At 38.2% G+C, this 72,089-nt stretch overlaps 1 long non-coding RNA gene across 4 annotated transcripts; it reads right to left on the bottom strand.

The window, feature by feature from the left end:
- Window positions 1–26,757: 26,757 nt before the first annotated feature.
- LOC113277434 lies at window positions 26,758–28,666 on the bottom strand. 4 transcript variants are annotated; one of them, XR_003324919.1, is made up of 6 exons: window positions 28,462–28,666; window positions 28,291–28,323; window positions 27,955–28,110; window positions 27,647–27,853; window positions 27,381–27,536; window positions 26,758–27,027 (listed from the first exon to the last, which is right to left on the bottom strand). It is a non-coding gene; the product is annotated as an uncharacterized LOC113277434 (long non-coding RNA). The 4 variants fall into 4 exon arrangements; XR_003324918.1 differs by having other exon boundaries at window positions 26,758–27,158; XR_003324917.1 differs by having other exon boundaries at window positions 26,758–27,536; window positions 27,955–28,100.
- Between the last annotated feature and the right edge of the window lie 43,423 nt (window positions 28,667–72,089).

A 72,089-nucleotide genomic window follows, 5' to 3' on the forward strand; every position in this document is an offset into this window, starting at 1 on the left:
TTAGTGTAGTGGACCTTACAGTTGTAAGTTGCTTGGTAGATGTTATATTTTTTCATATAGTTATCTCATATAATTGCACAACCACACTCCCCACAAAGATATAACAATTAAGCACAAATTCAAAAATTGAACTCTCCCCCATTTGATATCATTCCCAAAGAGAACAACACGACGAACTTTACAAGTAAATGATATTTATGTACATAAATAAATTCACAAGTAAATTTGTGTCCATCATCATCAAAAGTTTACTCTTGCTAGTCAATTAAGATCGTAGAGTTAAAGGCGTAACTTTTGAGGAAAAATCATAATGAGATGGTGTTCTAATCATAAAAATATGACAAAAAAGAAACAATATCTCAAGGAAGCCAAGGAATACACAAGAATAATCATAAAGATCAAGTATTGCGATCATCTTATCTAAGATATAAACTTGTACCAACAAGATTTGATTCATTCTTATAAGGAAGAATTAACCTTTTCCGCAAGAGATTACACTAAGAATGGCAACCAAAAGCGTATAAAAAGATTTCCTTGACAAAAAATAACTCTTTCCCCGCTGGAAAAGATTCATTGACTATGTGATTTTTGTTCTTTCTTTTCACAAAAATGAAAGTGGCCAAGTCCATCTAGGTTGTTATCTAGCAGTATAACATCACTTATATGTCGATGTCAACCAATATAAGATTCCTATCCATACGGATAAACTCATTATAATGAATGGTGAATGAATAAACTAAGGATGTGTTTGATAGGAGTTAATTCCATGGAAATAGTCATCTTTCCATGGAAATAACGTGTACTCCGTCGTCTGATCAAAAATAGGTTTCCATGTGTAGATGGGGAAAAACGATTTGATGGTTTTTAAGGAATTGAGGAGACGACCGTACGGAGGAGACTCCTCGAACCGAGCGAAATTTTAAACCTCACACAGATGCACCGCTGCAAAGGGGGTGCTTTAGATTCGAAAGATCAATCTGTAGTACTCCGGCCTAAATCAAGACAATGACCATTCCAGAGTAAATTCGGTCACAAGAGAGGATCGGTTGATCTGTAGGAGGGAAGCTGGGAAATGTGTGGAATCAATGGTAATCAAAGATTGTGGGTGTATGAATTCTGAATATGATAAGCTCTGAATGATTGAAATTGCTCAATTGAGAGTAGTTGCTCAATTGATGAGTTGATGATCTCGTGTTGTCGATGAGACGTGAGATTGATGATACTGTTGATGCTGATTCAATCATGATTCAGAGACTTATTTATATTACTGGAATTTTAGACACCATGCTGAAGTGTGACAGTTGATGGAATCAAGGAGTGGGGAAGTGGAGATCGTGTTTGAAACCAGTTTCTCAACGTGTGGAGACTTGGTCGATTTTCCACCCACTACCTCGTGAATTCCTTCAACTGATTGCATGACTTGCTCACATTCCATCGTGTGTTTGAATACACGTGCCGTAGACCGCCAGACCAAAACCCTAAGTGATATCCCCCAAGTGACACAATTGACGTCTCGTGGTTTGTTAGTCAATTGATGAATTCGTGGTTTGATGGGACGATGGGTCCATGTAGTTGTTGATTTGAACATGATGTTCTGAAACTCATGAATTGAACATGTCATGAGACAGAGGTATAGTTCTTACGATGAAGTGAGCAAGTATTGCTCATTCGATGGATCGTTGAATATTGATTTTTGAACCAATATTCCTTGGTTTGAGCAAATATTTATCATCTGAGCAAGTGTTGCTCATGTGATGAATTGTTGAATGTTTGATCGTCTGAGCATGTGTTGCTCATCTGATGGTTTATTGGCAGCGTACAAAAATCATTAATTAGAATACTGGTCGTTGAACCGAGCATAATTAATAAAATTAATGACCATGAGGTCATCGTAAAATTATTAAGGTTGGAATCTGGAATGATGATCCTCGGATTAAGAAACCCTAATTTGATCAATTGATGATCAATTCATGGTTCGTCAGAAGTTTAACCATGGGACGAAGGAGGGAGCGACTACATGGGACCGTGGATCAACCATGTAGTGTGCATATGCTCACGTGAGCAAATACAAAGAACTCCTGAAGAGTTGACGATTTGTTGATGAAAGAATGATTAAATGCTGGTTTAATCATTTATTCTAAAATGCTCGTCTGAGTCTTAGGTGAGAAAACCTAATTAATTATGACGAGGCGATGGACCGACCATGGAGTCATGAAACCGGCCCTGGGTTGTCCCGTGACCGCCTGACGATCACTTCATGAAAATCCAAAGTGTTTGGGAGAGTTTTGGACCTAATACGAGCAATTGTGCAAATTAGGTCAAAACTGTGAAAATTGATGGGACCGGCTTCCGTGAGCCAAAGAGCCAATCTTGGTCGGTCAAAATAGCGTGCTCGTGTCCCCAAGGCGTCCGCGTCTCAGTCCTGAGAATTTTGATATTTTCTAACGTGCAATTGAGCATCCATTCGAGAAAATATGAAAAAATTAGGGTTTCGACGAAACTGAGGAAAACACCATGAGATGATGAAAAATAATTATAAAATAAGGAATGATGAGGCGTGGGACCGCCGTGGTCAAGGCATGGTCAGCCGGTCGTGACCACGGTCCCGTGGTGCCTTTTCTTTAATTTTATAATATTTTGATGATTTTATGAAAAATTCATGAATTTTGAGAAATTTAATGAATTTAGGGAGTTTCCATGAATTGGAGGAGTTTTCATGAGTTCAAGGAAGCAAAAAATATTAAAATAATAAAAACAAGGGCGTGTGGGGCCGTGGAAGGCATGGCCGGCCGGCCGGCTTGGGCTGGTCCCACTTGTTTCCCTAATTTTTGTGTATTTTTCATGTATTTTTGATGAATAGAGGGAATTTTTCCTAATTTGAGAGAAATATCATGAAATCAAGGAATTTGATGAATTCAAGGAAAACTAATAATAAAATAATAAAACAAAGGGGAGTGTGGGACTGGCTAGGGCATGGCCGGCCGTCCAAGGCCTGGTCCCACAAGTTTTCATAATTTATTTTATTTTATTATTATTTGATGATTTGTGCAAAAATACCATGAAATCAAGGAGTTTTTCATGAAATTAGAGAAATAATAATAATAGTAATAAAATAATAAGGAACCCTGGGGTGTGGGGCCGGTTGGGACCAAGGCATGGCCGATTGGCCAATGGTCACGCCCCACACTCCTTTTCTTAATTTTATATTATTTTTTATGGATTAATGGAAGTACCATGAAACCGAGGAGTTTCCTCGAGACGAAGGAGATTTGATAAAATGAGAGAATTTTCATCAAATCATGGAAAATAATAAAAATGCATTAAAAATATAAAATTGGCGTGGGATTGACCACGATACGGTCGGTCGGTCGTGTGCCCGTGCTCCCAGCATCCTGGTCAATATTTTTAATTATTTATTATTTTCTTCTCTATTTTGCATAGGTTCATCGTTTCGTTGTATTTTTGAAATACTCGTTCGTGCGGTGACTGTTAGTGTATCGTCGTTGAATACACCTTCACCATTTGAATCGGGGCTTACTTAGAGGTAGCTCAGATGCCCAGTTGTTGATTATTTATTACTAATTGTGGAATTCGGTGGAGAATAATTCACAAAACTGAGTAATAAGATGTTTATTATTAATTCATAAGATCAGCTGAGGATTCGACTACCAATTCAGAATAATAAAGTGAGCATTACCATTCCATGGGATCGTAGATCCGACCATAGAATCAGAGTAATTAAGATTTATCTATTACCATTTATGAGACCAGTTGTGGATTCGATCATGAAATCGGAGTAATGAGAATATATAGTTATTGCTATTCTATGAGACCAAGTCGTGGATTCGATCAAAGAATCAGAACAATTGTTGTTGCCATTCCATGGGACCAGTCGTGGATTCGACCATGGAATAGGAGCAATAATATATTATTCTGGGAATTCAGTAGTGAATGTCACGGCAGAATTAATCTTAATTAGGAATAATTAACTTTGTGGCTCTATACTAGCAGAGCAAGCTATCTAGGAGTATTAATTATCCCGATATGAGCTTGTCGGTAAGTCATATCCTTTATATAGTCAGGGTAAACTTGTTGTTTGTTCCTGAAGACGTTATCGCTCTATACTAGCATAGCAAGCTATCTAGGAACCGTCTATCTCGTGATACTATATAGAAATAATCACTGAAAGTATTCAGTATTCATGAGATATGCCGTTGTCCAGTCGTGAGACTACATATCTACATGTACTCTGAGAGAAAGTACTCTCCGTTGAGAATTCGATGAGAGACCCGTGTCTCGATACTCACGCCTGATTGCTGAACCAGAGCTTCGTATGATTATGAGTTTATGATTTTAGCCTTTGTCAAAAATCCACCATCTACATTAAGTCCCCTGCTTACTGAGGAAATCTATGTTCCTCAGTCAGCATTAAATGGTGATTTTCCTGCCATAAATAATAATACCAATAATTGAACTTAGTCGTAAGTTGAGACGTTACCGGATTTAGAGAACATGAGCAAACCACGACTTGATGAAGGATTCAATGTCATGATTGGAGCGTCGTTTGATGAGCATAAATTGGTGTTGAACCGCTGGTTTGGACGACGAGTCCGTGGTCGGTTAGGATTCGCTGGTCGGGCCCAATAAGGAAATCCTTAGAAAATTAGGTTTTGGAAATAAAATTGATATAAAAGGTATTAATCATTTTTTTTTCCCACGACCAGCTCTCCATCATCTCTGCTCCTTCACGCAAGCAGGAGAAAATTCCCGCCGCTGCCGGACCACCACCTGCCGCCGCCATTGCCGTTGTCGCCGGCCGATTTCCGGGCAAACCGACCAGGTGCATTTTTTTTATTTTTTTTTGTTGATGTTGTGACCTTCATGAGTTATTCATGTTTTGATCATGATGAAGTTATATACATGTGTGTATATTAGTGTGAGTTTTATGAAAAACCCTCGTTTTTTGAAAACGTATGTTCGTCCGATCGTTAGTTTTGCAAACTAACTATAATCCCTGATTTAGGAGAGATTTTTTTTTTTAGTATATGAACCTAGGTTCAGTGATAAAACTTAGTTTATGAGCTTTCATGTGTACCAAGGTGCTATCATAAAAGAAGTGAATTTTCATGAAATCGGAATAATCCTTCGTTTTAAAGACAAATAACGATGACACGAAGAAAAATATGTATGATGAACTTGTGTCCAGTGATAAAATTTTTCTTATGAGATTTCATGTAAATACAAAACTTTATCATATGTATGAGATGTGAACTTTCACAATATTTTTTGAAATAAACCTTCGTTTTAAAGACAAATAATGACGATACGAAGGAAAAATAGTTTATATATATATATATATGCAGCCGTGACATATATTGTGCAAAATATGATGATATATTTTATTTGCATGAGTTTGTTTTCGTTAAATAAAATCCTTGAGAATTTATGTATGCAAGTTGCATTAATTGTTGTTTTTTCTAAAAATCAAAACGTGAGATTTGAGGATTCTTCAAAGATAGACAATATATTTATGATAGAATATTGTATTGTTATGAAATTCATAGGTCAGTTGTGTGAATGTTCTCATTATGAAAATTGTGTCCGTGATTTCATGAAAATCAGTTTCGGAAACTAAATAAAGTTTCGTTGAAGCCTTTCGTAATCCCTTTTTCTATTAAGATGGCTCAAGGTGAGCAACTCCCAATAGGTAGCTTATTCCTGGGTTCCTTTTATTCTAACTTAGACTCCTTGGTGTTAGATTCCAGCGTGTCAAAAGCCTTCATGAAGATTGAGTGTTATGTTAACACGATGTTTCTTTAAGATTTGATGTGGGAACACTTCAAGAATTATGCGCCTATCCTACGTAATATCCTTCAAGGACCAAATACTGATGCCCGTAACATCTTCGCCGAGAAATATAATACCCGAATCATGCGTTGGTCTACAAAGCAGCCTCGGTCTAAAGCACGCCTCATGGATGTGTTGGATGAAGAATCGGAGTTCGACTTTCGTCCGTGGGTGTCGGTTCCTGATTATGTTTCTCAACCAACGACTTTCAATACTGGAGAGAGCACGACTCTGAAATCTGGTGCGAAACCGAAAGATGGTGAGAGATCCTTCATGTTGAGCTGTACTCCTGGTCACTTGTTATCTGTTATGCATGGAGAGTGGGCCGTAGAAGAATACAACATTGATAGGGCGGCTCGAAAAATGGGTATGGATCAATGTGTTCCAACTACCCAGAGAAGGAAACCATCAGTTGATCATCTTGCGTCTCGTTTAGATCACACTCGCGTGGAAGGGAGTAGTTACTGGTTTCCTGGTTCTGATAGATTTGCATATGTAACCCCAGGTTATATAGAATTCTGGCATCAACAATTTGAGAGGTTGCATGAATTCGTGACAGTTAGTCAGCCTCCAGCGAAGATTCCTCCGTCTGCTGAGATGATCTCTGGTCGACCAAGACTGAAGTACCTTTCTGGTGATAAACGAAAATTATCTCCAGGATGTTCTCAAGTAAGATTCTCCACATGTCTTTTATGAAACCATGGTAACTGTATTCTGATCATGTTATTGAATTCTTTATAGGACGGTCATAGTGTAAGACCTCGGATCCATGCAGATTTTTCAGATATTGGAGAAGTTATTCACGGCGGAGAAGGAAAGAACAAAAGTTATAAGCTGTTACCTAATACCGTGAAGTCCCCAGTTCGTTTTTTGGTGAGTTCCCAATATTTCTCACCGTGACTTTCATTGCTATTAACATTAGAATCATGAAGCCAATGTTGTTAATTTTGTTGCATAATTTTACTCCATCAAGTCTTGAAGGTCTTCAATTTTCTGCTACTGAACAAGCAATCGCTGATTTGAGTGACGAAGAAACTGTAAGTATTTCTTCACATGTTCAAATGTGGTGCTTCATAGATGAAAATATCGATTGTAAAGGATGTGTACAGGAGGATGTCGTCATGGAGATGGAGAATTCTGGAACTCAATCATCCTCTAGGAATGGGGATGGAGGTAATTCCCAAGATTCGGAGCCGGATGGAAGTGATGTTCCTCTTGTCGTTGATGTGGACAATTCCAACCCCTTGGGCACTTTGGAGACTCCTCAAGTAAGTATATATCCTGTATATTCTTCATAGAAGTATAAAAGTGCTGACTTGTAAATGAATTAATGAGAACTCATGTGAATATGTGAAAACTTAGTCGAATTTTGTCGTCAGAAAATTCAGAACCCAGCTTTTTAGTAGAAACGTTGTAGAATCTTCGTCCGGAGTCGGATTTTGATGATCTTGATGTGCAAATTCAAGCTCGGAAAATTTCCAAGATTTATCAAATAAGCTTTTTAAGTTTTGAGCACGTTCAGATCCTGAAAAGGCGAAATAGTAAACTTCTAGGAGACTTCCAGAACTTTTTCAGATTACGCGTCACTTGATATTTTGGCCACATATGCTCGCTCGTCCATCAGATTGTCATGAAATTTTTACATGTCATAGAGGACATCCATACGAAGAGAATGGTATACGACCCATCTTCATATTCCTTGTAGATTGCTCCCAGTTCGTCTCTTAGTACAGGGAAGAGTTCAGTTTCTTCAGACGGACTCATCGTAAAATTTGTTTTCATGACTTTCATGTTATTTGCTCGTGCCTTGAATGTAGTATGATGAAATTTGATGATATTGCCTTGCGGGTATACTGTGTTTCATAATATTCTTTGGCTTCGTGACTCTAACCTCATGTAATCTTCGTATTAGGTGTTAAATACCGAAGTTGAAGATACTGGAGCCAATGATGACAACTCTAACCCTTCCGAAGTTATTGATGAAGAGACAACCATCCCTGAACTTCGAGTCCATGAGATGGTCGCTTCTGATGTTATGGAAAACCAGATGGTTGTTGCCTCAGTGATAGAAGAAACTGAGATAGCAACGGAGAATACCGAAGGAATTGTTGCTTTGGCCGTGGAAGCTGCTCCTGAGAACCGTATAATAGTGTATGAATATCCAACTGAAGGGGTTGCTTTGATCCTCCCTTTAACACTTCACTCCCGTATCATGAATTGGTCGGTGGATTCAGCGTTCCCATTGGATATGCACGCTTGTACGAGACGATATGGAAGAAGTTTGGCCACATGATCGTTGACAGGAACTTTGGGCGTGCTTATGCTTTAACCATGCAAGTAGGCGTTATCTTGCGTGTCGTGAGTGATATGCATACGAGACCCAGGAATACCGTGACTCCAGATATACTCTTTGATTGGTAGTTTAACTTGGAGAATTCAGAAAGACTTGGCCTCAACGTGAAATTGCTTCGTAAGCAAATAAACGTTATCAAGGATTCATGTGAGAAGAACATACCCTTTCCCAATGATGTTGTGACGGAGAAGGAGGACAAGATTTCCAAGCTGACTGAGGAGTTGAACAAGGAGAGGGCGGCTTTGCAAATCTTGAAGGATGTTGATGAGAAAAAACCTTTTCTTGCTGATCTCTTGAACTTCTGAACTTCTGAGAGATGTGAGGATTATACTTGGGTTTTGATATTTAGATGGTTTTGGATTGACTGATGGTTAAGGATTTTCTTGTAGATTTGATAGAGATTTTCTTTTACGAAATATGAACTGAATTTTGATAAATTGCTGAATTCAAATACTGATTGCAAGTATTGCAAATTTTTTGGAGGAATTGAAATAAAAATGAAAGAAAATCCTAAATGTTAAATCCCAACGCTATGAATGCTTCAAACACCCAATACCTTAAATGTCCAATAATTTCAGATAAACGCCTTGAGCCAATTTTCGTGAATTACTGGTAGAGTTCTGCCATCTGTGTTCATCAATTTGTAGTATTCTACGGCCACGGATTTAGCGACCATGAATGGTCCTTCCCAATTGGAGTTCCTTGTAGAATGAAGACCGCGCTGAACTGCTTTGAGAACCAGGTCCCCTTCGTGAAATTGTTAGGCTTGGTCGATCGTGCCTTGAATATCTTCCGTTTATTCGGAATTCCCTGTTTGACGGAATTCCAAGATTGTGGCACATATGGACACTCGCGCGGAAGAGAGTATCCAGCATAGTTTTGATCATGCTTATCCAGGTCTTTAGCAATAAACCTCTTGATGGAGTGACCGATTTGAAGAAGTTCTGAACCCAACCATTGAGTGTAATATTGTTGAGGTGAAGTTTCCCACTCATAGCTTTTAATGACTGCTAAATTGTTCATGGGGAGAAGTCCCTGGACCATACTAGCGTATTTGAACATTGGTAATATTGGAGCAAGAGGAGGAATAAGACTTTCCTGAGCTCGAAACCTTCTGACAAAGGTGTGCGGATCTTATCCAAGTTCCTGCGTAAGCCCCATCAGAGTTTTTACTTCTTCCAGATACTCAAACAGTGGTGTGTCCTCTGCTTCGTCTTCCGACTCGGAATCCTTGTCGATGACAGGATGTGTTGAAGGCATCGTTATCCTTCCTGCATGAATCCAAGTTTTTCCAAGGACCATGTCGTACCCAGGGTCTTCCCGGATTATGAAAAACTTGACCTCAGTGCAGATCAATCTTTCCATAACTTTGAGAGTGATGAAGCCGTATGCGTCTCTGGAGATTCCTTCGTGGTCCCTAATTGCTATGGGAGCGTGGGTGGCTTCCTGTCGAGTAATACCGGCAGCTCTAAGAGTTTTCAAAGGGATGATGTTGACAGCGGTATCAACATCGACGAACGCCCTTTTGAACTCATTTTCTTTAATGTGCACTGTGGTGAGAAGTCCCCATTCATACATTTATTTGTCGGTGGTTGAAGATTCGGTGGTGGTTTCTTGGATCCGCAGACGTTTTCCGGACACGATGTGGTTCAGTGCAGCAAACATGTCTTTCCTTTGAGCTATCGACAGATATAACAACTCGCAGACACGTTCGATCAGAGATTGAACCGCTTCCTTGACAGGAGGTTCAGAGATGGTAAAAGTTCTGACTGGGAGGGGTTTTTTGTGCACTCCCTCAGTCCCCAGGTTGAGCTCTCCTGATTCGACCTTTTTCTTGAATATGCGCTTCAAAATTTTGCAATCACTTGTGGGATGGCTGACGTATCTATGGAAACAACAATACCGAGGATTTTCCATGGCCTCTTCAGTTGGTTCCTTCTTGACATAAGGTAATTTGATTGCACCATCTTGAATCCAGGCATCGAGTAGTTCATTAACTTCTTACATTGAATAGGGAAAATCAGGTGCTTCTGGATCTTCCGTATGCTGAGGAGGGATTTTCGAATTCTCCTTCTTGTGTGCCTTTGAAGGGGTGGAGGAAGTCTGCTTGTGCTGTAGTTCTGCTTTTCGCTTACTCCCTTCCGAGACAGCATTTGTTAAAGGTTGCAGGTTGTACTGCTTGTTGATCAAACGCCTGCTTCCTCGAGTGTCTTTTGAATCCTCAGTCTTTGTAGACTTTGCTCTTTCCAAAAGAGCGGGTGCAGTGGTTGCCGACCTCTTCGCAGCTTCGTGAAGCTCTGAGAAAGTCTGGAATCGAAGGTTTTCTAGCAAGGCCCTGTAGACAGGGAGCATGTCATTGATGCACAAGTCCACCAGTTGTTGCTCCGTGACGTTTGGGTCATGACAATCCAGAGCTTGGACTCTGAACCTTTTCACATAATCATTGGGATTTTCACTGACCCTCTGAAACATCCTTCCAAGGTCGGAGAGGGTGACTTGTTCTGACACGAAGAAATATTTCATGTAGAATGCGTTAACCATTTCTTCCCAATTGTTGATAGTCCCTGGTGCGATGTTGTTATACCAGGTGTATGCTATGCCTTTCAGATATTTTGAGAGTTCCTTGAGACGGACGAAATGATTGTGTTCATGCTCTCCCAGGGATTTGAGAAAACGAGAGACATGTTCCCTAGCATTGCCAGTTCCATCATATAAGGTGAAGGTTGGAGAAATGTAACCTTTGGGGAGTGGAATCCTCTGCGTAGCGGTAGGATAAGGAGGTTGATGACGATGGACATGCGATGTTTTGTCTTTTCCACGGTTCTCCAAAAGGTGCTTCAGATCCTCGCGAGTGATGAAATTCGATGATCCCTTCGCTGATGAGTTGTCTGCAGCAGTTTTGTGAACTTCTTCGTCTTCTACTGTATGGATTGGAATTACTTCAGGATCGTCGTCTGAGGATTTCTCCTTATCCTTTCCCTTCTCTTGAGTATTCTCTGACATCTTGTCAGTAAGAGTTTTGAGATAATTACACAGCTCCTTCTGTGTAGCAGCCATGTCAGTCTGATTATTTGCAAGAGTCTCTTGCGCTTTGATAAGATCAGCAATGGTAGGTGGTGGATCTCCCCTGACTTCTTCAGGGTGTCATCCGGACAGTGGATGACCTTCAGCGTGAGGAGGAGTAATGTCACCACCATCAGTGTTAGAGGTCGGAATTGTCTCCGGGATATTATGATTGTTGTTGTTGCTAGTGTTAGAACGGTTTGTGTTAGGATTCGTAACTGAACCCGACCTGAGATCAACCATCTTGTGAAATTGTGAGATTGCAACCGAGAGAATGATCTCCCACTGTGGTCGCCAATCTGTAGATGGGGAAAAACGATTTGCTGGTTTTTAAGGAATTGAGGAGACGACCGTACGGAGGAGACTCCTCGAACCGAGCGAAATGTTAAACCTCACACAGATGCACCGCTGCAAAGGGGGTGCTTTAGATTCGAGAGATCAATCTGTAATACTCCATCCTAAATCAAGACAATGACCGTTCCAGAGTAAATTCGGTCACAAGAGAGGATGGGTTGATCTGTAGGAGGGAAGCTGGGAAATGTATGGAATCAATGGTAATCAAAGATTGTGGGTGTATGAATTCTGAATATGATAAGCTCTGAATGATTGAAATTGCTCAATTGAGAGTAGTTGCTCAATTGATGAGTTGATGATCTCGTGTTGTCGATGAGACGTGAGATTGATGATACTGTTGATGCTGATTCAATCATGATTCAGAGACTTATTTATATTGCTGGAATTTTAGACACCATGATTCCATGAAGTGTGACAGTTGATGGAATCAAGGAGTGGGGAAGTGGAGATCGTGTTTGAAACCAGTTGCTCAACGTGTGGAGACTTGGTCGATTTTCCACCCACTACCTCGTGAATTCCTTCAACTGATTGCACGACTTGGTCACATTCTATCGTATGTTTGAACACACGTGTCGTAGACCGCCAGACCAAAACCCTAAGTGATATCCCCCTAAGTGACACGATTGAAGTCTCGCGGTTTGTTAGTCAATCGATGACTTCGTGGTTTGATGGGACGATGAGTCCATATAGTTGCTGAGTTGAACATGATGTTCTGAAACTCATGAATTGAACATGTTATGAGATAGAGGTATAGTTCTTACGATGAAGTGAGCAAGTATTGCTCATTCGATGGATCGTTGAATATTGATTGTTGAACCAATATTCCTTGGTTTGAGCAAATATTTATCATCTGAGCAAGTGTTTCTCATGTGATTAATTGTTGAATATTTGATCGTCTGAGCATGTGTTGCTCATCTGATGGGTTATTGGCAGCGTACCAAAAATATTAATTAGAATATTGGTCGTTGAACCGAGCATAATTAATAAAATTAATGACCATGAGGTAGTCGTAAAATTATTAAGTTTGGAATCTCGAATGATGATCCTTGGATTCAGAAACCCTAATTTGATCAATTGATGATCAATTCATGGTTCGTCAGAAGTTTAACCATGGGACGAAGGGGGGAGCGACTACATGGGACCGTGGATCAACCATGTAGTGTCCATATGCTCACGTGAGCAAATACAAATAACTCCTGAAGAGTTGACGATTTGTTGATGAAAGAATGATTAAATGTTGGTTTAATCATTTATTCGAAAATGCTCGTCTGAGCCTTAGGTGAGAAAACCCAATTAACTATGACTAGGCGAGGGACCGACCATGGAGTCATGAAACCGGCCCTGGGTTGTCCTGTGAACGCCTGACGATCACTTCATGAAAATCCAAAGTGTTTGGGAGAGTTTTGGACCTAATACGAGCAATTGTGCAAATTAGGTCAAAACTGTGAAAATTGATGGGACCGGCTTCTGTGAGCCAAAGAGCCAATCTTGGTCGGTCAAAATAGCGTTCTCGTGTCCCCAAGGCGTCCACGTCTCAGTCCTGAGAATTTTGAAATTTTCTGGCGTGCAATTGAGCATCCATTCGAGAAAATATGCCAAAATTAGGGTTTCGACGAAACTGAGGAAAACACCATGAGATGATGAAAAATTAATTATGACGAGGCGAGGGACCGACCATGGAGTCATGAAACCGTCCCTGGGTTGTCCCGTGACCGCCTGACGATCACTTCATGAAAATCCAAAGTGTTTGGGAGAGTTTTGGACCTAATACGAGCAATTGTGCAAATTAGGTCAAAACTGTGAAAATTGATGGGACCGGCTTCCGTGAGCCAAAGAGCCAATATTGGTCGGTCAAAATAGGGTGCTCGTGTCCCCAAGGCATCCGTGTATCAGTCCTGAGAATTTTGATATTTTCTGGCGTGCAATTGAGCATCCATTCGAGAAAATATGCCAAAATTAGGGTTTCGACGAAACTGAGGAAAACACCATGAGATGATGAAGAATAATTATAAAATAAGAAATGAGGAGGCGTGGGACCGTCGTGGTCAAGGCATGGTCGGCCGGTCGTGACCACGGTCCCGTGGTGCCTTTTCCTTAATTTTATAATATTTTGATGATTTTATGAAAAATTCATGAATTTTGAGAAATTTAATGAATTTAGGGAGTTTCCATGAATTGAAGGAGTTTTCATGAGTTCAAGGAAGCAAAAAATATTAAAATAATAAACAAGGGCGTGTAGGACCGTGGAAGGCATGGCCGGCCGTCTTGGGCCAGTCCCACGAGTTTCCCTAATTTTTGTGTATTTTTCATGTATTTTTGATGAATTGAGGGAATTTTTCCTAATTTGAGAGAAATACCATGAAATCAAGGAATTTGATGAATTCAAGGAAAACTAATAATAAAATAATAAAACAAAGGGGCATGTGGGACCGGCTAGGGCATAGCCGTCCGGCCAAGGCCCGGTCCTACAAGTTTTCATAATTTATTTTATTTTATTATTATTTGATGATTTGTGCAAACATACCATGAAATCAAGGAGTTTTTCATGAAATTAGAGAAATAATAATAATAATAATAAAATAATAAGGAACCCTGGGGTGTGGGGCCGGTTGGGACCAAGGCATGGCCGATTGGCCAATGGTCACGCCCCACACTCCTTTTCTTAATTTTATATTATTTTTTATGGATTAATGGAAGTACCATGAAACCGAGGAGTTTCCTCGAGACGAAGGAGATTTGATAAAATGAGAGAATTTTCATCAAATCATGGAAAATAATAAAAATGCATTAAAAATATAAAACTGGCGTGGGATTGACCACGACACAGTCGGTCGGTCATGTGTCCGTGCTCCCAGCACCCTGGTCAATATTTTTAATTATTTATTATTTTCTTCTCTATTTTGCATAGGTTCATCGTTTCGTTGTATTTTTGAAATACTCGTTCGTGCGGTGACTGTTAGTGTATCGTCGTTGAATACACCTTCACCATTTGAATCGGGGCTTACTTAGAGGTAGCTCAGACGCTCAGTTGTTGATTATTTATTACTAATTGTGGAATTCGGTGGAGAATAATTCACAAAACTGAGTAATAAGATGTTTATTATTAATTCATAAGATCAGCTGAGGATTCGACTACCAATTCAGAATAATAAAGTGAGCATTACCATTCCATGGGATCGTAGATCCGACCATAGAATCAGAGTAATTAAGATTTATCTATTACCATTTATGAGACCAGTTGTGGATTCGATCATGAAATCGGAGTAATGAGATAATATAGTTATTGTTATTCTATGAGATCAAGTCGTGGACTCGATCATAGAATCAGAACAATTGTTATTGCCATTCCATGGGACCAGTCGTGGATTCGACCATGGAATAGGAGCAATTGTTATTGCCATTCCATGGGACCAGTCGTGGATTCGACCATGGAATAGGAGCAATAATAGATTATTCTGGGAATTCAGTAGTGAATGTCACGGCAGAATTAATCTTAATTAGGAATAATTAACTTTGTGGCTCTATACTAGCAGAGCAAGCTATCTAGGAGCATTAATTATCCTGATATGAGCTTTTCGGTAAGTCATATCCTTTATATAGTCAGGGTAAACTTGTTGTTTGTTCCTGAAAACGTTATCGCTCTATACTAGCAGAGCAAGATGTTTAGGAGCCGTCTATCTCGTGATACTATACAGAAATAATCACTGAAAGTATTCAGTATTCATGAGATATGCCGTTGTCCAGTCGTGAGACTAAATATCTACATGTACTCTGAGAGAAAGTACTTTCCGTTGAGAATTCGATGAGAGACCCGTGTCTCGATACTCATGCCTGATTGCTGAATCAGAGCTTCGTATAATTATGAGTTTATGATTTTAGCCTTTGTCGAAAATCCACCATCTACACCATGGAATTGTAAAAAAGTGTGCCTAAAGTATGTTTTTAACTTAATTCCATGGAATTCCGTGACTGATTCAATGGAATTGTTTCCTTTAAACACAACCTAAAGTGAAAAAAAAAAGAGAGATCCATTTCCTTTCTATTTTCCATCTGATATTTTGGGTTTTCGATGACTCATTAGGAAAGGAACACCTATAGGACGAGAGTACTATGTTAGCGTCATCTTAGAAGAACTATAATACTTCGAATTAAAGACAGGCTCGGAACTCGGTTTTACATATCAGTCATTAAGGACTGTGCATCATGGGTTCACATATGAACCAAGAAGGTTGTCAACGAGCAAGTGATAATGGTGTTCAAGAACATTAAAGACTCAAACAATAATCCACAATCCCAAATAGATTTTGTGAATAAATTCGTCTTAGAAGTGTTTATGAGAGTTGTAGCAAAAGTGAACTAAGCAATTGGAAAATAGTTCTTGAACTTTTGCCTTTTGAAACTGGGTAGATATGCAAACCAGGTTTGAAAACCTCTTGGTAGTTCACGAATTCATATCCAAAGGGTATGCAAACTGGGTTGGAAAACCTCTTGGCAGTTTGCGAAGTCAGATCGTAAGGTTATGCAGTCCGGGTTTGCAAACCTCCCTTATATTCCCGAACTCATATGGACCGGGTACACAAACCGGGTTTGCAAACCTGTCCACTTGCGGAATCTAAATTGACTAGTTGTACATATAAAGTATGCGTACCTTTCACCAAATAGTTTTATAGTTCTCTCATAATCAATATTTGAAACATTCCCAATATCTATAGACGTTATGCACTGTTTGCTGGGCAATTTCCAAATGATCAACTTAAAGAAAATAGTTTGTGAACAATAAATTGTTCTAACTAAGAATGTTAAGGATCTATGAAGATCCATTGCTCGAATCATATTTTGAGAGTTTAAAAAAGACAAACTTGAACTCGAAAAATTTTCTTTGCAATTCAACAAAAACAAAAGTCATAGACTTTGTTTGGTTCTTTTAATAACTTGTATATTTAAGAACTTAAACACAAATAAAGTTAGGTAAACATGAATGATACACAAGGTACATGGATCATTAGCCTCTTTGGTTTGTATATTATAATTACTTCACCTTTGATCTATTATCTTTTAACTAATGATGATCAATGTTGTACCCATGATCTGTATGATTATTATGTCTTGAGAGTTCTACCCAGAAATCGTAATCTAAGTTTAAATATCAACATTATGATTAGATAGATTAGCGCATATCCATCTTAGATTGTTATGTAGAAATTCTCATGGATCATCTTCTTATCTCTTGCTTAGGAGTCAGATTGGCAAGGAGAACTCTACAAAGATCATAAGAAGTGTTGATACCCACATCGAGTCATTAAAATTTGGACTCACTAGCAATGTGGTGCACCTTAAGTCGGATATAACAATATTGATTATTTATAGGTGCACAGAAGAAAATTATGACAACCACTTGGGAGATTTACAATCATACCAATTTTTACAAGAAGGTCATGTAACCTCTTGCCATGGATACATCTTTATGGAGCAATGGGTCAACATGCAAAAGAGATGTACATTATTGTCTTCGGAAACATTGGGCATATAACTTCAACATGTAAAAGTACGATTTTTAGCAAAGACGTTGGGATAATAAGATTTTTACAAGCTACAGCCTATGAATGAGATGAAATCAAACTTAATATGATTGTTGAATTGAAAATGAATAGGCTGAAATTAAGGTGTTGTTGCATATTATATGGGCTACTAACAAGTACATTTTAGTTAAATCAAGGGAAGGTCCCTTCATGAGCCCGTCCTTGGCCTCAACCCACTTTTGCAATGTCTCCAGGCTAGGATAAAACAGACTTATGGACAAGACTTGGGAGGATATCGTAATGGCTACATGGATACAACCCCGCTCTCCGTGACCTTTGTAAATTGACATGAACACCATAATTTCTTCTCAGCGTATAGAGTAATAAATCAAGTTTTGAGTAATCCGTACACAACTAACGATTTTGAGATGGTCTTTGTCGCCTATTTTAAGATGATTGAATATGGACGTCGATACGAATAGTGTTCATCTTAGCAACAGGAGCAAAGGTTTCTTGATAGTCAATTCCATAAGTCTGAGTATAGCCCATGGCCACCAATATTGCTTTCTATCTTTCAATAGTTTCATCAAACCTGTACTTCACAGTGAATACCCACTTGCAACCGTCTTCTTTCCTTCAGGTAGTTCAACATCTTCCCGTGTGAAATTCTCGTTTAGAACTTTATTTTCTTCTATCAGAGCTTGTTTCCACTTTGGGTCAGCAAGAGCGTCTTCAACCCTTGTAGGAATTGTAACATATGATAATTTACCTGCAAAGGAAGCATAGGAGGGTAACAGACGATGAGTGGACATAAAGTTAGCAATTGGATGTTCCATAGAATACACATATCGAGTTGGAGGTTTACGTATACGAGTTGAATATCTATCTTCTACAACATTTGTGGACTCATCAGCTGGAAGATCATCTCTAGCATTCGTTGACTCATTAGCTGAAAGATCATCTTCATTAGCTCTTAAAGTTGTTTCAGCAGGAACTGTAAGAGGTTCTAATTCCATTACTTGAGGGACCTTTTCTTTTCGTTTGTAAACCTGATATGGTGGAGTAACCTGGGGTAGAGTAGCAACACTTTCCTTAGGTACTGAACCAGGAAGATCAAACCAAGGATGATCTTCACAATATATTATATGCACCCCCTGAAGAGAAGTCGTTGAATACTCTTAGAAATAGGCTTGATCTTCACAAAAAGTAACATCCACCGGTAGATAGATCTTTCTCGTAGAAGGGTGACAACACCTGTAGCCTTTTTGTGTGGCTGAATATCCCAATAAGATACACTTGAGATCTCTTGGATCCAATTTACTCCATCTTGTTTGTGGACATGCACATAGCAAACACATCCAAAAACCTTTTGTAGGAGCAAGACTATGAGGTTGACGTGAAATACCAGAAGAAAGAACATCATCATGTGTTTGAAAATTCGGAACCCCGGAGGGCATCTTGTTAATTAGTTGTGCTGCAGTAAGGACAGCATACACCCCCCCCCCCCCCCCACCCCCCACCCCCCAGGAAAAAAAAAATTGGCACATTCATTTGGAACAACACAAGCACCTAGTGACTTCTAATATCTGACGATTTTTCCGCTCAACAACTCCATTTTGCCGTATCAGTACAAGAAGTTTGATGAACAATTCCATGTTCCAAGAAGTAAGAAGAAATACCTTGCTTCATATACTCACCACTACTATCAGATCTTAACACCTGAATTTTTCTGTCAAACTGGGTAAGAACAAACTTATGAAAGTTCTTGAAGACGACATGAACATCACTCTTATCTTTTAATAAGTAAACCCCGGAGACTCGAGAATAATCATCAATAAATGTAGCAAACCAACTAAACCACAAGCAGTAGTGACACGCGAAGGACCCCAGACATCACTGTGTACAATAGCACAAGGAGATAAACTTTTATTTATACTTAAAAGGATAAGGAACGCGGTGATGTTTAGCTAGCTCACATGCTTCACACTGAAATTTAGATACATCAAGTTATGAAAACAACTTAGAAAACAACCTTTGCAAATAACCAAAACAAGGATGTCCTAACTGTTTATGCCATAGCCATACTTCTTCTTCAGAATTACATCCACTTGTTGATTTGTATGCTCTTTACTACTCTCTTGTTCCATCTCTTGTAACTCCATGTAGTAAAGACCTCCTCTCTCCTTACCATGACCAATGGTCTTCCCTGTGCGAAGATCCTGAAAAACACAATGCGTTTCAAAGAAGGTAACACAACATTTTTAATGCTTTAGTTTACTGACTGATGGAGAGAAAATTGCAAGAGAGATTCGGGACATGTAACAGCATAGAAAGGGACATGGAGCTAGTTATTTGAATATTTCCTTCACCAGAAATAATTGTTGGAGACCCATCAACAGTCAAGATACACGGTTTACTAGAATTGGGATTATAAGCGGAAAACATATTAGACTTGGTATACATGTGATTAGTTGGTCCACTATCAACAATCCAAGGATCCTTAGGTTTTTCAAATGAAGATCTAGGTGCATTACCAAGCCATAGAAGTAGACCCAACAAAATTCTCTTTGGAAGACAACATTCGGGCATACTCCTTTATCATTTGCTCCATTTGGATTTGAGATGGTTTAGAAGATGGTTGGGAAGGAGTGTTGGCTGATGTTGATGGAAACTCCTCCTCATCAGTTGTGTGGTACGTTCTCGGGCCACCATTGCGACCTCCTCTTCTTCCTCCACCACTGCCACTAGAGAAACCTCCTATCCTATTACCATTTTGCCATTGTGACCATTGAGCTTGAAGCATGTCTCCCTGGTGTGCCTTCTCTTGTTACAATAATCACAATATAGTGAGTCTTTCTCGTCAGGCTTGCGATTATTTTCTGATGTGACTGTTGGAACATGAGTAGAGGTGATAACAACCATCAATGCTGAAATTTCTTAAGCTACTAGAGATGCCACAGCAACTCTGTGAAGTTCTTCACACCTCACAATTCCATAAACTCCCCGAAGTGTATGCGATGGATCCTTTCCCAATATTTGAATTCTAATGGGATCAAAATCAGAGTCTATATCAGCAAGGAACTTAATGATTCGAGCCTTTTCAATTCTATTCAGTAGCTTGATGGTGTCAACACACTTCATATCACACGGCTGGAGGAAATCAAATTCTTGCCACAAAGCTTGAAGAACATTATAGTAGACTGACAAGGGTTTATTATTTTGCTGTGTCTTTATAACTCTTACGATTCAAATCATAGATTTGTGTAGCATCATCACTCACCACATAAATCTGAGCGACTGCATCCAACATTTCTTTTGCAGTGGCTAGGAGCATAAAATTGCTCTTTAAATCAGGAGACATAGGATCTAACACCCAACTCATTATTAGGGCACTTTCTTCCACCCAAGTTTCATATGTAGGGTCTGAGATTGCTGGGCATGCCTTGCTTCCAGTCAAATACCCAATTTTTCCATTACCAATGATGTAAAGCTTCACCCAATGAGACCAAACAAGGTAGTTGGAATCATGTAGCTTACAAGATGTCATCTTGACATTCATAATATCATTATAGAAAGTCTATAGATGTTGAACACCTAGAGTTAGATAAACTACTATTTTCAGAAGTACTAGCGATAGATCTACTTTTAACTCAACAAACAAAGACGAAGTACTAGCCATAGATCTACTTTTAACTCGACAACCAAAGACAAACTTCAAGGAGAAACCAACTTACAAACAGCCACAAGTTCTTTAAGAACGGTAGTTTGTAGCTTCTTTCAAACAGCTTCAGGATCTAACTTTAAGATCTTAATCACCGATCAAAGCAACAGTATATCAAGCTAAAAAAGAACCTAAGATGGGTTTTCTCTTCTCTCTCTCTTGAGCTCTGATACCATGTGGAAATCAAGAGAGGGTGAATGGAAGTAACCACTCAGAGGTGAGCCCTCACTTTTATAGATAGATTTTGTACAGTTACAACTATACCCTTAAAAGGGTGAAAATATCTAAACACTGTTCACGATCATTATACACTATGCCTACCCTGCATAACTAAATGTACACAGATTATACATATGAACAACTCTTGTGCACATGTTCTACATTACACTAACTTGTAAATCCTGACCATGAGACTGATATTTCAGCAAATAGAACCACTAAAGAACTTTTATTGCCATGCAACACCTTAAAAACTACAACACCATTTGGTCCAGCGAATCTCAGACTAAGAAAACACTTCCATAAGTTTCACAAAATTCGCATTATGCGAAAAGTACAAAGATAGGGTCCTTTGATAGGTATAGATGGTGGAAGCGAAAGTGAGGAAGTTGATGTGCAATCCTTAGACTACGAGAGCCGTTCTTCCAAGCATGGCTTGACTGTTAGTATTTGCAGCTACAAAAGCACTATGGCAAATTTGTTGTGCCGAGAAGTTCATATTGTTCCTCAAGGCATTCCAGGATCCGGCATCAGAAACGAAAAACTACACATACAACGGAAGCTAATGCACAATAAACACAAAAGACACATAGATTTACGTGGTTCGGCAATGGCCTACGTCCACGGGCAGCAGAAATTCACTTCATTCATATATCAGAGAATACACAATGCACGTGACACTCAGCACCCGTTCTTCTTCTTCACATTCTCAACTCACCTTCAAACTCTCTCCCAACTCCCCAGCCCAAAGCTATGAGAGGATCTACATCTTTCTAATGGAGAGACTACTTCTCTTCTTTGTAAGGAGATGTCTATAACCTAATAGTTTAGACAATATTGATGTAGATGATGTAGATGCCTATAACCTAAAGGTTATGCCTTTATTTATAGACTTACAATACTTCGATTAGGAAACCAAGCTTTACTCTAATCTAGGAAACCTAAACTAGCTAAGATAGGAAACCCTTGTTTAGATAAAAGTCTAAACATAATTCTAAAAATCAGTCAAAACCGATTTAAGAAATCACACTGATGTTTCCTAAAATCTAGCCAATATCCAACAATTCTCCACCTTGGCAAGAATTCTAGGACAATTTCAACTTCACTATTCTCCGATTTCTCCACCTTGGCATGAAATCTCGACATTCACCTTTCACGCCTTTGTATTCTACTGCCTTCAATCACCCAGAGGTTCCAATCATCCGTAGATGCTTCAATTCCACTAAAAGACTTCAATCACCTATAGGTGCCAACCATCCGAAGATGTTTCACTTCCATAAAAGGACTTCAATACTTCACTCACCCGTAGGTGCCACCCATCCGAAGATGTTTCAATCCCTCATAGGGCTTCAATTCTCCAATCATCTAATGATGCCTTCATACTTCAATCATCCTAAAGATGCTGCACTTCCACAAATGGGCTTCAATTTTTCATTCATCCGAAGACGTTGTTGCACTGGTACAATATCCAAAATGCTTGTCTAAGGTTCAAATGTGTCCACCGACACCAACACACCAAATGATGTTTCAAATTCCTTTTAAGATGCAATGTGCTTCAACATGTGCTTCACAAATTCGATCTCATAACAGAGCTGCAACTGTGTCTAAAGACACCAATACACCTGAATGGTGTAGCAAACTCAAAAGACATGATTAGGTCCATGAAGGCCTTACCCGAATTCCACCACTTCTTTTGCTACTTTGCTAATTTCTCAGCAAATCCAATTATCTATGAATTCTTGACGCGTCTTCAGCTTCATAGATTTTCACATGCACATATTCTTCAAACTTGCAAGATTCAATTCTTTGCACATTTGCTTGAACTTGTAGGATATAGTCTTTGACTTCAACTCACCACTTCACTTGTCAAATTTGAGCTCTTTCTCCATCCTACTTCTTCAAATTCCAACACTTCGTCTTTCAATGCGGAGTTCAATATTTCATCACATGCAAATGTATGGTGTACCCCCATACCGACGAAGTTTTCTTCAAAAGATGAAATAATTTGTACCTTGCAAAGATGCAGCCTTTGCAAGTTCCCAAACATCTGTGTGAACACATTCCAGTATTTTCCATATGTGGTGATATTTATGATATTTTCATATCTTCAAAAAATGGAAATTTCTCCTCTAAGCTTAATTCTTTCTCCACCTTCACACAATGTTCGCAAAATCCTAAACTGCATGATTCTGCTATCTTCAACTTCATGCCTTAACTGTATGAATAGTCTTCAACAGTATTAGATTGCGCACTATCTAACACTTTTACTTTCATATTCAGCAATACGGATTTTCATTCTCCAATCCTTTCATCACTGCAACTGCATTGGAAAAACTTTTTCAACACTCCACCGTTTAAACAACTTTAAACCCCACGGAGTCAAATGTATCTAATAATTTCATATTCTTCTTCAAACTTCGGTACACACCGAACAACTTCAAGCTTCTCGAGTTACAGCTAAGTACTTCAACTGAATGCTTAACATCTCCAACTTCAAACTCCAACTCCTAAAAGTCGGAAACCATTCCCTAGAGGATGCACATGATACACAAACATTCAAACACTCGAGAAATTCTGGATATTCTTCATCAACACTAGATCTTCACGTTCCAACATTCACGTCTGAACTTGAAACTTCTTTCATGTTTTCCAATGCTTTTTCTTATGACAAAAAGCAATTCAATTCAATTCACATACCGTATTCTTCAAATAGTTTGTGATTTCTTCGCTTAACTATATTCTTCACATGTAGTATTGTACCTTATAATTGTGAAGTGCCACAATGATACCTTGTTCTTTGCATCCAAGTTTTCGCCTCAAAAAACGTAACATATCCACATGACCAATCTGTTTTTCCACCACGGTCTTGCACTTCTTCAACTTGATGATTTCAAAAGGTAAATACCTTTATTCTCCGCCAAATATCATCAAAACAACAAAGGTAACAAACCACCTAGCTCCTCTTTCAAAAAACAGTAAATCAAAGAGGTGCCTGCAAACATCCGAGTGGATGATTCAAAGCGTACCATATTTGCGGTGTTCAACAGCACGAAAATCTATGCTCCTACATTGTTGTGTAAACAACAAAAGCTTGCAGAAATTCAATGCTCATAAGCTTACTCTTCAAGTAAGTTGCACACTCAACACATTCAAATAAACCCTTCTTCAATCATATGCCCAAGGTGCATATGCAAAGATTGTGTCAACTTCATCTTCAAACGCTTCTCTTTAAAACAGAATAAGAAACTACAACTCCACCACACACAATATCTCCATATAGGAAATTCAATTACTGCGTCTTCGACCAGAATTTACCAATCTTCCACTAGTGCTCTCACAACACTAAGACATTCAAATGATTGATAATTATCACATGAAACCTACTAATAGATTTCTGCAATCCTCGCTACACCATGCAACTGAGGCAAACTTGAGTTTAACTTATTCTTCAATTCCTTCAACTATGTCAAGGACAACATGATCGAACTAATGACAACCGGTAATATTCACAATCGTTCCCCTTGGTACTTTGAACAATTCTAAGGATCTTAGACGATTTCAATTTTTTGCATCTTTACCTCTTCCAGCGTACAAACCATTCAACTTGTACTTCAAACATGATACTCTTGTTTCCTAGCAACTTGGCTTGCAAAGCAAGCACATTCAAACGGAAAACCGACTAGGTATTCTCAAATAGTCCACAAAAGTCTCAAACAAACGAGGTAAAGACCAAAAAACAACTAAACACCTTTATCAAACTAGTTAATAAGGTTATCAAAATACTTACCCGAAGCTATGCAAAATACATAGGGTTTATACCTCAAGAAGTATTCCAACGTCAAATCCTCCCTTCATGTAGAGCTTCAACTTTAAAAGTGTATCAATCAACAATCAACGAATGTGAAACACTTCAAATACATTCGTTTATGAGTAATTGATGCTTCAAACGGTGCTTGTCAAATAAGAAAATCCACCTCTTCACCTTGATGCAATTCAAACGATCTTGTTTCTAAGATTCTTCATATGAGGCTGTACAACAATTTTCTGAATTCCAACGTAACTCTGATTTTCAAATCGACATAACTTGATTCTACAACATGCCTATTGATGCATCTTCTTCTAGGCTTTTACTTCAATCTCCAAGTATGTCTTCTTCCATAAATCCTCCCACGTTTTCTGACGAAACTGTTACAACTTTGCACCATAGTTCTAAAACTGTTACCAATCTTCACCACAAGTTTTCAGAACTATCACGATTCTTCTACCACAAATTTCAGTCAAAAAACGTCACCTTGTCTTCCTGTTCTTCTTCAAATTTGACATCTTCTTTGATTTCTTCACATACCGTTTCTGACCCAATTCAAACGAGCAAACCCTAGATTCCAAGACCCTATACCTAAGCTCTGATACCAGTTTGTTGTGTCGAGAGGTTCATATTGTTCCTCAAGGCATTCCAGGATCCGGCATCAGAAACGAAAAACTACACATACAATGGAAGCTAATGCACAATAAACACAAAAGACACAGAGATTTACGTGGTTCGGCAATGGCCTACGTCCACGGGCAAGCAGAAATTCACTTCATTCATATATCAGAGAATACACAATGCACATGACACTCAGCACCCGTTCTTCTTCTTCACATTCTCAACTCACCTTCAAACTCTCTCCCAACTCCCCAGCCCAAAGCTATGAGAGGATCTACATCTTTCTAATGGAGAGATTACTTCTCTTCTTTGTGAGGAGATGTCTACAACCTAATAGTTTAGACAATATTGATGTAGATGATGTAGATGCCTATAACCTAAAGGTTATGCCTTTATTTATAGGCTTACAATACTTCGATTAGGAAACCAAGCTTTACTCTAATCTAGGAAACCTAAACTAACTAAGATAGGAAACCCTTGTTTAGATAGAAGTCTAAACATAATTCTAAAAATCAGTCAAAACAGATTTAAGAAATCATACTGATGTTTCCTAAAATCTAGCCAATATCCAACAAAATTTGCACACTGGTGCTGCTTCCTGCTTCTTATAGTTCTCGAGCTAACATATAATATTGCATGTTTATAAGAAACATAAACTTCAATATTCCTTTATTTACTTATAAGTTATAAGGTATTGGTTCAACAAGACTAAAAGTGGATCAGCTCCATACTGACTCAATCCAAACTGAACATATATACATAGCATGCAGTATTAGGTGTCTCACCGAAGATTATGATCAACTCTTCTGGTCTGGGCGAATAATCTATAAGATCTTCTAGTCCGGCTTTAGGCATAGAGCATCAAGAATATATGGTACAGTTAGGACAACACAGTAGAACTTGACTTTTATCTGTTGAACTGAGAAAAAATAATATTTCTACTTTGGATGGTAGAAAACCATACTTGTAACCAAGTGAGCAATAATTAATAGAAAAAGCATGTCATCTTGGCCGCTAGTCTACCCACTAATAACCAGTATTTCAATCCATTGAATTAGAATGTGGTAAATTACCTAGCAAATTATTAAGTCAACAAGTGTGTGGAACACTAGAATAAGCATTCCATCTTGCCATGTTTGTTTTAGAAAATCTTTGTATAATATTTTTTTTTTTTTTTGCTAAGTAATCTCTAGTATAATACATTTATAATCTAATAGACAATAACTGCTGGATAAAAAATAAATAAATAAATAAATAATAAAAAATAAACTGCTGGATAAAGAATTTCATAACAGTCACATACAAAAGAGTTTCAATTTTTGCTTAACCGAGGAAACTAGAAGATGCACCAGTTGCCAAATTGATTCAAATAAATGCTAGACACCAAGTTATAGGATTCAGTAAACTTAGATATGATCCTTGCATGACGAAAGCAATTTCTATAAATGATGAACACGAGTTTTGCTGAACTGAAGTGCTCAATCCACAAATCTTTATAACATCTGTGCTCTAGGTACGCTCTAATCTGCAGAAATGGAATGAACTAGGGGCATTATAAAGCCTCATTTATAGAGGAGCTTACGATATTTTTATCCTTTTAAAGAGGGGTCCTCCGAATATGTTTTCTGTTTTGATTTAGTTTATAGCACCGATACACTGCACCATCATTCATTTTCAGAAGATTAAGTTGAAATTGGAAAACAATTTTAAAGCTGCTGCTATGCATTTTTCCTAATACGTCAATACACCTAATTGAAAAGCTTGCCACTTAAAACAAAGCACATACGAATATTCCATATGAAGGAACTCATTACCTTTCTTGGGACTAGGGCCCTCAAAGTAAATAAACTAACTTGTAAGAATCAGGCTGCAAAATACCTCAGGGATGCTGAGAAGATGACCGGTGTAGTAACAAGATAAAATACTTCCAGTTATGCATACGCAGCCATAGGCTTTTCAGATGATTTCCGGGGAGATGCTAATGCATGCAAAAAGTGAGATTCGTGTCGTGATTGTAAGTCCAACTTGGGAATCCTACCAACATGATATAATGGGTGTTTAGTTTTCTATGACATATCCCAAGCATAAGAACTTCATATTTATGCAAGAGGAGATGATCATGTATAAGCAACAAACAATATTACCTGCAGTTCACCTCTTCCAAAAGCTGGTTTCAAAATGTTTACTGCATCAATGGCACCTCAGCAGCACTAGCTCCAATAATGTATGTACTTAATCTATAGACGTGTTAATCTCGTCACCTTCACTTCCATTAACTTCTTTAATTGTTCTTCGAAGTCTCCACGATTCTTTATACGAGCTACAAGGAGACCCATATCCAAGGCAATAACCTAAAATGCATAATTAAAACTTTGTATTAAGATATGTGATCTTCTCTTGCTGGCGCAAATTAAAGTCGCACACTGAAAACCGTCAAAAATTAGTATCTCACCTTCTTTCCATCAATTTTTCTGGCACGTTATCACTGGAATTCGCTGAGCAAGGCCTACATTGATTGAATCCTTCTAATACCTCATTTACAATGGGAACGACAGCTAGATCATACATATCGTTCTGTTGATAAGCTGGACCAAACACCTAAAAACACCTACAGAGTCCAGAATTTAATATTCTAACAAAGATAAACCAAAACAAACATACCAAATCCGCTAAAATCACAAATAGCAAAATGCATCAGATAAGGTACCTACTGAATAACCAGTAACAGTTATTCGAGTTAGGAAGACACGTTAAAGTAAACCCAGTTTCATGGAAACAGAAAAATTACCTTATCAAAGGTGAGAGAGCCACGGCTAAAGACCTAAAATAAAGAATACCCAAGTCATACATACATCAAGATTCATACAAACTGCTACAAAATTTCATTAATTTGTTTCCAATCCATAAAAGAAGAGATCTTTACATAGATTATAAGTTACAATTTTAATGAAATATATACCTTAAAAACCACCCGAAATCTTCAACGATGTCGAAGCCCTCAATCCTAAAATGAAGGATACCGAGATTTCAATTATACCAGAAACTCTAATAAACTAGAGAAATAGAGAATGGAAGACCACCACATGAGCAAAGAGCACTAGAATCAGACAGTGAGTATGGGACTTCAGTGAGTGTTGAATTAACATACGAGATGTGAGAGTGCGGGAGAGGTGAAGGAAGCGGAGAGGAGTTTGTGAGAGATCAAGATGAGCCAAGTCCAAGTCCGCCACTTGGACTTGGTTCCCACTGACAAGTCCAACTGTGACGGACGGAAAAAAACAGTGAGACGCTAGGGGTCTGTTCGGGAGTTTGGAAATGGGATAACATATTCCAAAGTAGTTTATCTTAAATTAACTTTAATTTATGATAATTTTGTTATTGGTCAGTATTAATGTTATTTGTCTAAAAATTTTCATGTCTTAAATTAGGTTAACTTGTGTTTGTTTGACTCCATAATATAAACAATTATTTTTAAGACAACTACTTATCTTAAAGGAAAATAACTGTCCAACTCAGGTGGGGGAATCTGTATCCCCGGTATTTAGTGAATACCATAACCTCGCTTTTTTAGCTCCCTAAAATCAAGGAAGGTTTAGTAATCCTTATTCAAGATGGGAATTGTAGTGAAACAAACACATTTTAACCGTTTTTTACTAGATAACCCAACCTAGGATGGGATATCCAGGGTACCAAACACGGTCTAAGAGATATCGTGCGTTCCCAAGATGATTATTTTATCAAAGTAGGCAAATGTTCATGGTCACTGGTAGAGTGTGTGGTAATGCACACCAGACTATATTAGATAAGTTCAAAAATGCTTTGCTTATATAGAATTTGGTACACTCCCAAATAATTTTCTACCCATACTAACAATATAGCAAATGTTTTTACTCTGCTATAGGATTGTCAAATGCGCAACTATGATAGGCAAAATTTTGTTGCTCGGCTAAGCTATTGTCGGGTGATCATGTGGGAATGATGAGCGTTTATAGCTTGGTCGTTCAGTCATAATTTAGCATGTAACAGGTAGTTCATCCGATAACTCTAATTTGATCTTACGTATTGTTAGAGCATTATTAGGTCGAACTCACATGTTTTTCTATCTCAATGTTGCCAATAATAGACGTACAAAATTATATCTTGATTTTTGGTCTACTAAAGTCAAATCTCGAACTATAATTAGAGTATAGTAGTTGAGTACCTGACAATACTGGATAACCGTCGAAGATTGACGGCTGAAGAACTAATTAAGACATCTGCGAGAACTTCATCAACAAAGAGGTATGTGAAGAATGACCTATCATAATTACTCACGGCATTTATCATTCTATCTTATGAGATTATAGTGTATGATTCTAATAGATTTAATATTGCAAAGAAGAAATTTTGAGTTCAAGCTTGTCTTGGGTAAACTTTCGAAATATGATCCAAGCAATGATGTCTATAGATCCTTACCAATCTCAGCTAGAACAATTTATTGTTCACAAACTATTTTTGTTTCAGGTTGATCATTTGGAAATTGCCCAAGCAACGGGGAATACTTTCTATGGCTATTAGGAATATCTCAAATTTAATTATTAGAGATTTAAAACTACTTGGTGCAAGGTACACATACTTGTATGGAATAACTAAGTCAGTATGAACTCCGCAGACTGTAGAAGTTTGCAAAGCCATTTTCCGAACCCTTTACATCTGAGTTACGGAATGGGGATAAGTTCGCAAACCCGATTTACAAACCCCTTGAATCTGACTTCGCTAACTGCCAAGGTTTGCAAACCCAGTTTGTAAACATATACAGTTCCAGTTTAGCAGAAGTTCGCGAACTATTCTATATGACAATGTTTATTTTTGCTATAACTCTCATGGACACTTCTAAGACAACTTTATTCACAAAATCACTTTGGGACTGTGGATCGTTATTTAATCTTGAATGTTATTGAACATCGCTAAGTGCTTGTAAGTTCAAAGGCATACTTGCCGCTATGGACTATCATTGTGCACGATTATAGAACCCTGGATCATAAAAGGCCGACTTTTAACATGGTTAAATGAATTCCTTTTAAGAATTTCAATCTAACTGAGAAAGTTCTTGCTTGGATCTCAAGTTATATTAGCTTGAATTCAAATCTACGTAGAGTCTTGAAAATTTATATATAGAGAAACTCTTGCAATAAGATTTCTCAATCCCTGACACTCTTGTGTCCTAGTTGCAAAGCTAGAGTCGTCCTCTCTAACCTGGGTTCTTCATAGAACTGTATTCTAGGTTACGACTTTGAAGACTTCACTTAGGGGTTTGTGAAGTCCAGTCAGACTGTCTTGTTATAATGGTTATTGAAGTTCACGGACTTTAGATCAGGAATAAGATAGATGGAAATCACAAAGTTCTCTTCGTCTCAAACTTCGTGATTCCACAAGATAAATATCTAAACTCTTCTTTGATTTTTTTGGATTGTTCTTCAGAGGTGGTTAGTAATCCAGGCTTTTCAGCTAACTGAGTGTAAGTGTTCCGGATTCGTGAGGTTTGATGGAATTTGTCTTCTACATACATACTTTGAAACCTAGATTGAAACATATCAAAATGGAAATCAAATAAGCTTGTCTATTAGAGGAAGATAGGTATGAAAAGTATTCATTGGGGCTAAAACAACTCTTAGGATGTAAAGAATATTAGCTAAGGGAATCAAGTAAGTAGAATCTTGCAAGGTCTAAGAGATGTAATGAACATGACTGCAAATAAATTGCTTGGAGGGTTAATTCGATAACAAGTACATTCCAGTCCGAAGTATGGTAGTAGGCTGGTGTCTGTAGCGGTTAATACAGGATGGTATTCAAGTTGGACGAGGTCCCAGAGTTTTTTGGCAGGTGCAGTTTTCCTCGTTAAAAAAACTTCTGGTGTTTTGTGTGTATCATTATAATAAGAATATCACAAGTAGTACGTAATTAATATAGATACTTTGATGCCTTATTATTCGACATCAAAAACAAGACTTGTCCTTGTTAAATTCATATCTTGAAAGATAGATTCCAAGTTTCATACTTGTTAGAATTCGGATACGACTAGATTGATCTTGGATATTGATTTTTGAAATCGTCCAGGAACTCTTATATATAATCAGGTATACAGACCTTTATTCTATACATATTGATTGTGGAAGAGAAAGATAAAGTATATATAAAATCTTCTTCAAGGCTATTTATTTTGACTTACTTGTGATTGCATTAGGTTTTGTCCATATAGGTTTCCAAAACAAAAAAATTGGTGGTGTACTTGATACCTTCTCCTTTACACATAACCTTTTTTAAAAGGAGAAAAGTTAAATTTATATTGATGTAAAGAAGAGTTTGAGCATCCAAATGCCCCAGTAATAAACTGATTTTTCCTTTTAATTACAATCAACTATAACTTTCTGATGTGTAACAAAATCTCTAAAAGGATATGTGCCAAACTATTTGTTCATAGAACCCCAATGGGAAATGACGATTTAATTTGACTTCATTTATTAGCACTGCCTCATTCCAAGCTAACTTGTTAGCTGTAATCTCATATTTCATTTTCCCCAAATTGACTAGCGGAATGCAAAGAGTAACAATGGTCACATTTTACTTCCTATATCCCTTTCCCTCGTAACAGCCAATGATCCCCCTTGGACTTATCTGACATTAAAACCATCAAAGAATTAATTACAAATCTTGGTAGAGTAGTGGAGTAAAAGATGATTTGTGTCTCTACTCTCTATCTATGAATTGCACAAATAACACATATTGCTAGGAATGATGCAACTTCTTCTTTCTGGACTATCAATTGTTGGATGGCATTTTGAGAAGTAGACCAAAGAAAAATTTGTACCTTTGGTGGTACATGTTGCACCCAAATGTATTTATAAGGCACTAAATATGGATGAAAGTTATTTTTCTCCAGTTGATGATGAAAAATAGGGTAGGTTAACGAGGAAAAAGATAATATGAGTGTGGAAGGTTGATTACGTACCGTCATTTCCTAAACTAAAAAGATGGTTAATTATTCAAGGGATACTTCAACCACGGGATCGATGAAGAGTTAGATTGGTCTGCATATGAAACCTAAGAGATGTGAGGCTAGAGTTTTTAGTTGCATATATGCTGACGAATAAGCTCTACGAAAAAAAGAGTTGCTGAGAGCTATTGTTATGATGTTGTTCTATCATTGTGTTTAGAATAACCGAGAGTTGCATAGATCTATTGTTATGATGTTGTTCTATCATTGTGTTTAGAATAACCGAGAGTTTATCTATTTATAGTTGTGCAAAACCCTAATATATAGTCGATGAAATAAAGTAGTAAGATAAGCACATCCCCTTTATTCCCGGGAAAACCTAAGGATAGATTAAGTGTTGAGTCTATCCTCCACAGTTAATCCCTTGTGACCGATGATCCTCTTCCTTTGTTAGTATTTTCATACTCACATGTGTCGCAGACTACCAGACCAATGCCCTAAATTTATCCCCCCCCATTTATGACGTAATCAATCTTTTATGTGTTATTTGTCGTAAGACTGGCATTATTCCCCAAAGTTGTCGCGACTTGGATGAGGGAATACTCGTATTTTTTTGTGGAGGTATGGGGACTTGTTATATCTGTGTGTTCCATGAAAATAGCACGAGCTTAGCTGAGGTCACATATGACTTTGTATTTCTGTTTTTTTTTATTAGTTAAGCATAGGTATGACTGACCCTGTAGAGAGGTTAAGGTGTGTTCGTTACTTTTCCACCTTAGAATAAATGTGAGTCCTTGTCCAACCATAGAAGCAAGGTGAGTCCTTGTCCAACCGTAGGATCAAGGTGAGAGTCATAGTCCAACCATAGGAGTTAGACTGAGGATCTTAGTCCAATGTTAGAAGCTATGAGAGTCATAGTCCAATTATATGAGGTTAGGCTCGGAGTTATAGTCCAATCACATAAGGTACAAGGTTTATAGTCCAACCATGGGATCCTAAGTCGCCCTTGTCCAACCTTAGGAGCAAGGGAGTCCATCTATGGTGGGACGGATATATAGCCGAGCTTGAGAAGGTGCTGCGATGGTGCCCGCACCTGAGAAGGCGTTGTGGAATTTATTGGGCCTAACAGGATGCTATGGAAATGGCTAGAGATCTGTGACGATGTGGAGTATTTAGTTTGCATAAGACCCATAATAACACTGAGGAGTCTCAAATCTTGGTTTATGAAGCCTGGTTGTAGAACCGTTTGCAAGGTGTAGCAAGGAGTACTGAGGTTATGAGACCATATACGAGCAGAGCAGAGGTAGTAATTGTTGGAGCATTGATCGGTTGAACTATAAGTGTTGGTATCTCAAGCTTGTTGTCAAATTTAGTTTTCAAAACTATATCTTTATTTCTAGTCTACAATTAGTTAAGTCTCGGACTAGGATAGAAGTATGTAGATGAGAATCGGATATCACTGCGTTCTACTGTTTGAAGTATAAGATCAACCGAAGCTTTGGAGAATTTCTTCAACAAAAGCTAAGTGAAGACTGAACCACCTATTTCTCAATTTATATTCATCCTTCTATCTATGAGACGTTGTCGTATAACTAATTAGACTATCGTATTCATGTCAAGAATTTCGAGTCAAGTTTATCTTGGTAATTAGTTCTTGAAATATATATGACTAAGCTTAATGAACATTTGTTCATACTTGATGAATTTCGTTTAACAACAATTTATTGTTCGTAATCTAAATTATGATTTAAGATTATCATTCGAAAATATCTTGGAACAATGATATGTGCCATTGATGTTATTTGGGAATGTTTCGAATTGATCTAGAGAGAAATATATAACTACTGAAAATCTGGATACAGGACAGTACGCATATCAGTTTCAAAACTGGGAAAACTATTATAGGTCCGGAGTGCAGTATATGTACTCAGTACACGTATCAGAGTAGTTATATGTCAATAGTGACTTAGTGGTACACATACCCGGTATCCATACCACAAAAAGTTTATGAACTCATGAACCTGTTGGTTTTGAAACCGGTGTGGTATCCATACCCGGTACGCAAACCGTAAAACTTATGTATGTTCCAGAACTTATAACTTTCTTAAGGTTATACATACCCGGTACATGTACCATGAAAAATATAGTCAAGAACAAAGTTGAGTACATGTACCTGGTACACGTACTTACCCTGTCGAATATTTTCAGATGCACATAAAATTATTTCTATGAGATAATTAGCATTTGAACAAATCTCTCTAAAAACACTATATAAACATGATTGATCACATTATAACTATGGTTGTGACTCAAACTTAAAAGTCTTAAGTGTTTATGAAAATGATTAAGCTTATAGTACAATCAGATAGTTTCGACTAACCATTTATGAAAATGTCTTTGTACACGATTCGGTTACGGTTCATCCTAACCGGAGTGTATATCTTGATATGTCAATCACATTTCAAAGATTCATCTAACGCTGGATATTGGTTGCTTGGTACCAACGCTATCTTAGCTTAAACCTAAAGCAACATATACTTTGAAAGTCTATAAAAGGGGAACCTCAAGCAACTGGGATCTTTGAATCTCGACACTATCTTTGTGTGTCATTGTTGTGAACTAGAGTCGTCCTTTTCCTGAAGCCCTTTAGGGTTTAGCAACTAAAAAGACTTCATAGGGATTCGTGAAGCCAGGTCCAACTATCTTTCATCTTGATAGTTCGTGTATCCTGATCTTTTTTAATTATTGAGCTACTCACTCAAACAAGATAGATATAAACTTCAAAGTTCTTTCATCTCACACTTTTTGATTCCACCGGTTTAATACTTGTGAGGTGATTAATAATCTAGGTTGCTCTTTGGGAAGCATAAATCTGTATTTTGAGGTTAGATAGACTTTGTCCATTGTTATCGATTTCCAGTCTCACATTGATCTACAATCAAAAAGGAAATCACCATATAGGCTTATCTGTGGGAGGAATATTGGTTTAAAGTCTTTAATTTAGTTGATCTTTGGAATTGTCCAAATACTCTCACACGTAAATCAGGTTCACGGACTTGTCTCTGTAAACTTTCTGATTGTGGGAGAAAGAGATATACAGTAACTCTAAATATTATTCCTTGATCGAGATTCATTAAGTTGAACTATCGAAATTGTATTTAAGTTTGTCCATACAGGTTGCCTAAGAGAAAGTTGGTGGTGTATTTTGGTACCCCCACGTTTTCAATTGGTATCATAGAAGGCAAACACGTTTAAGATCTAATAAGTCTGTGTTTGAAGCAATCTGACTATATGGACAATAGTGAAATCTCGATAAACGTATCGTCAGCCTTTGATGACACGAATTACTTATGGTGAAAAATTGTTATGCGTTTCTTTTTACATGCCCGTGACTTTGAGACATGGAAACGTCTAGTTTTTGGATACAATGCGCCGACAATTGTTAGAAACGGAACCACTGTTTGAAAGCCATTAGGAGAATTTAGTGATACTAAGATAAGTGTTGTAAAGCATAATTCTTACGGGTTAAACGCTATTATCCACGACATAAGCCCAGATCTTCAGCACCATGTGACTTCGTTCACTAGGTCTAAAGATGCTTGGGATATCTTAGAAAACCCATTCGAAGGAGATACCTTAGATAAAGAAGCTATCCTTTGAAGCCTAAATTCTGACTGGGGAAATCTTTGTATGTCTGATGAAGAATCGTTTGATGAGTTTAATCAAAAAGTGTATGGAATTTTTCATGCATGCTTTGCATTAGGGAAGACCATTCCCCAAAAGGACATTGTGATTAAAATTCTTCGATCTTTACCAGCAAGATACGAGTTTAAGAAACATGCCATCATGGAAGGAAATAATCTTGCCACTCTTTCTAGAAATACTCTAGTTAGAAAGTTAAAGATATTTGATAATGAACTCCAACCCAAAGATGGAAAGGATATTGCATTCAAGGCACTGAAAAACACTGAAACTTTTAAAAGTGAAAGTGTTGATAACTCTGTGAACAATCTTGTTGATCCTGACTTTTCAGATGAAGATATTGATCCTTTAGTTTCATTGATTACAAGACAGATTAGAGAACTTCTTAGGAAGAGAAATAAACGGTTCACTAGAGAAAATCCTCATTCGTCAACTAAGCCACATAATCGTATTTCTATCAAAACATAGATTCTAATGATACCGACGATGAGGATATGCCACAGTGCTTCAAGTGTAAAGGGTTCGGTCACTTTGCTAATGATTGTCCAAATCGTAAGAAATACACTGGCAACAAGAATCTTGCTGCAATGCTTGATGAAACATCTGATCATTATGATTTCGAAGAGGATGATGGATCAAGTATAGCACTCTTGAGAGACATTATCAATTTTAATGAATGTAGAAATACTCATATCAATCTTTATAATTCAATTGATGACTCTTCATAAAAATCATTGGATGATGTTATGGATTTTTCATATACTAATGAATTTTTTTTTAATGTTTCAGGTACCCTGTGTTTAGCTGCTAAATTCGTTCTTGAATCAATCTCCAAACCGACATGTCCTTATCGTACCATTGATGGCCATGGACTCACACAATGTTTCAAGTACAAACACAAATTAGGGTATGTCAACAAACGACAACGGAGGGCTAGTCGTTTGGAAAATATGCTTAAACTTATTCAAAATTACAATCCTGAGGTACGCAAAGTTAACTCTCCTTCTTCTAAAAGATTGATTGATTCTAAGGTTAAGTTCAAATATCAAACAAAAAGAAGAGTCCAGACTAAATATCTCATAAAGAAGGATATTACAAATTCCGTGCAGGAATCTATCGGTAAGCAATCTAATGCTCACCTCAACATAATTTAATTGTGTTAAAACGTGCATCTTGTCTCATGTGCCCTTAAAAGAGATAAGAACTGTGTACATCAGGGCTTTGGATCAAATTTGAATATTATTACTTGGATGTCCATCTCTTATTTGTTCATCTTCATCTATGTCTCAAGTAATGGTATTGAAATTTTTGATCTATGTGGAAACTTAAGGAAGGATAAAAGAGACATTTTATTCCTCTTAGGTTTTATGTATCTTTTCTAGTACGTGAAATTTTACTGTTTCGAAACCCTTCATGGTAAATATCTTTTAATTTAAGACTCATATCTCTTTCACAATAAGTCTTGCTTGTTGAGCAATATATTTGTGTTTTCACAAATCCATTTTATTCTTGCGAATTATGGAGACTCCAAGCACAACATCTTCTCGTGAAATCTATGCTCCAATGGTTGTTGACACTCATCCAACTAGAAAGGAATAAGAGATGTCATATCCTTTTGACTCATCTCTTAAGAGGAAAGGGAAGAATATGAAGAAACCTAGAGCGGATCGCTCCAATCAGAAAAGGTTTGAAAATTTTCTTGAAGAACTCAAGAAAACCAAGAAGGAGGTGCAGGGACTGAAGATGATTTTACAAAAATCTCTTAAACTACAAGAAGCACTTTTCAATCAACAACTTACGAGGTTTGTAGGAACTAACTTTGTCATTCATGAACTGTATGTTCCTACGTCAGTCATTGATAAGGAGTTTGGAGATGATAAAGATTTTTTCAAAGATTCTAAGTACTAGGAAACTTCTTGTAAGAATTTATTCTTGCTTTTAAGAAGGATAACTAGGGTTTGGGATAGCAAATTGTGATTACACAAGCTATTTCCAACGATTTTATCTTGCATGTTTTTAGACTTATTTATTTAAATTCTAGAGTTTTGGAAGATGAACTTGCAGTATGTAATAACTACTGGTTTAATATACTGCAAAGTCTTATGAGATATATGTGTCAGTTACATTTAGTAAACTGAACTGATATCTCATATATGCTCAGAAGTTAAATCTATTATGTTTTTTTTATAAAACTAAAAATAGAACAAACTTTGTGAGAATTTTCTCGCAGTATCGATCTACTCTTGATCACACTTCTGTGTTATTACTGCACTATACATTCCGCAAGATTTTCTTATGTTGAGTCATATCGATTAAAATTATCTCCATGTTCGTAACTGGCGTTGAGATTAACTTAAGTCGATGTTCAGGATACAAATCCATGTGATTTGTTAATTTCTGACAAAATCCTTGTTTTTCATTAAAGTAAGGTCACTCATTCTTAGGAATGACATCAAATTGGGGAGAGTTCTTAAATGAACTTGTGCTTCATTGTTATATCTTTGTTGGGTGTGTGGCTGTGGAATTTACAGGGGATGCTTGTATCTTAAATATTCTAGATGAGCGCTAAGTATTTCATACTAGGTGAAATCATCTAAATAAAGTTGATATAAGGAGTTACATGTTAACTATGTTCTTATGTATTGTCTTTAATCTCCTTCAAATCTTGAAGTGTCTTTTGGTTGAATTCATTACGATCCCATGATTTTGTACCTTTGCCAATTTTTATTGACAAAAAAGGGGAGAATTAATTAGTAGTTTCGCGCTACATACATATGGTTTACGGATCATTCTGTAGGGTGGGGGTTAATTAATATCTATAGGTTTCACCTATTATGCAAAAGATGTAAGTATTGTTTAAGGGGGGAAACATATCACCATAGTATTACTTCAAAGTCGTGAAACAATTGAACTTTGGAGAAGATAATAATACTATATTTCTGTATAACAACAATTGAGAATATATGTTTTCAAAGTTGTTATTGCTACGGATCTTCAACAACAACGATGTTGAGTTGAACATATTCAGAATCATTGCAACTTGAAGTAACGAAGAATTCAAGGATATGAAGAAACCAAAGAAATCAAGCATGATGGATTCAAGGAGTTTTTGAAGCTTTATTTTTGATCCATATGTATTGATAGTTTTGTCACTAAAATTGATAAAGGGAAAGATTGTTAGAGCATTTGTCAATTGAACTCACAAGTGTTGTTGTCTCAAGCTTGTTGTCAAATTTAATTGTCAAAACTATATCTCGATTTCTAGTCTATAATTAGTTAAGTCTCGAATTATGTAGTTGAGAATCGGACATCATTGTGTTCTACCGTTTGAAGTCGAAGATCAACCGAAGATTTTGGAGAACTTCTTCACCAAAAGGTAAGTGAATACTGAACCACTTATTTCTCAAATTATATTCATCCTTCTATCTATGAGACGTTGTCGCGTAACTATTTAGACAATCTTAAGAGTATCAAGAATTTTGAGCCAAGTTTATATCTTACTAAGCTTAATGAGCATTCGTTCATACTTGATGAATTTCGGTGAAGAACAATTTATTGTTATTAATCTAAATTATGATTCAAGATTAGCATTCGAAATAGCCTAGAACAATGATATGTGTCATTGATGTTATTTGGGAATGTTTAGAATTGATCCAGAGAGAAATATAGAACTACTGAAAATCTGGATACAGGACAGTATGCATACCAGTTTCAAAATGGTATATGTCCGGAGCCGCAGTACATGTACTCAGTATACGTACTAGAGTAGGTGTATGTCGAAAGTGACTTAGTGGTACGCGTACCCGGTATCCATACCACAAAAAATCTGTGAACTCGTGAACCTGGAATGGTACGCATACCTAGTATGCATACCAAAAAAGAACGGTTGGTTCTGAAACCGGTGTTGTATCCAAAAGTCTTAAGTGTATGTGAAAATGATTAAGCTTATATTTCAATCGTCTAGTTTCGACTAACCGTTTATGAACAATGTCTTTGTACACGGTTTCGGTTACGGTTCATCCTAACCAGAGTGTATATCTTGATATGTCAATCAAATTTCAAAGATTCATCTAACGGTGGATATTGTTTGCTTGGTACCAAAGCTATGTTAGCTTAAACCTAAAGAAATCTATACTTTGAAAGTCTATAAAAGGGGAATCTCAAGCAACTGGGATCTTTGAATCCCGACATTATCTTTGTGTGTCCTAGTTGTGAACTAGAGTTGTTCTCTTCCTAAAAACCTTTTAGGGTTTAACGACTAAAACGACTTCATAGGGGTTCGTAAATCCAGGTCCAACGATCGTTTATCTTGATAGTTCGTGTATTCTGATCTTGCTTGATTGTTGAGCTACTCACTCATATAAGATAGATAGAAATTGCAAAATCCTCTTCGTCTCAGACCTTGTGATTCCACATGTTTAATACTTGTGAGGTGAATAGTAATCTAGGTTGATCTTTGGGAAGCATAAGTACGGATTTTGAGGTTAGATAGGCTTTGTCTATTGCTATCGATTTCCAGTCTCACCTTGATCTACGATCAAAAAGGAAATCACCATATAGGCTTATCTGTGGGAGGAAGACTGGTTTAAAGTCTTCAATTTAGTTGAAGCAACTTTAAGGCTGTAAAGGACGTCAGCTAAGTGAATCAATATCTATAGGTTTCACCTATTATGTAAAAGATGTAAGTATTGATTAAGGGGGAGAAACATATCACCGTAGTATTACTTCAAAGTCGTGATACAATTGAACTTTGGAGAAGATAATAATACTATATTTCTGTATAACAACAATTGAGAATATATGTTTTCAAAGTTGTTATTGCTACGGATCTTCAACAACAACGATGTTGAGTTGAACATATTCAGAATCATTGCAACTTGAAGTAACGAAGAATTCAAGGATATGAAGAAACTAAAGAAATCAAGCATGATGGATTCAAGGAGTTTTTGAAGCTTTATTTTTGATTCATATGTATTGATAGTTTTGTCACTAAAATTGATAAAGGGGAAGATTGTTAGAGCATTTGTCAGTTGAACTCACAAGTGTTGCTGTCTCAAGCTTGTTGTCAAATTTAGTTGTCAAAACTATATCTCGATTTCTAGTCTACAATTAGTTAAGTCTCGAATTATGTAGTTGAGAATCGGACATCACTGTGTTCTACCGTTTGAAGTCGAAGATCAACCGAAGATTTTGGAGAACTTCTTCACCAAAAGGTAAGTGAAGACTGAACCACTTATTTCTCAAATTATATTCATCCTTATATCTACGAAACGTTGTCGCGTAACTATTTAGACAATCTTAAGAGTATCAAGAATTTTGAGTCAAGTTTATATCTTACTAAGCTTAATGAGCATTCGTTCATACTTGATGAATGTCGGTGAAGAATAATTTATTGTTCGTAATCTAAATTATGATTCAATATTAGCATTCGAAATAGCCTAGAACAATGATATGTGTCATTGATGTTATTTGGGAATGTTTCGAATTGATCCAGAGAGAAATATAGAACTACTGAAAATATGGATACAGGACAGTATGCATACCAGTTTCAAAATGTTATAGGTCCGGAGGAGCAGTATATGTACTCAGTATACGTACTGGAGTAGGTGTATGTCGAAAGTGACTTAGTGGTACGCGTACCCGGTATCCATACCACAAAAAGTCTGTGAACTCGTGAACCTGGAATGGTACGCATACCTAGTATGCATACCAAAAAAGAACGGTTGGTTCTGAAACCGGTGTGGTATCCAAAAGTCTTACGTGTTTGTGAAAATGATTAAGCTTATAGTTCAATCGGCTAGTTTCGACTAACCGTTTATGAACAATGTCTTTGTACACGGTTTCGGTTACGTTTCATCCTAACCAGAGTGTATATCTTGATATGTCAATCAAATTTCAAAGATTCATCTAACGGTGGATATTGTTTGCTTGGTCCCAAAGCTATGTTAGCTTAAACCTAAAGAAACCTATACTTTGAAAGTCTATAAAAGGGGAATCTCAAGCAACTGGAATCTTTGAATCCCGACATTATCTTTGTGTGTCCTAGTTGTGAACTAGAGTTGTCCTCTTCCTAAAAACCTTTTAGGGTTTAACGACTAAAACGACTTCATAGGGATTCGTGAAGCCAGGTCCAACTATTGTTTATCTTCATAGTTCGTGTATTCTGATCTTGTTTGATTGTTGAGCTACTCACTCATATAAGATAGATAGAAATTGCAAAATCCTCTTCGTCTCAGACCTTGTGATTCCACATGTTTAATACTTGTGAGGTGAATAGTAATCTAGGTTGCTCTTTGGGAAGCATAAGTACAAATTTTGAGGTTAGCTAGGCTTTGTCTATTGCTATCGATTTCCAGTCTCACCTTGATCTACGATCAAAAAGGAAATCACCATATAGGCTTATCTGTGGGAGGAAGATTGGTTTAAAGTCTTCAATTTAGTTGAAGCAACTCATAGGCTGTAAAGCACGTCAGCTAAGGGAATCAATATCTATAGGTTTCACATATTATGCAAAAGATGTAAGTATTGATTAAGGGGGAGAAACATATCACCGTAGTATTACTTCAAAGTCGTGATACAATTGAACTTTGGAGAAGATAATAATACTATGTTTCTGTGTAACAACAATTGAGAATATATATTTTCAAAGTTGTTATTGCTACGGATCTTCAACAACAACGATGTTGAGTTGAACATATTCAGAATCATTGCAACTTGAAGTAAAAAATAATTCAAGGATATGAAGAAACCAAAGAAATCAAGCATGATGGATTCAAGGAGTTTTTGAAGCTTTATTTTTGATCCATATGTATTGATAGTTTTGTCACTAAAATTGATAAAGGGGAAGATTGTTAGTGCATTTTTCAGTTGAACTTACAAGTGTTGCTGTCTCAAGCTTGTTGTCAAATTTAGTTGTCAAAACTATATCTCGATTTCTAGTCTACAATTAGTTAAGTCTCGAATTATGTAGTTGAGGATCGGACATCACTGTGTTCTACCGTTTGAAGTCGAAGATCAACCGAAGATTTTGGATAACTTCTTCACCAAAAGGTAAGTGAAGACTGAACCACTTATTTCTCAAATTATATTCATCCTTATATCTACGAAACGTTGTCGCGTAACTATTTAGACAATCTTAAGAGTATCAAGAATTTTGAGTCAAGTTTATATCTTACTAAGCTTAATGAGCATTCGTTCATACTTGATGAATGTCGGTGAAGAATAAGTTATTGTTCGTAATCTAAATTATGATTCAATATTAGCATTCGAAATAGCCTAGAACAATGATATGTATCATTGATGTTATTTGGGAATGTTTCGAATTGATCCAGAGAGAAATATAGAACTACTGAAAATCTGGATACAGGACAGTATGCATACCAGTTTCAAAATGTTATAGGTCCGGAGCCACAGTACATGTACTTAGTATACGTACTGGAGTAGGTGTATGTCGAAAGTGACTTAGTGGTATGCGTACCCGGTGTCCATACCACAAAAAGTCTGTGAACTCGTGAACCTGGAATGGTACGCATACCTAGTATGCATACCAAAAAAGAATGGTTGGTTCTGAAACCGGTGTTGTATCCAAAAGTCTTAAGTGTATGTGAAAATGATTAAGCTTATATTTCAATCGGCTAGTTTCGACTAACCGTTTATGAACAATGTCTTTGTACACGGTTTCGGTTACGGTTCATCCTAACCAGAGTGTATATCTTGATATGTCAATCAAATTTCAAAGATTCATATAACGATGGATATTGTTTGCTTGGTCCCAAAGCTATGTTAGCTTAAACCTAAAGAAACCTATACTTTGAAAGTCTATAAAAGGGGAATCTCAAGCAACTGGGATCTTCGAATCCCGACATTATCTTTGTGTGTCCTAGTTGTGAACTAGAGTTGTCCTCTTACTAAAAACCTTTTAGGGTTTAAAGACTAAAACGACTTCATAGGGATTCGTAAAGCCAGGTCCAACTATCGTTTATCTTGATAGTTCGTGTATTCTGATCTTGCTTGATTGTTGAGCTACTCACTCATATAAGATAGATAGAAATTGCAAAATCCTCTTCGTCTCAGACCTTGTGATTCCACATGTTTAATACTTGTGAGGTGAATAGTAATCTAGGTTGATCTTTGGGAAGTCTGTGAGAGGAATACTTGGAATACTTATCTGTGAGAGGAATATTGGTTTAAAGTCTTCAATTTAGTTGAAGCAACTCTTAGGATGTAAAGGACGTCAGCTAAGGGAATCAATTGCGCGGAGTCCTGCTGGGATACAAGAGGCATATGGAACGGGATTGTAACTGAATTGTTGTGAGGGTTTAGTTCGGTCTCAACTACGTAAATTCCAGTCTGAAGTTAATTGGTATTAAGCTAGTGTCTGTAGCAGCTTAATACAGTTTGGTGTTCAATCTGGACTAGGTCCCGAGGGTTTTCTGTATTTGCGGTTTCCTCGTTAACAAAATTTCTAGTGTCTGTCTTATTTATTTTCCGCATTATATTGTTTATCTTTATAATTGTAATATCAAAGGTTGGACGTAAATCAATTAAAGTAGATACATCCATCCTTTTTTGTTGGATATGACTTGATTGATTATTGTATATTGATCTTTGGAATCGTCCAAGTACTCTCACACGTAAATCAAGTTCGAACTTATCTCTATAAAATTTCTCATTGTGGGAGAAAAAGATATAACTCTAAATATTATTCCTTGATTAAGATTCATTAAGTTAAACTCTCGGAACTGTATTTAAGTTTATCCATACAAATTTCTTAAGAAAAAGTTGGTGGTGTATTTTGGTACCCCGCGTTTTTTATAATGCACAACATGGGTCGAAGCTCAGCACCTATATATTTTGAGAAGCAAGGAAAATACATATATGATATTATATCCACAGCTTGATTATTCATCTTATGGTTATACAACAAACCCAAAAAGATGGCACAAGTGTCCAGTATTTTCACTGCGTCATTGATTACAGTTTGATCCCTCATTGTACCATGTTGTTTCTCCCTGTGGAAAAGTTAATAATCGTTAGCCTTCAGTCCTAATTATTTTTTTCGTTGGGTTCCCAAATAAATATGTCTTGTTTTTGACACATATAGTTCAAATCCAGCAAAGATTTCAAAAAAAAAAAAATTCTTTCTCATTTCTTTTACACTCAATTATCATTATAAATCTTAATATATTAATATATAAAGTAAATTAGGTTTGGAACAAAATTATTAAGATTATGACCTTTTTTAAAAGAAAACAATTTGTTTTATCAAGAACTAATTGGTATTCGAAACCGAGTGGTACCTGGGTATTTTATCAGTTCCAGTTCTTGTTCCACTGATTTCGAAATCGGAACCAACTTAAATAATCTTTTTTAGTTATGGTGCTTTTCAAATTGAAACCTACTATTGACGACCATAGGTTTTCCATCAACCTCTGTTATCTTCACTTGGATAACGAGAATGGCCGACCCGAATACTTATAATCTTCCTTTACGGTGATATATAATAATCCAGTAGCGTGAAAAGAACAATAAGACTAAAAAAGTCTACTGGTTTTCGGCCAAATGTAAAGAGTTTAGTCGCACCGTCTTGCACTTGCGCTAAAATGTGGTTGTTATTAATTATACAATGATCGATGTTGTATCTGCCAAAAATAATGCACTTTCTCACTTATCGAAAATATAGATTAAGTACAAAAGGTAAGAAATACTTCGTTCCAAAGAGAGGTTTGGTTGTTATTTGATTTTGATGATTTATGTAACAAGAGAGATTTATGAATTATCTAAAGCAAACTAAACTAAATTGAAAATAGGAAAATAGTAAAAGTAACTCAATAAGATGAGAATATTGGATAAGGATTCGTCTTCAATATTCAAATACAGATTTAAAATTAATTTAATATTCAATCAGTCAAAAGGAAAATACAAATTTAAAGTGCAAACTTATCTCAATATCTGATAAAGTATCTGATATTTCTTCAGAAACCCTAACTGATAATGATAAAGTCATTCCTTTTTAGCTGATAAACAATGGCGAAATGTACATCAAAAACCAACACTAAAGAGAGCATCTAAATGTGATCATGTGATGAAGACCTCTTCTGGTATTTCGCAGTTTTGTTCTCATTGTGGTAGAATGGGTCATCTTGCAATGGAATGCTTCCGTATGAAGAAACTGATCAACAGTCTTCAAAATTTTCTTTCTTTTGCAATCAAGGAGGTAACTAGTCTGCCAGAATCTCCACCTGACCCTGGTTGCACGTTCAGCCAAAGAAATTATGATAAGGATATTCAAGATTACTCACCTCGAATATTCCGTAATTCAAGTAACTCTGTTCGAACATAAAAAGAACGTTTTCAATATCAATTTCTTCTGATAAAAAGAGTTTACCTTCTCACCGAAATCCTGGATATGGTATCCGAAAGGGTCCTGTCCACAAACATGGATTTTAAAATATCTAAAAATTTCTTCTTTGAGTAAACCTTCTTATGGGAGACAATTAATTGACAATAACATGTTCAAGAGGCAGGGGAGATCGTCAAAACCTTAGTTAAAATGAAATATAAGGATCATGACTCCTTCTAAAGAGGTTGTTAAAAGAAAGGAAGCAAAAGGTAAGAATCTAATCATTTAATATAAGAAAAACAAACTCGGAGTATCTCCTTGGGATATAAGTGGTGAGGCTATCATTTTCACCCCATTCTTTCTTAGTTGTATTGATGGGTGCATCCTTCATACTAACTTGAGAGCTGTCAGGATTACTTTAATATCAGAACTGTTTAAAACTTTTCTGATAACGAGGTGGCTCAAGTAATAGTTCCTTCTGATTTGAATAACTCTTACTACTTGCTATAATAGGATTCTTGTTACAAATTTCCTCTCTAAGTAAAGACCATAAAATGGTTCCGTTTTCTTGAGCCTTGTTCCATCAAGTGAAACCATTCTCAATTAATTAGGTTTTATAACCTATTAATTAAAGAAAACGACCGTAAATCTCCTAATGTCGTCTTTGTTATCCAGATTACACCACAAATTGAGTCAAGCTTCTCTTGACTTTGTGTAATCACATCATAATAGTTATTTGATAAGTTCATAATTCATATGATTTTAGTGTTCATTCCATACTTGTTTTAGCTATTATTCTTGCATGTATTCTTGTTATTACTCTTGTTTTCTATTATTTATTTTTATTAGGTGAATCATCCAAAAAGGAGCTACAAAGTTCTAAAAAGATCTAAGAATAGAAGTATTCCAAGTATCCAAGTGCCTAAATCGAAGAGAAGTGGAAGAAGTGCGACGAAAAGGAGCAAAGGTTCTCAAAATCAAGAGACTGGACAAAGACCAAGCTTAACTCATTAAAATTTAATATTTCTCGCCACCATATTGAATAGAATTAAATTACAAAAAGAACGCAAAAGAATGAGGTCATTCCGAGTTCAGACGAAGAAGTTACGGGTAAAACAAGTTTATTGAATATCAACGTCTACAGGAGGGTACGCGTACTGAGTACGTATACCGTCGGAATATGGAATTTCGTAAAGTGGAGGGTCTGCATACATGGTACACATACTAAAACATTCCTGGACACTTTTTAAAACAGGGTACACGTACCGAAAAAAATTCACGAACTATCTTTTAGGTCTTTCTTTCGTAGCTTAGGGTCGGGTTCCTTAACCCACTTAGATGCTTTAAAGCCAAGTAATGTAAACCTATATATTAGGTATTAGGCCTTGCAAGGAGAACAATCAATCCATCACATAAGCTAGGGTTTATTCTATATTAAAAACCTAATGTTTATCCCTTTCGGGGAAAACCACCATTGTTCATCTTCTTTGTAATATGAGTATCTAAATCCTTTATTGATTAAGGATGAATTCAATGTTCTAAGCGTGAAGTTTTATTAGCAATACAAATCTATTTGAAGTTTTAATCATCATCGTTTGTTCTCACTATATCTAGGATTTATGATTGATTCTTAGATTGGTTTGCGTGCGCAACTAGATTAGTCTATTGATCATTTTATTGCTAATAAAGAGTTGGGCGATCCGTAATTGTCGATCATATCCTACACAAGTAGAGAATATGAGACGTTGCAGAGGGATTCTATAAAGCAATCGTGTGTGGAAACAACACCAGTAAGTGAACCGAGCATACTGAGTTTAACTGTTGGGATCAAACCTAAATTCACAAAACCTAAAGCGTTCGATCGAGTTACACCTTGTAACCGTACCTCAAGGCGGCTCAGTTGGATAGAATCCAGTGACTAAGCATACCTATTATCCGGTGATACCAGGAGTTTTGGGGATAACTAAGCGTACCTGTTATCCTACGATTGGTGATGAATGGTTCTAACGGAAGACAAATAATTATTTCGATCCTATTAACGCTTGGTAACGACGAAGGATCCTGTTAACGTTTGGTAACAACGAAGGATTCCTTGACCATCTCTTTAATTTATTATTGTCTTTCTATTTATCTCACAATCAATCCCCCCTTTGTTATTTATTTTATTTTGCTAATACAAATAACCTATCGATTTCACAGCTTTCTGTGGGAACGATCCCTGATATCACTATATTACTAGTTAATTAGTGGAAAATATCTTGATTAATTTGTTGCACTTGCGACATGCATCATGATTCAAAAATGTAATGACTCGACATGGGTATCAAATCATATTATGCTCCTAAAAAGAATTCTCCATTCATATCTGACTTATAAGCAAGAGTCGAGAACATGACTCATGGGAATTTTATATAAGCAAGCTAATATGACATTTATGCTCTTAAATCTCTATCTAATCATATTTTTTTATGCTTAAACTTAAGAATCTAAGAAAAATATTTGTACACCTTTCCTTCACATAACGTCTAGTAAAATGTTATGATAAATCATGAAAATAAGTTTGTTAGAGCTTTGTTCAGTTGAACCCACCAAGCGTTGGTATGCCAAGTTTGGTTGTCATATTTTAGCTCTAACACTCGAGGCATCTTGATTAGGTTACTAAAGTCAACTAAGTTAGGTCAGACTATGAACATTATAAATGTTGAGACTTCCTCATGTTACTCTGAAGAACCTAAAGACGTACCGGTATCAACGAACACATCATCCTTTTGTGTGAGGTTAGTAATACAGGATTGACTTGTTCCATTTCTATCTACGTTTGGTTCAAGTAGTTTAGATTGAAAACATAACACACAAAGTATATTTATGTATCTCTAGTATTTGTGACTTGATCATTCCATTATGGTCAAAGTATCAAGGATGTATATACTACTCCCTCCGTTTCAAAAAGACCGTCCTTTATTCCATTTTCATCAGTTTCAAAATTGTGTCCAGCTTCTGTCTATAGTCATATATTTCCAATGAACTCTCTAATATACCCTTAAAAATTTTACATCCATAAATTCATTTTTAACGGACCTGAATATTAAAGAATTTTGTATAATTAAGGAAACAAATATATTCTTCATTCCTTTTAAGAGAATATATATTTAGATCCAAAATTAAATTCCTTTTTATGCTCTATAAATTTGATATCTTTTAATTTTTCTTTTATATTTCTTATTTATAATCCTCCTAAAAAATTTAGGTAGTTTTTATTGATTCCATTTTTATTAAAATAAAATAGGTAACTAAGGGTAGTCAAGTAAAATACTACGGTCTCCTTAATATTTTGACAAATTCAAAGCGGACAGGTTTTTTTGAAACGGAGTGAGTAGTTGTTTTATTTAACTTTGGTATATTTAATTACGAAGTACAACGTTTATCTTTTGAACTTCGTAGATTCGACATAACACTATTTGGTGATTCGTTACTAGTTAGTGTGTTGAACTTTATGGTTGATTCCATACCTAGAAAACTAAGTTTAATTACATGAGTTTAAGAAATTAGACTTGCGAAACTTGTTTCGTAGTTAAAAGGAATCAAAGTATATATTCTAGGACCGCTCCCTTAAACAATGATCTCTACTAGGACTGATCCCTTAAACAATGATCTCTACTAGGAACGGTCTTAATAATCTCTAGCAGCACGATCCTATCACAAGGATCTCTAACTGGACTGATCCTTAATGTTAACAAAAATACATGTTTTCCGATTTCGGCTATTAAGTTAGGGTATGATAGCTTTCGGAAATATGGTTTGGTTAATATGGAAGCTTAACAAGATGTCTACATAGTATTTGTACATGTGGTAAACTCTTATTACTTATTGTTCAAGTATTTTCCTTTGATACTCAACGTTAGATCTCAAACCGAAATATTCTAAATATCTTTGTGATATTCGAACTCTATGTGTCATTCGTATCCCAGTGAATAAGCACATCTCTGTTTGATATTCTGGTAAAATATATTATTTATGCTAGCTAATATTGAATTGTCATCCAAGAGAGATTTCAGCATATTAGCTGGATTACAGTTGGAATATTTAAAAAACCGAAAACATGCATTTATTGCATATCTTTTGTGTTTTCGGATTTGGTAATTCCTTGGTTTCCAAACTATCTCGGTCATTATAAATAGTGAAGTTTGTCTTTCTTACAAACTTGTGAGGAAGCCCACTAGCAGCGTTCTCGTAATAATGACGGAGAAGAGAGTAACCTAATTAGGTGAAATCTCTTGTGTGCGCTTCCTTTAAAGACTTCTTTGAGATCAAGAAGTTTCTAGTAGTGAAAAAACGGGGTTATAACAACCACACCCAATAATTCGTTCGACAATATGTATGGACTAATTACGAGAGCACCAGCTTATAAAGCGAGCTCAACCAAGAAATATATCAAAGAGTTATATCTCAATTTCTCAATACAATATGCAATCGAACAAATAGAAATCTATGAGCCCGATTGATATGAGAAATAACTTGGACGGTACCAAAGACCATTTCCCAAGTGCCAATCAATTCCTATCCAACAATCAAGGTCGGATTTACCAATTGATTGAACTTCACACAACCTGTGATATTTCAATTATATAAACAAATATAATGCGGAAAAGAAAAAACACAAACACCAGAAGTTTTGTTAACGAGTGTAGATGGTGAAATTTGGTAAAGGGCTAAAGTGTCATTTCAGTCCTATAGACAGAATTCAACTCTCACGGGAGAGATTAAGCCCTTGATCCTCAAGGCATCCTTAGCCACGATTTCTAGTATTCGTCCCCGCGAGATACTGTTGTTCGTGATGTCGTGACTCCTAGCGCACATCCTCAACGAGATACTGCTGGTCACGTAGAATTTGTAGAGCGTAAAACGTCCCCGGCATACTTATGAACCAGAACAACCACAATTCCAACATGTTTTCGCGAGACGCAGCTGATTGTGATGCCATGATTTCTAGTATACGTCCTCAACGAGATGTTGCTGGTCATGTAGGCTCTGTAGATGCGTAAATACGTCCTCGATGGAATTATGACCCAGAGCGTAGATTTGCATATCTCCTTGTTTGTGGGTGAAAACTGTTTCTGCTGGTTTTGGTAAATTTGGGTGTGTGGATGAGAAACGAATCTAAACCCTAAACAATGCACTGCACGGGAGTACTTTTGATTCGAGAGATCAATCTGTACAATCCTGGCCTAAACCAAGAAATGGTCGTTCCAGGCTTGCTTCGGTCACAAAGTGAAGGAGAAGGGTTGGTCTTAGGGAGGGAAGCGAAGAGAGTGTTGCGACCAGAATGGTTAATTCTGAAAATGTGGCTTGTTTTATGACTTGTATCAGAAAGTGGAACTGGCTTGCAGAGTGAAAAGCTATAAGTTCTTAATGATTTATGGATACTATATGTTGCCAACCAAAAACTTGTTCTTTGGTGGAAATAGGTGAACCTATTTATACAAGTCGTAATAAAACGTACTCTGGTCTCGTAGGAAGTGGAAACGATTGAGTGATGGAAGAGTGGAGTAACGTGTAACCGTCAGAAATTATGCTTCCATGATGAAGGAATTGGATCCGTTTGCACCATTATTTCTTGCCATTACTAACCGTCCCGCTTCATGACACTTTCCTGTAACGGGCGTATTGCACGCCGAACGCCGTAAACCGCCAGACCAATACCCTGATGAGTATCCCCCAGTTTGTGACATGTTTGATGTCTCGAGTGTTTTCGTGGAAAACATGTAGCACTTTGCTACGTGTGGCAAGCCAAAATCAAGAGTCTTGCCGCAGGAAAATAACATGTGATGCTATTAGGCTCGTCTTGGATGGTCGCCTAAAACTTGCCACAAGTCCGTCAGTTCGGTGGCGAACTTGGATGGCTGAGATTGCATCTCATGAGGAAGGTTAGCCGTTGATTATGGCTACCTTCTATTGGCGCCTGGTAACGGCACAGTGGTGTTTTTGGTGTATGCCAGTGGCACTACGGCATAACTGGCATAGCTCGTGCATGCCAGTGGCACGGTGGTGTAAGCGGCGCCTGGCGTAGCCATGGCCACTAGATTTAAGCGTCTGGTCTCCTAAAACTTGCCACAAGTCTGTCATTTCGGTGGAGAACTTGGATGGCTGAGATTACATCTCATGAGGAAGGGTAGTCGTTGATTATGGATACCTTCTGTTGGCGCCTGATAATGGTACAGTGGCGCCTTTAGCGCATGCCAGTGGTACTGCGGCATGGATGGCATAGTTCGTGCATGCCAGTGGCACGGTGGAATGGCTGGCATAGTTTGTGCATGCCAGCGGCACGATGGTGCAAGTAGCGCCTGGTGTAGCCATGACCACTAAATTTTGGCACATTGGTGTTAGACTCAAATGTGGTGTGGAAACATAAGTTTAAGTGTCCACATCAATCCCAATCCCCTGTGGAACATTGTTTTGGCTCGGTTGGCGTAGCAACTTTGCCTAAATTAGGGTTTCGCATGCCGAAACCCTAATTAGCGCATAAGGCATGCGGCATGCGGCCGTGGATGGCCGAGATGATTTGCTCAAATTAAGTATAAACCATTTAAGTTGTCTATCCAAGTTGGATGGCTGAGATGATTCACATAAATTTGTGTTAACTCATGAAATTTCGTAATCAGAAAATTCAGATGTGGGACCCTCACTAAAATCGTTGTAGAATTCTCGTACGAACTCGAATTTTGACGGTATTCCACTCCATTATGATTAGAAAATAATTTCCTATCTCCCCATGCGGGAATATTAAGTTTTTGAGCTCGTTTTGGAGGTAAAAACAGCCCGAAAGTGAAACTCATAAGAATTCAGGAGGGATTCTGTCAGTTTTCAGCCATGACCTAGATCGCCTTTTATGTTGTATCTTTTAGATCGTTACTCCGATTGATTTGAATGTTTAGTATGTTATTCTAGACATCCATACGAAACTTTTGGCATGTAGCTCATACTAAAATTGTTTACCAAACATTCCCAGTTGTTTGTAAAATCTTTGGGAAGCCAATTTGGCATGGTGACCACTTGGCACAATTCCACCTCTTTTAATATTGTGACAGGTTTAGAGCAACCTGATTGGTCAATAAAAAGAGGGGGCCGGACAAGCACGAGTGTGGATACACTTTTGGTGCGCGTGGTAGGTTTAATGCGACCTGATTGGTCGATGGGGAATAGGGCCGACAAGTATGGACCCAGCCACAACTCATGGGAGTGTGGAAGGTTTAAAGCGACCTGATTGGTCGACAAAGGAGTAAGGGTCGGTTGGGCAGCATGGGGAGTGGCCAAGTGGCGCCGGCTGGCCTATGGCATGGCCACACTTCCTCGCATTGTTGCTCCTTCTCCGCGGCTCCTTTATTTTTTGCTTTCTGATTTTGGGTAGGACTTTGCACCTACTGTAGATGGTGGATTTTCAACAAGAGTTAAAATCGTAAAACCATAATTATACATACTCCTGATCCGTTAATCAGATGAGTATTGAGGTTCATGTCTCTCATTGAAGCATGAAAGCTCATGCCATAAAATCTCTGACTGAGAAGGTTGTCTCTCAGAGTATATGTAGATGTGTAGTCTCTCAGCTGAGGCAACGTCTCATGAATACTGAGCAATATCAGTAATTATTTTTATATAGAATCGAAAGATTGGACAGCTCCTACACAACATGCATGCTAGTATAGAGCAACAACGTCTTTAGGATGCAACAACGTTTTCCCTGACTATATAGGAGAGACATGACGTTTCAACAAGCTCATATCTCTCAATCCTCAGATAATTAATGCTCCTAGACAGCATGCCTGCTAGTATAGAGCCATCAATTAATTTTCTATATTCGTTAACTGAATATTCAACAATATTCTACGATTCTTCATAATATTTCATCACTTCAATCTGTGGTTCTTCCCAGCAGAATTCCATGGGTTAGTGATAAATATTCAACTTACAGGCATCTGAGCATATATCGACTAAGCCATGATTAGAATGGTGCAAGTGTACTAAGCAATAATGCACAAACGGGCACCGGAATGCGCAAACGAGCATTCCAAAACATAAAGGAATGATGAACCTATGCAAAATAGGAAGAAAATAGTAAACTTTAAAATATTAATTGAGGCGCTAGGGGACTGGGCCCACCGGCCGGCCGGTCGTGCCGTGGCCAGTCCCACGCCCAATCTTACATATTATCATATTTTCATTATTTTCCTTGATTTCATGAAAATCTCTTCATTTGAGCAAATATCCTTCGTTTCATGAAAACTCCCTGATTTCATGATATTTCCCTAAACCCGTGAAAAATAATATAAAATTAGGAAAAACTCGTGAGACCGGCCCCTAGCCGGACGGTCATGCCCTAGCCGGTCCCACACGTCCCTTACTTTATTATTATTATTTTTTATGTTTCCCTCATCTCATGGAAACTCCTTGATTTCAACAAATTCCTTGGTTTCAACAAACTCCTTGGTTTTATGATATTTCCCTAAAATTATGAAAAATATTATAAAATTGGGAAAAGTGCCTTGGGACGGGCCCTTTGGCCGGCCGGCCATGCCTTGGCCATATCCGGTCCTACACTTCATGACTCCCTATTATTTTATTATTATTTTCATGATCTCATGGAAATTCCCTAACTTCATGAAATTCCTCAGTTTCATGATATTTCTCTCACATCAGGGAAAATACATAAAATCATATAAAATTGGGTAAGGTGTTGCGGGACTGAGCTTGCTAGATTGCCGACCATGCCCTACTCATGGCCGGTCCCACACCTTGCAATCCCTTATTTTATTAATTATTTTCATCATCTCATGAATTTTTCCTAGTTTCAGCAAAACCCTGATTCCTTCATATTTTCTCGAAATATTGCTCAAATGCGCATCAGAAAATATCGAAACTCTCAGGACTGAGACACTGACATTATAGTAATGCGGGAATGTCTCCTTGACCGACCAAGGCCGGCCCTAAGGCTTGTAAATAGCCGGTCCCATATATTTTAATAATTTTGACCTAATTTTCTCAATTGCTCATATTGGGTCCAAACTCTTCTCAAACAACTGGGAGTTTTCTCAAACGACCATCAGCTGGTCCCACGACCACAAGAGCCGGTCCCATGACCCCTTGGTCGGTACCTCATCTCTCCGTAATCAGGTTTTACTACCTAACGCTCACACGAGCATTATTATAATAAATGATTAAACCAGGATTTAATCATCCTTTCATCAACTGGTCTTCAGGAGACTTTGGTATTTTGCTCATCCGAGCATCTGGGAGTTACATGGTCGACTCATCATCCCATGTAGCCGGTCCATCCTTCACTCTGTGATCGATTGTCAATAAATCATCAATTGATCAAAATTAGGGTTTCGAATCCGGAGCTCTGCAGCAACATAATTCTGAGAAGATTCAAACACTAATAATTTGATGTTGATCCCGTGATCAACACCTTTATTATTATTATGCTCGGCCTAGCCGCCAGTATTTTAAATTAACATTTTATTTGGTCCTTCCACCAACATTTGCTCAGACTAGCAACATCTGCTCAGACTAAGGAATATTGGTTCAACTATCAATATTCAACAATTCAGCAGCACAGTTTGCTCGTCTTAGGTTATCAACATTTATTCGATAATGAAACCTTTGTCTCAACAGACATGTTCAATTCTTGAGTCTTAGAACATTTTCAAATCACGTTCAACTCAACAATACAAGGACTCATCGTCCCATAAAGTCAGCAACCGACTCCACAATCACGAGATGTCAATCGTGTCACGTGGGGGATATTAACTAGGGTTTTGGTCTGGCGGTCTACGACACGTGTATTCATACACACGACGAGAATGTGAGCAAGTCGTGCAATCAGTTGGAGGAGTTAGCAAAGTAGTGGGTGGAAAATTAACCAAGTCTCCACACGATGAGCAATTGATTTTAACATGATTTCCCACTTCCCTACTCTTTAACTCCAGCAAATGTCACACTTCATGGGATCATGGTGTTTTCAATTCAGCAATATAAAAGCCTCTGAATCATGATTGAAGGGAACACCATTTCTCTACACAAGAATTTCTCAACAAGTTCATACAGACAATCTTTCGTCTACACGAACTCACCTTCTGAGCAATCACTCTCAATTGAGTAAATTCAATCATTCAGAACTTTCTTACGCAGTATACACAACACACCTACAATATCATATCACCATTGATCTCACACATTTCTCAGCTTCCCTCCTACAGATCAACTCATCCTCTCTTGTGACCGAATTGACTCTGGAACGACCATTGTCTTGGTTTAGGCCGGAGTCCTACAGATTGATCTCTCGAACTTAAAGCACTCCTTTCTTGCAGTGCATCTGTGTGAGGTTCAACATTTCGCTCGGTTCAAGGAGTCTCTGCACTGTAGTCTCCTCAATTCCGTAAAAACCAGCAAATCGTTTTTCCCCATCTACAGATTGGCGACCACAGTGGGAGGTTAATCTCCCGATTGCAATCTGAATTCACAAAGATGGCTGGTCTTAGGTATGGGTTAGTTACAGGTTCCAATACAAATGACGCTAGATTTAGCAACAATAACAATGAGGATATCCCTGAAACCATTCCGACCTCTAACACTGACGGTGGTGATGTTATTCCTCCTCGCGCTAACATGGAAAGTCATCCCCTGTTCGGCTGACACCCTGAGGAAGTTAGGGGGAATCCACCACCTACCATGGCTGATCTCATCAAAGTGCAAGAGACTCTTGCAAATAATCAAATTGACATGGCTGCAACACATAAGGAGATATTCAATTATCTCAAGACTCTCACTGACAAGATGTCAGAGAAGACTCAAGGAAAAGGAAAAGAAAAGGAAACATCCTCAAATGCTGATCCTGAAGTAGTTCCAATTCATACAGTGGATGACAGCGAAGTCCGAAAAGATGCAGACGATCCATCAGCGAAGGAATCATCAAATTTTATTACTCGAGAAGATTTGGAACGCCTCTTGGAGAACCATGGAAAAGACAAGAATCACATGTCCACCGTCACCAGCCTCCGTACCCTGCTGCGACGCAAAGGATTCCTCTTCCAGTAGGTTATACCTCTCCAACTTTCACTTTGTATGACGGAACATGCAACGTTCGGGAACATGTTTCTCGGTTCTTGGAAGCCTTGGGTGAACATGAACATAACCATGTTGTTCGCCTCAAAGAATTTTCAAAATCCTTGAAAGGCACGGCATACACCTGGTACAACAACATTGCACCAGGGACTATCAACAGTTGGGGAGAAATGATTAACGCCTTCTGCAGAAAGTACTTCTTTGTGTTAGAGCAAGTTACGCTCTATGATCTTGGAAGAATGTTTCAGAGGAGCAGTGAACATCCCAATGACTATGTGAAAAGATTCAGAGTAGAGGCCTTGGATTGCCATGATCCAAACGTCACGGAGAAACAACTGGTATATTTGTGTATCAACGGCATGATCCCGGTCTACAGAGATTTATTGGAAAATCTTTGTTTCCATACCTTCTTAGAGCTTCATGAAGCGGCGAAGAGATCGGCAACTACTGCACCCGCCTAACTGGAAAGAGCAAAATCTACCAAGGCCGAAGAACCAAGAGACACTCGAGGTAGCAGACGTATGATAAACAAGCAGTACAACCTTCAGCCTTCCACAAACGCTGTCGCAGAAGGGAGCAAACAGAAAGACGAACCATCGCGCAAGCATACCTCAACTCCTTCAAAAGCACAAAGGAAGGATAAGCAAGATGCACAAGCTCCTGACCACCGCGCAGGGGCTCCTGATCAAGATGCACCTGACTTTACCCTTTCCATTGAAGAGGTGATCGAACTCCTGGATGATTGGATCCAAGATGGCGCTATCAAGTTGCCATATGTCAAGAAAGAACCAACTGAAGAAGACATGGAAAGTCCTCGTTACTGTCGCTTCCACAGGTTTGTCAATCATCCCACAAGAGATTCCAGAGTCTTAAAGCGTATATTCAGGGAAAAGGTTGAATCCGGGGAACTTAACTTGGGGACTGAAGGAGTACACAGAGATCCTCTCCCAGTCAGGACTTTCTCCATCTCTGAACAACCAGTCAAAGAAGCAGTTCATTCATTGATCGAGCATGTCTGCGAATTTCTATATCTGTCGAAGGCGCAAAGGGGATACATGTTCATGGCTTTGAGCCACATAGTATCTGGGAAGCGTCTACCAATTCCAGAAGTACCTCCTGAACCTCCAGCCACTGACAAAGAAATGTATGACTGGGGACTGCTCACAACAGTACATATTAAAGGAAATAAATTCAAGAGAGCATTTGTTGATGTTGGCACTGCCATCAACATCATTCCTCTGAAAAATCTCAGAGCCGCTGGCATTACCCGGCAAGAAGCTACTCATGCTCCCATAGCAATCAGAGATCACGAAGGGACTGCCAGAGACGCGTATGGCTACATCACCCTTAAGGTCAAAGAAAGCTCGGTCTGCATTGAGACAAAGTTTTACATAATTCGAGAGGACCCAGAATACGACATGATCCTCGGAAGAACTTAGATTCACGCTGGAAAAATGGATCCAACGCCTTCAACACATCCTGTTGTTGAAGAGGACTCTGACTCGGAAGAAATAGAGGATACTCCACCATTTGAGCATCTGGAGGAAGTTAAAGCTTTGACGAAACTTACGCAGAAGCTGGAGAAAGTGCACACTCTTTCATCAAAGGTTCCGTACTCAGGCAAGTTTTATTCCCCTTCATGCACCTATAATACCAATATTTAATCATATTTCCCTGGTCCGGGGACTTCTTCCCACCAAAATCTTAGCCATCGCAAAGTGATATGAGTGGGTAGCCTCACCTCAACAATATTACACCAAATGGTGAGTACAGAGCCTCTTCAAATTGATCATTCTATCAAAAAATTTATTGTTGAAGATTTGGCTAAGCATGATAGACAGTACGCCGGATACTCCCCTCTGCACGAGTGTCCATATGTGTCGCAACCCTGGAATCCCATCATGCAAGGAATTCTGAATCAGCAGAAGATATTCAATGCGTGGACGACCAAGCCTAACAAATTCAAGGAAGTAGATCTAGTTCTTAAAGCAACTAAGCGTGATCTCCATTCTGAAAGAATCTCCAATTAGGAAGGACCTTTCATGGTCGCAAGATCCATAACTGGAGGCTACTACAAACTGATCAACACAGATGGGAGGACCCTACCGGTGATCCATGAGAATTGTCTTAAGGCATTTGACGCCTGAAATTATTGGACATTTGAGGTACTGGGCGTTTGAGCATTCATGGCATTTGGGATTTGGTGTTTAGGATTTTCTTTCATTGTATTTCAATTTCTCCAAAACGTTTGCAATACTTGCATTCAGTATTTGAATTCAGCAATTTATAAAAGTTCAGTTCATTTTGCTTAAAGAAAATCTCTAACAAATCCAAAAGAAAATCCTCAATCATCTACCAATCCAAAACCAATCAATATCAAAACCAAAATAAAACCTCACATCTCTCAGAAGTCCAGAAGTTCAAGAGATTATGAAAAGGAAATCAAAGAAAATCGGCAAAGAAAGATTTTCGCTCCTCTGCATCCTTCAAGACTTGCAAGGACGCCTTCTCCATGTTCAGCTCCTCAGTCAGCTTAGCAATCTTGTCTTCTTTCTCCATCACAACATTATTGGGAAAGGGTATGTTATTCTCATACGAGTTCTTGATATCATATATTTTCTCACGAAGCCACTTCATGTTGAAGCCAAGTCTTTCAGAATTCTCCAAGTTGAACTCACAATCAAAGAGTACATCTGGAGTCACAATATTTCTGGCCCTAGCGCATATATCACTTACAACACGCAAGACAACACTTACTTGCATTGTTAAAGCATAAGCGCGTCCGGGATCCCTGTTAACAATGATGTGACCAAACTTCCTCCATATTTTCTCGTACAAGCCTGCATATCCAATGGGAATGCTGAATCCACCAACTAGTTAATGATATGGGAGTGATGCATCAAATGGGGGATCAAAATCAACTCCTGAACTTGGATATTCATACACCACTATGCGATTCTCAGTTACTGGAGCAACTTCTACGGTCATGGAAACGGTTTCTTCAGTATCCTCTGCTTGTGGCTCGGTTTCTTCTATTACCGGATTGGCAACAATTGAAGTTTCCATAACTTCAGTGACGACCCTGTCATGGCTTTGAAGTGCAGGGATAGTTGTCTCTTCATCAATAACTCCAGGGCTGCTCGAATTATCCTTATTGGTTTCAGTATCCTCAACTTCGGTATTTAGTACCTAATACGAAGATTACATGAGGTTAGAGCAATCTAAACATGGAAAACAAATGGGATCATAAACTACAGCATACAAGCAGTCCGCAATATATGGAGATTTTTCAGTAGAAGAATACAACATCGATAGAGCGGCTCGTCAGATGGGTATGGATCAATGTGTTCCAACTTTTCGAAGGAGGAAACCATCAGTGGAATAACTTAAGACCTGTTTAGATCGTACACATGTGAAAGGTAGTTCTTACTGGTTCCGTTGTTCTGAACGAATTACATATGTAACTCCAGGCTACATAGATTTCTGGAGTCAGCAGATTGAGCGTTTACACGATTTCGTAATGGTTGGCCAACCTTTAGTGAAAGAGCTTCCTTCTGCTGAGATGATTGCTCTTCGACCAAGATTGAAACATATTTCTGGCGGTGACAAGCGAAAGACATATCCAGGGTGTTCACCGGGATGTACCTTTTGCATAATCTTCATAAGATCAAAATAATTGCCTTTAATTACCGCATCAATTTCTTTTCTGCAGGACGGTCGTGCTGTGAGACATCGAATTGAAGTAAACTTTTCTGAAGCAGAAACAGTCATTCACGGCGGAGAGGGCATGAACAAGAATTGCAAGTTGTTTCCTAACACCATAAAGTCCCCAGTTGTTTCTTTGGTGAGTTGTCAATACTTTTCCGCCGTGACCATTTCTTATCCGTGTTATTAGGATCGTAAAACCAATATTCGTTATTTGGTTACAAAATTTTGCTCCATCAAGTATTGATGGTCTTCAGTTCTCTGCTGCTGGGCGGACAGTTGCTGACTTGAGTGTTGAAGAAGAGAATGATGTGAGTACTCCTCCACATAACCAAATATGATGCTTCGTAGATAAAATACTAATTGTTTGAGAATATGCCCAGGAGGATGTCTCCATGGAAGTAGAGAGTGCTGATGCTCGTTCATCTTCGGAGAATGGAGGTAAAGAAAATTCCCAGGGTTCAAAACCGAACGGAAGTAACGATTCTCTTGATGTTGACACGGGCAATTCTGATTCTCTGAACGTTTCAGAGACCAACCAAGTAAGTATTGCCCTTGAATTTTATCCATAGAAGCATAAAATTGTTGATTTATGAATGAATGAACGATAATCCATGTGCATACACGAAAAACTTTGCCGAAATACGTCACCAGAAAATTCAGAACTCAGCCTTTTAGAAAAAAACGCCATAGAATCCTCGTCTGAAGTCGGATTTTCACGGTCTGCATATGTATCTTCAAGCCAGGAAAATTTCCAAGCTTTTTCAAAGAAGCTTTTTAAGTTTTGAGCATGTTTAGGGCCTAAAAAAGGCGAAACAGTAAACTTCCAGGAGACTTTCAGAAGTTTTTCAGACTGTACGTCGTCCAATGTTTTGATCATATCTCCTTGATAGTTCATCGGCTTGTTATGAAATTTTGAAATGTTGTAGATAACATTCATACGAAGAGAATGGTATATAACTCATTCTTAGATTCCTTGTAGATTTCTCCCAGATCGTCATCATGTACAGAGCAGAGTAAAATCTCTTCAGATGAGCTTGCCGCAAAACGTGTTTTTATGACTTCCACACTATTTGTTCGTGTCTTGAGCGAATAATGATGAACCCGGAGTACAACTAAACATGAAGGATCTCTCGCCATCGCTCAAGTCAGTACCAGATTTCAAAGCCATACTTTCTTCAGTATTAAAAGTTTTCAATTGAGAAACATGAGAAGGAATTAGCACCCAGGGGCGGAAATTAAACTCAGATTCATCGTATAACACATCAATGAGACGTGTCTAGGATTGAGGTTGTTTTGTAGACCAGTGCATAATCCTGGCATTATCCTTATCATGAAAAATACGACGAGAATCAGCAGCATTCAGCCCTTGCAAGATATTACGAGGAATAGGCGCATAATTCTTGAAGCGCTCCCACATCAAAGCCTGGAGAAACATCGTATTGGCGTAGCATTCAATCTTCATAAAGCCATTCGAAATGCTGGAGTCTATAACCAAGGATTCCAGGTTAGAGTAAAAAGAACCCAAGAATAGACTACCTATGGGAAGTTGTTCACCTTGAACCCTCTTAATGGAAAAACGGATTACAAATGGCTTTAACAAAGTTCCGATGTCTTCAAACACGTCCCTGGACAACCATAAACACAAGAAAGTAGCAATAGATAACATACCGTCAGGTTCATCAAGAGGGGTATCTCGTGGCCACCAGTGTGTTAACCAGTGGGCGTAACAACCTTTGCCAGACGCCTTATTAATTCTCTCCATCTCGACTTTTCTCCATCTCGACTGTCAAGATGTTGGAAACTGCTGTTTCCTCTGCTGAAAGCTCTTCGGGGAAGTTAACCGTGATTGGGAGATGCAGCAAAGCAACTACATCCTCCAAAGTAATGGTAAACTCCCCCCATCTGCATATGAAGGTGTGAGTTGGAATGCACCAGCGAGCAAGAAGAGCTACAATACCTCGCATATCATGGAAAATGAACAAATCTCCAGATGTTTGGATAGCCCTGGTTACCTGTGCTCTATCCAACATAGCTCTAACACGAGGAAAACCCAGCATATGTCTCGCCCATCCAGAGAATTTTTCTAAAGGTCGTAGAAAAAGATTGAATTCTATAATGGACGCAAGAAAAAATCCTCGTTCAAGACAAAATCGAATAGCTTCTCGAGGAGTCACTAATTTCTTTTGAACAACCTCTCTGGGATCTATCAGAAGGCGAAATGCTGGAGATTGAAGACGTTTTTCAGTTCCCTGCTGAACCGCGAAAAATGCATCATCTATATTTGGAACGTTTTTGAGCCCGAGAGTCTCTTCTTCTTCTTCACCAGCTGAAGTCTCATCCATACATGTATCGTTTCTGGAGGCATCATTTTCCTGGGAGTCAGACATCCTTGCGAAGCAGCTGTAATGTGCACAAAGCATTCTACTTCAGTGTATCATCATACAAGGTGCAAACTTCGACAATATGATGGAGTTATATAATCTGACAACAGAATACTTATGCAGACATCTACAAAAATGGTAATTTTTAACTCTTACCTCTTTACAATTTCACTAACAAAATAATTGTGATATAAGAGTTAACACTCCAAATTAGTTCGTTCTTTAAAACCTGCAATAACTAACAAAGCATTATCATTTGAAAATCGAACTGATTTTCATAAAATCATGAGCATAATTTTCATAGTATAAACATCCACAACTGGGCTATGAAATTTACACCAAGACAATATTTCATCATAAATAAATTGTCTAATTTCGAGGGTTACTCAAAACCCATGTTTTGATTTTACGAAATAATAATTAACGTGAATAACTCAAGTAAGTTTTCAAATTTTTTATCTAACGTGAGCAAACTCACGTAAATAAATATATGGCATTATATTTTATATAATATGTCACGGTTTCATAATAAAAAATATCTTTTCCTTCGTATGAGCATTTTCTTTGAAACGAAGGTTTATTTCGGTTTTGTGAAAAGTTCACACCTTTTAGAATAAAGTTTTGGTTTCCATGAAAGCTCATAAACAAAATTTTATCAATGTAAACGGGTCTATTTCAAAAGAAAAATCTCTCTCAAGTTAGGGATTATTGTTAGTCTCTTGAACTAATGATCGAACGAACATACGTTTAATAAAATAAGGGTTTTCAACAAAACTCACACTCATATATACACATGTATATAATTTAAACATGATCAAAGCATGAACAACTCATGAACTATGCAAAAAAAAAAAAAAAACTCACTTGGTCGGTGCCGGCCGGAATATGGCCGGACAGTGGACGGACGGCGCCGGCGATCAACAGCTCCGACGAAAATCTCCCTGCTCTCTCATGTGCTCGGACGTGAGGATGAAGAAGGGATGAAGGTGGTGGACGGTTGTGTGGAAAAAAAATAAAAAAAAAAAAGATTAATTCCCTTTTATATCAATTTTATTTCCAAAACCTAATTTCACAAGGATTTCCTTATTTGAGCCCAACCCGTGAATCCTAAATCGACCAAGGTTCCACCATCAAATCAACGGTTCTACACCGATTTATGATCGTTGCGTGACGCTCTATTATTCCACTGGGGTTTTCATTCAAACTATGATTTTCTCATTCAGTCAAAATATGGTAACGTCTTATCTTATGACTAAGTTCAATTACTTATTTTATCTGTAACTGGAAAATCACCATTCAGTGCTGACTGAGGAACATGACTGTCCCTCACTCAGCAGGGGACTTAATGTAGATGGTTGATTTTCGACAAGGGTTAAAATCGTAAAACCATAATTATACATACTCCTGATTCGCCAATCAGATGAGTGTTGAGGCTCATGTCTCTCATTGAAGCATGAAAGCTCATGCCATAAATTCTCTGACTGAGAAGGCTGTCTCTCAGAGTATATGTAGATGTGTAGTCTCTCAGCTGAGGAAACGACACATCTCATGAATACTGAGCAATATCAGTAATTATTTCTATATAGAATCGAAAGATTGGACGACTCCTAGACAATATGCCTGCTAGTATAGAGCAACAACGTCTTCAGGATGCAACAACGTTTTCCCTGACTATATAAGAGAGACATGACGTTTCAACAAGCTCATATCTCTCAATCCTCAGATAATTAATGCTCCTAGACAGCATGCCTGCTAGTATAGAGCCATCAGTTAATTATCTATAATCGTTAACTGAATATTCAACAATATTCTACGATTCTTCATAATATTTCATCACTTCAATTTGTGGTTCTTCCCAGCAGAATTCCATGGGTTAGTGATAAATATTCAACTTACAGGCATCTGAGCAGCTATCGAGTAACCCCTGATTAAAATGGTGCAAGTGTACTCAGCAATAATGCACAAACGGGCACCTGAATGCGCAAACGAGCATTCCAAAACACGAAGGAATGATGAACCTATGCAAAATAGCAAGAAAATAGTAAATATTAAAATATTAATTAAGGCGCTAGGGGACTGGGCCCACCGGCCGTCCGGTCGTGTCGTGGCCAGTCCCACACCCAATTTTACATTTTATCATATTTTCATTATTTTCCTTGATTTCATGAAAATCTCTTCATTTGAGCAAATATCCTTCGTTTCATGAAAACTCCCTGATTTCATGATATTTCCCTAAACCCGTGAAAAATAATATAAAATTAGGGAAAACTCGTGGGACTGACCCCTAGCCGGCCATCCATGCCCTAGCCGGTCCCAAACTCCTTGGTTTTATGAAATTTCCCTAAAATCATGAAAAATATTATAAAATTGGAAAAAGTGCCTTGGGAAGGGCCCTTTGTCCGGCCGGCCATGCCTTGGACATAGCCGGTCCCACACTTCATGACTCCCTATTATTTTATTATTCTTTCCATGATCTCATGGAAATTCCCTAACTTCATGAAATTTCTCAGTTTCATGGTATTTCTCTCACATCAGGGAAAATACATAAAATCATATAAAATTGGGAAAGGTGTTGCGGTACTGAGCTTGCTAGCTGGCCGTCCATGCCCTAGCCATGTCCGGTCCCACACCTTGCAATCTCTTATTTTATTAATTATTTTCATCATCTCATTAATTTTTCCTAGTTTCAGCAAAACCCTGAATCCTCCATATTTTCTCGAAATATTGCTCAAGCGCGCATCAGAAAATATCGAAACTCTCATGATTGAGACACTGACATTATGGTAACACGGGCATGTCTCCTTGACCGAACAAGGCCGGCCCTAAGGCTTGCAAATATCCGGTCCCATATGTTTTAATAATTTTGACCTAATTTGCTCAATTGCTCATATTGGGTCCGAACTCTTCTCAAACAACTGGGAGTTTGCTCTAAAGACCATCAGCTGGTCCCACGATCACCAAGAGCCGGTCTCATGACCCCTTGGTCGGTCCCTCATCTCTCCATAATCAGGTTTTACTACCTAACGCTCACACGAGCATTATTATAATAAATAATTAAACCATCATTTAATCATCCATTCACCAACTGGTCTTCAACAGACTTTGGTATTGTTCTCATCCGAGCATTTGGGCGTTACATGGTCGACTCTTCATCCCGTGTAGCCGGTCCCTCCTTCACTTTGTGATCGATTGTCAATAAATCATCAATTGATCAAAATTAGGGTTTCGAATCCAGAGCTCTGCAACAACATAATTCTGAGCAGATTCAAACACTAATAATTTTATGTTGATCCCGTGATCAACACCTTTATTATTATTATGCTCGGCCTAGCCTCCAGTATTTTAAATTAATATTTTATTTGGTCCTGCCACCAACAATTCATCAGATGAGCAACATTTTCTCAGATGAGCAATATTTGTTCAGACTAGCAACATTTGCTCAGACTAAGGAATATTGGTTCAACTATCAATATTCAACAATTCAGCAGCACAGTTTGCTCGTCTTAGGTTATCAACATTTATTCGACAATGAAACCTTTGTCTTAACAGACATGTTCAATTCTTGAGTCTCAGAACATTTGCAAATCACATTCAATTCAACAATACAAGGACTCATCGTCCCATAAAGTCAGCAACTGACTCCACAATCACGAGATGTCAATCGTGTCACATGGGAGATACTAACTAGGGTTTTGGTCTGGCGGTCTACGACACGTGCGTTCATACACACGACGAGAATGTGAGTAAGTCGTGTAATCAGTTGGAGGAGTTAGCGAAGTAGTGGGTGGAAAATTAACCAAGTCTCTGCATGATGAGCAACTGGTTTTAACATGATTTCCCACTTCCCCACTCTTTGACTCCGAAAACTGTCACACTTCATGGGATCATAGTATTTTCAATTCAGCAATATAAAAGGCCTTTGAATCATGATTGAAGGGAACACCATTCGTCTATACTAGAATTTCTCGACAAGTTCATACAGACAATCTTTCGTCTACACGAACTCACCGTCTAAGAAATCACTCTTATCTGAGTAAATTCTATCATTCAGAACTTTCTTACGCAGAATACATAATACACCTACAATCTCAGATTACCATTGATCTCACACATTTCTCAGCTTCCCTCCTACAGATCAACCCATCCTCTCTTCTGACCGAATTGACTCTGGAACGACCATTGTCTTGGTTTAGGCCGGAGTCCTACAGATTGATCTCTCGAACTTAAAGCACTCCCTTCTTGCAGTGCATCTGTGTGAGGTTCACCATTTCGCTCGGTTCAAGGAGTCTCCACACGGTAGTTTCCTCAATTCCGTAAAAACCAGCAAATCGTTTTTCCCCATCTACACCTACTAATCCATGGCGGATTGTTGCATCAGTCTGGATAAATTTCATGTGAACATATTGAGTTGCTCAATAAATACGCCAGTGGAGAGGTTGGACACTCGTCACTTTACATGGCTATGTTTCTTTGCAGAGTGACGACACATTAAATGTGAGGTTTTACAATTTTAACCCTGAACTAAAAGCCACCATCAACATTAAGTCCCCTGCTTAGCACGTAACAGTGGCATTGTTGCGGGGTAAGCATGCGATGGTGACAGATTAGGATAAAAATCTAAAGGGAAGACATTAAGAGATTGCCAGGAAAATTCGACTAACCTTTGGCATGAGGCATGAGTAGTCTATGATCCTTGTATTGGCATACTTCTGGCTTGGCCACAGGGTGTTGATGTCATGGAGTGTTGGCGCAGTGATCCTTAATACAAAGATGTGTATTGAGGTGGTGAAGCCGTCGTCACTATGACAACAGTAGTGAGTGTTGAGGAGTTTGAACGTCTCAACATTAAGAGGAAAGATGTGTTGGGGCAGTATGCCTAACAACACCGTGGTGAGTGTTGAGGATTTTGCAATCTTAACACTAAGAAAAAGATATATTGAGGAAGTTTGCCTGCAAACACAGTGGCGAATATTGAGGAAATTTCCACGTCTCAACACTAAGGGAAAATATGTGTTGAGGCAGTTTTCCTGGCAACACAAATGTGTTGAGGCAGTTTGCCTGGCAACGCAGTGGTGAGTGTTGAGGAAATTTCCACGTCTCAACACTAAGGGAAAAAATATGTGTTGAGGCAGTTTGCCTGGAAACACGGATGTGGTGAGTGTTGAGGAAATTTTCACGTATCAACACTAAGGGAAAATATGTGTTGAGGCAGTTTGCCTGGCAGCACAGATGTGTTGAGGCATTTTTCCTGGCAATACAGTGGTCAGTGTTGAGAAAACACTAAGAGAAAATATGTGTTGAGGCAGTTTGCCTGGCAACACAATGGTGAGTGTTGAGGAAATTTCCACGTCTCAACACTAAGGGAAAATATGTGTTGAGGCAGTTCACCTGGCAACACAGATGTGTTGAGGCAGTTTGCCTGGCAATACAGTGGTCAGTGTTGAGGAAATTTCCACGTCTCAACACTAAGGGAAAATATGTGTTGAGGCAGTTTTCCTGGAAACACAGTGGTGAGTGCTGAGGAAATTTCCACGTCTCAACACTAAGGGAAAATATGTGTTGAGGCAGTATGCCTGGCAACACAGTAGTAAGTGTTGAGGAATTTGCACGTCTCAACACTAAGAGAAAGGATGTGTTGAGGCAGCATGCCTGGCAACACAGTGGTGAGTGTTGAGGAATTTGCACATCTCAACACTAAGAGGAAAACGTGTTGAGGCAGTATGCCTGACAACACAATAGTGGTGTTAAGGAATTTGCACATCTCAACACCAAGAGGAGGGTGTGTTGAGACAGCATGCCTGACAACACAATAGTGGTGTTGAGAAATTTTCACGTCTCAACACCAAGAGCAGGGTGTGTTGAGGCAGCATGCCTGGCAACACAGTAGTGAGTGTTGAGGAATTTGCACGTCTCAACACTAAGAGAAAGGATGTGTTGAGGAAGTATGCCTGGAAACACAGTAGTGAGTGTTGAGGAATTTTCACGTCTCAACACTAAGAGAAAGGATGTGTTGAGGAAGCATGCCTAGCAACACAGTAGTGAGTGTTGAGGAATTTACACGTCTCAACACTAAGAGGAAGGATGTGTTGAGGAAGCATGCCTAGCAACACAGCAGTGAGTGTTGAGGAATTTAAACGTCTCAACAACACTAAGAGAAAGTATGTGTTGAGGAAGCATGCCTAGCAACATAGTAGCGAGTGTTGAGGAATTTACACGTCTCAACACTAAGAGGAAGGATGTGTTGAGGAAGCATGCCTAGCAACACAGTAGTGAGTGTTAAGGAATTTACACGTCTCAACACTAAGAGGAAGGATGTGTTGAGGAAGCATGCCTAGCAACACAGTAGTGAGTGTTGAGGAATTTACACGTCTCAACACTTAGAGGAAGGATGTGTTGAGGAACCATGCCTAGCAACACAGTAGTGAGTGTTGAGGAATTTACACGTCTCAATGCTAAGAGGAAAATTTGTTGGGGCAGTATTCCTGACAACACAATAGTGGTGTTGAGGAATTTGCACGTCTCAACACCGAAAGGAGAGTATGTTGAGGCAGCATGCCTGACAACACAGTAGTGAGTGTTGAGGAATTTACACGTCTCAACACGAAGATGAAAGGTGTGTTGAGGCAGCATGCCTGGCAACACAGTAGTGAGTGTTAAGGAATTTACACGTCTTAACACTAAAAGAAATGATGTGTTGAGGAAGCATTCCTAGCAACACAGTAGTGAGTGTTGAGGAATTTACACGTCTCAACACTTAGAGGAAGGATGTGTTGAGGAACCATGCCTAGAAACACAGTAGTGAGTGTTGAGGAATTTACACGTCTCAACGCTAAGAGGAAAATTTGTTGGGGCAGTATTCCTGACAACACAATAGTGGTGTTGAGGAATTTGCACGTCTCAACACCGAAAGGAGAGTATGTTGAGGCAGCATGCCTGACAACACAGTAGTGAGTGTTGAGGAACTTACACGTCTCAACACGAAGATGAAAGGTGTGTTGAGGCAGCATGCCTGACAACACAGTAGTGAGTGTTGAGGAATTTACACGTCTCAACACTAAGAGGAAGGATGTGTTGAGGAAGCATGCCTAGCAACACAGTAGTGAGTGGTGAGGAATTTACACGTATCAACACTAAGAGGAAAGGATGTGTTGAGGAAACATGCCTAGAAACACAGTAGTGAGTGTTGAGAAATTTACACGTCTCAACACTAAGAGATTTAAAACTTATTTGATATGCCTAATAGATATAAAACATTAGTTTAAGGATAGTTACTTAGCTCTGTCTCCGTTAGGCATGTCCTTCGCGCATGACTGGGCTTTAGGTGTATCAGGCTCTCCCGTGAGTAAGCAGCATGACAAAAGTCCCCATGTATAATTATCCTGAGCTTATTTCCTCGTGGAAGATGTGCTTCCATTGCATTCGCTGGTAAGGCGGTGACTGCGTTTAAACTTCTAAACCTAAAGGAGGCTTCAGTCCCCAAGTGTAGCTTACTTTGATTGTATCACCTTGAATCCACGCCTCTGTGATTTGATACAAGTTTATCGTACTCTCCTGTATGGGATGCTTGGAACATCACATGGACGAAATATTCTTTGTAGTGGTTGATGCTATGATGAAGCTCAAACGAGCAGTGGCGGTTCTTGGCGGCAGTTGTGATCAGAAGAGATTTGGCTGGCTGCGATCACAATCCTTGACAGGGATGAGTGGCGGCTACGGGAACGAACCTTGGTAGGAAGGAGTGGCGGCTTCTGGAGAGAACGTTGAAGAGACTTCTGGAGCGAAACGTTGAAGAGGAGCGGCTTCTGGAGGTGAGACGTTGAAGCGGCTCCTGGAGCGAAACGTTGAAGCGGAGCGGCTTCTGGGGAGAACGTTGAATCGGCTCCTGGAGTGAAACGTGGAAGCGGAGCGGCTTCTGGAGCGAAAGGTTGAAGACGAGCGGCTTCTGGAGGTGAGACGTTGAAGCGGCTCCTGGAGCAAAACGTTGAAGCGGAGCGGCTTCTGGGGAGAACGTTAAAGCGGCTCCTGGAGTGAAACGTGGAAGCGGCACGGCTTCTGGAGCGAAACGTTGAAGCGGAGCGGTTCTGGAAGCGAAAAGTTGAAGCGGCTCCTGGAGCAAAGTTTGAAGCGCCAACGCAACACGGATGAGAGCCTGAAAATATATCTCGGCGCTGCACCTTGGAGAAATAAAAAAATCTCACACACATGCTCCATCATAGATTACATGGTTTTGTGAACAGAGTCCCCAGAAAGCATTAATGCACAACTCCACCAATTGATATTCGGTCACATTTGGTTTATGACAATCTAACGCCCGAATTCTGAATCCCTTGACTAATCATTCGGAGGTTCATTGTTTCGCTCCTTTT

The sequence above is a fragment of the Papaver somniferum genome, chromosome 5 (assembly GCF_003573695.1).
Source record: "Papaver somniferum cultivar HN1 chromosome 5, ASM357369v1, whole genome shotgun sequence".
NCBI classification, from domain to species: Eukaryota; Viridiplantae; Streptophyta; class Magnoliopsida; order Ranunculales; family Papaveraceae; genus Papaver; species Papaver somniferum.